At 35.8% G+C, this 72089-nt stretch overlaps 1 protein-coding gene across 2 annotated transcripts; it reads right to left on the minus strand.

Moving 5' to 3' along the window:
• Positions 1-5220: 5220 nt before the first annotated feature.
• CRISP1 (cysteine rich secretory protein 1) lies at positions 5221-44966 on the minus strand. 2 transcript variants are annotated; one of them, XM_050786169.1, is made up of 8 exons: positions 44890-44966; positions 33634-33701; positions 28624-28752; positions 25038-25128; positions 17136-17284; positions 11532-11629; positions 9051-9139; positions 5462-6304 (listed from the first exon to the last, which is right to left on the minus strand). In XM_050786169.1, exons 2-8 carry the CDS (start codon positions 33697-33699, stop codon positions 6177-6179), a joined length of 750 nt encoding a protein of 249 aa, XP_050642126.1. In that variant the 5' UTR covers positions 33700-33701; positions 44890-44966; the 3' UTR covers positions 5462-6176. The 2 variants fall into 2 exon arrangements, with proteins under 2 accessions (XP_050642127.1, XP_050642126.1); XM_050786170.1 differs by lacking the exon at positions 9051-9139 and having other exon boundaries at positions 5221-6304; positions 44890-44931.
• Between the last annotated feature and the right edge of the window lie 27123 nt (positions 44967-72089).

The raw sequence follows: 72089 nt of genomic DNA on the forward strand, positions 1-72089 counted from the left end.
ATTTAAAAATTCTGTTCATAAAATGGTTGGAATGGATGAGAAAGAAAAGAATTTCAAAACCTACGTTTCATGCGTATACTTTCCACATTAGAGTCTTCTAATAACTTCCTCTATACTATTTTATGACATCTAAACTTTAGAAGGAGCTATTTTTGTGTAGGATCTCTCTATTACTTTCGAGCTATTTAATAATGAAGTCATGTAAAATTTTGGAAGCTTAGTGTTTACATACATAAAATTGTAATAATAAATCCCACCACAAAAGGCTATATGTAGTTGAAGTGATACTGTATAACTGACACAGTGTAGTAATAACATTCAGCATAATTCTAAACACCTGAATATAGTTACTATTTGAAAAAATGATTTGACATTTACAACCTCAAGTCAGAAACCTAAATGCAGTTGAGATTTGCAGAAGCAAAATAATTATCATGCCTCTTCAGAGGTAATTTAGCTTTATTTTAAGAACATACATGTTTGATATGTCTTTTACTAAATAATATTCTCAAGTTTTTGTAATATGATTCATTTATCTGCCTAAAGAAGCTCCAATATTCACAAAATTTTACCAACAAATGTGAAGTTTTTCGTACACTAGAGATATCTACATAAATAATTCCTCGAAAGTGTTATAGGGTGTTGTACAGATTAAGTAAAAGACCGGACATGGTATTTATGGTCCTTTTGTGCCCAAATGTTCCCTTCCAAAAGGGTTGCTAAATGCAGTGTATATTGCTGTGAATGCCATAAATACCACCTCAAGGTCTTGTTTTGGAAGTACTTTTCTGGAAGGATTTGCATTTAAGTGGTAGTGAATTCTGAACTTTACATTCCGTGAAGCCGGATAAAAACATTTCTATTCCATTTTTACATGAGGCCATTGGTTTCACAATATGAAATTTTCTATATTGCTTCATGATTTTTCTTCCCATAAAAACATGCAGTAACTACATGCTAATATACGTATAAGGAACATACCACATCCCTACTATGATACAATGGTTTGCCGTATATAATCCCAGAGCTATTCTGGTATCACCATTACTTTAGCAGTGAGGGAATAGCAGTGCCCTTCCTTGTTAAGGAAAACATAGTGTTTACCATGATGTCCCAACTATTTAGGCTTTGAGCACATTTCGAAAGTCCACTATTACCTTGCATGGCAATTATCAGTCTGGACACTTTGAAAGATTTTATTTTTGTCTCCATACACATCTATACAGAATATAGTATATATTGTAGTATTCTTATAATGAAGAGTCAAGAACGTGCTATCTTTGTTTGAGGCATCATTTAGGCTTTCTTTTCAAGTTACCCAGTAATCTAAATCTATTTTTTGCCACCCTGCCCTCCACTGCTACCTGACAACCTAATCAGATTTTTATTCGGAATGTTGACCTTTTCTACCTTTGCTTCACAGATCATCTTGACTTTCATTCATACATGTAAACACACACACACACACACACACACACACACACACACACACACAGAGAGAGAGAGAGAGAGAGAGACAGAGAGAGAGACAGAGAGACAGAGAGAGAGAGATTCAGAGAGAGAGAGAAACACATACCTGTTTTGGGCTCCTGAGTCTCCGCCCCCGACAGTGACCTTGAAATATATCATGAGTTTTCATACTATGAGTAAGTGTGCTACTCTGTCCATAGACCCTGTTGATAAGCTATGGGCATGAGGGTGATGTTGAAGACCATTCTGAAAAATTACACCGTTGTTCGCCACACGTTTCCTTGGAGATAGCCTATGAAGCTATTTAAGTCACTTAGCCAATATTCTTCTTATAAGTAAGCATGGTTTCTACTCCCTCTTCCAAGTGATGTGACACATGGTGGATACCCAGGGAACTTTCTTTTGTATCAACTTTCAGGAGAAAACAGCGGATTTTTGGGAAAATAAAACACACTGAAACTAAAAACAAATACCAGGTATTGGGCTTTGCTTGTAGCTACACTATTGGCCATATTTCTTTAGTGTTCAAATTTACTAATGTTTATGTCCTCATTTGAAACAGGCAAAGATTTGTGCTTCTTGATCACTGAATATGTTAATATTTTACAACACTAAGGACTCATTGTTTAATATTTTGTTTTCACTTTCATTCCTCTACTTACTTAAAACGTGTGTCTAAAAAAGTTATCTGCATTTTTTCAAATTGTGTAATTTAATAAAATGAAATCAAAGGATTAGATATTTCAAATAACTCACAGCGGTATAAAGTGTTTCCAGTCATGATGTTAGAAATGTAAAAAATCAAAATGTTTGAGTGAAAGGAGGAATGAGAGCAACATAGAAGTGGATGGGGGAGGGAAATACTAGATCATGTCATATGTATGTAGATTCTATAATTTTGACTTTTAGAAAACTGCATCTCTCATCACAAGAATATAAAAACTTTAATCGTTTTTCTAACCACCTGCCTAGTATTTCGTATCATGGATCATTCCTAATTTACTTAGCTTTTTATTTCTGCACCTAGGTGTATTTTTATAGCATTTGGTTTTCCTTAATAATAAATAATGCTTAAGTAAAAATCTTTTTATAGAGACATATTTTTGCATGTGAGCATTTCAGTATAATACATTCCTTCACGAGAAACTGACAAAAAAAAAGCATGTTTTTTTTAATTCACTTGGTATCTTTAAATAGGGGTCTTTCTACAAACTTAGTTCCTACTAATAATGTATAGAAATGGTTGCCTCTTCCACTTCTCTGATGGGTAGATTTTAGCATATAATTAATTTATTCTTAGCTGGACAGAAAGATAATCCTACCTATATTTGAAATACATTTTTGTATTATGAAAGAGATAACTTTTCTGTTTAATGGTATGTGTATTTCTGTATCTATTTAGTGGTTTTTCTCTCCTCTTTTTTTCTAATGTAACATTTTTCATTATTACCGATCTATAGATTCATTTTTTATATTTATGTAAACATACATAAGCCACACAAATCAACTATGTATTGACCTTTTAAACTAAAAGATTTAAAAATTAATCTTAACCTTTCACTTGCTCATTTTTTAAAAAGTTTTCCAGTGAAATTACTGTCTTCAAATAAACACCTTCAAGATTTCATGTCATGATTTTGTTCAAATTTCCTGCCCTAGTATTTTAATACTGTTTTCCAAACGTTATCTTTCTCATATGTAAATATCTTTATCAAAACATACATATTTTAATTTAATTTTAATTTTGGTGATCTCTATCGAATAATTATTTTCTGAATGAATTTAGGATAAACTCTATAAAAGCTCCTCTTGCTATTTCCATTATGATTGTACGGTATTACTAAATAATGCAGTGAAATCAGATATTTCTGCTAAATTGAATGTTTTGTTTAATTAAAGGTAGTTTTATACTATAGATTTCTTGAAAATCCCTTTGTTGTATTAATAAATTACTCCATACTTGTTATGTTATTTGGGTTGGGGAAGAGATTGTTCATTTATTACCATAACACATGTTCACTGCTGAGTTCACAAAAGGAAGAGTCCAGAGAGTGCCATCAACTATGTCTGAAGGGCAGAGCTCAGGGACTGGAGTTTGAAGAGAATGAATACTAATGCCGGCTAATAGTCATCGAGCACACTTTAAGCACCAGATACCTTTCTAAGGATTTTACATATGAACTCATTCAATCCTTAAAACAAACTTATGAAGTAGGTTCTGTCTCTTACTATAACTTATAGATGAGGACAAAGAAAAATAATCTTTTTCAAAGTCACAGAGCAAGCACATGTTGTGCCCTGAATTCAAACCAGCTGGATGACATCTTCTGCTCATGCTCTTAATCTTTGTATTATACACCTAGACCTTTTTTTTTTTTTTTTTTTTTTTACTGCTGTGAAAGTACAGACTGCCACTGGATATTGTTTCTGCTTCAAAATTATTTGTTATATTTATTCTATATTCAGTAACGTTTGGAAAGAGGTATAAGACTTTCTGTTTTTTAGAAAGCTGTTGCATAGTAAATAAGAATTATTTCCACTGTCATCTAAAAATAGCTTTTTAAAATGATTTTCCAAACAATATGTGTGATTATGAAAGCTTCTGAGATAATAGAAGAATGGTGTACATGAGGTCATCCCCCACCCCCAATCTTCTTCATTACGGGGTACTTTTCACATAGTCAATGTGCTCTGAGATATTTTGGGGGGAAATACTTTTCATATTTAACAAATATAATTTATTGCGAAATAAGCCAGCATATTATTTAAACTTGGGTAATGTAGACAAAGTCAAAGTTTTGTTACTTGCATATTTGATTTTCCTAAGACATAGACTTACCCTTCCTCTTCCTTCCCCAACCCTTGAGAAATATTTGAATATGCTTACTCTTATGCAAAGTGGGAAGATATGTAGTTGGAATGCAAATTTTGAGAAGTATCATGTTAACTTCTAGAGAGAGCATATTGTAGTGTAAGAACACGGTAACACTGCCTATAGTAGACTGCAGGATTAGTTGGTTATCTAGCATGCAAAATTCAGAACTCAGGGCTCTAATTTGATCACTCTAAAATCTAATGCTACCTTGGTGAGGTAAGAGAAATCATAATACCTGATAATGAAAAAATAAGTAAAGATTTTCTACAGCACATGCATTTAATTTTCTTAGGTAAATTATTATTACTTTGATTTTTATAATGTATTAAGTATTTCAGCTATAAAGTACCATCCTACTTACAGTGTCACAGGATAAGTTACTGTTCTCCTGATGCTAATATGTCCATGATTATGCTAATGACAATTACTCAAAAGATAGATACAATCAGGTGGGTAGATCTAACGAATGTAGTTTAAATAAAAAGTGAGAAAGGGTCTGAAGGATTTACATGGGAGAAATGCCCATGGATCTAGATGGAAAGACATGGGTCATGTCAAGAGGGCATCATTCTCAAATTGTCCTCTTTTCTTGGAGCCACACAGAATTTTTGTATCTGTGACAAGAACCTCTGTATGATGCAGAATGGGTTTAAGGCATGGTTTTTTTACTTTTGGAAAGTGGTTGATGTCTTTTTTTTCTCCAAACACTTTATTAAAATGAGTAAAGAAATATACAAGTAGGTAGAGCTACTTTTTATTAAAATGAGTAAAGAAATATACAAGTAGGTAGAGCTACTTTTTATTAAAATGAGCAAAGAAATATACAAGTAGGGTATAACTTTGGTATAATGTTAAAATTTGACCAAATATTTCTAGCCTTCCCTTTTCTCATGTCAAGCCCTTCAATATTCCCTAATGCTTCAGTGCATTTTACGTTTGTTGGCCTTAACTGTGCTGTTCCATTGTGTTGAAATAATCATAACCTTTGCAATCCTGTTTACTCAGAAGATGTGTCATTCCACCCTTAAGGCTTTCCTGAATCTCCAAACAAAAGCTATTTATGCTCATCTGGCAATAATAATATGTGACCCATATGTCTTTTGGGACTTATTTATTTCTCATATTATGCTATTTTTATATTTCTTTTATACTGCCTTTGAAATGAAATGAAACTGTATTCTTTCTGTATATATAAACATGCATCTTGCATGCAATCAGTACTGAATACATATTTTGTTAAATTAATGGCACACGAAGCTTTTTTTATTGTTTCTTGCTTCACAAATGTATATATAAATGTGACAATAAAACAATGAGACGTTTAAACTACTTCCAATTAAGTGATATTTACCTTGCAAGATGAGACTGAACTCTGTTTGCTTTGTGGATTCCTTTAATTATTGATTTAAAGTAGAAGTAAAATTTTAAAAGTGAAGAATTATTACTGGATGTTAGTTGTGCAGGGAAGATAATCAGAGTGGCTGAAAATATGGGGAAAGCAGGGGTGGGAGTTCAACCACGTAAGACCTACTTTAGCCCAGGTTACTGTTGAGGGACTCAGTTATACCGTAAGTTGAATTATGCCAACTTAAGAACTATAAATTGCATGATTTAAATTTAAGGCAGGCGTTGGGCTTGGCCTTTTACTCCAGTAATAAGAAAATTGAAAACAGTGTTACTTCAGGATGTATCAGGACAGGAGTTAAGATCTCTAGCATGATTAAAATCAAATAAAATTTAGCAGAAGCTACTGAACTATAGCAAAAGACATGATCCAACAGACATCTCCTCCTCATCGTCACAGCACAGAACTGATGAAAATAACAAAGACCTATTTTATCTCAGTGCCACACAGACAAGTGGCTTTACAGAACATGCGAGGTGTCGAGTGGTTGCATCCGAGAAAACGGACTTCTAAGCTACAGTCGGTGTATTCATCATAGTAGATACAGGGGTTAGCTGAAAGAAAATAGTATGGTTTTACAACACAACCTTTTAAAAATCACATTTGCTGAGGAGAGAGGCCATCTTATTAAAGACACAAAGAAATTTTTATTAACAAGAGCTAACTCAATTTGATTAGCATAAGCTAACTTATGCTAATCCGAATGCAAAACAGGTGATAAGATCATGTTTGAAAGAAAAAGGTAAAATTTTTGTCTTTGTATAAAACAGGTTTTTTTATCACAATTTTTTAAATCCAATATAAACAGATTGGAGAGGAATTATTTTTTAAATTACATTGTCATTTTGAAAGTATTAACTATGCCATTTCAATATAAAATAGTCACACTATTTTGTCTAATTATCTACTGCTGCATTGTTTATTGGTTAAAGGTTTGCTTTGGATTATTAAAAGTGATGTATAGCCAATGGAAAATGGAATTAAAAACCACATATAGGATGGCACCCACCCACCCAGAGGTTATCTCGATTAACATTCTAGTGATTTTTCTCACCTTGCTCTATCCCATGGATGTGCACGCACCTATATTCTGGTACATACAGAGGCAGAAATGCACACAAAATTCTCCAATCACAATGAAGATACCCAACATTTTAAATTTGTGGCAATAGCATCAAAAAGTTTACTAAAATAGTTTTTAACCTGAATTCTCTATCACAAATAACAAATGGATCTATTTGTCTCTCTATAAAGGCAAGAATAACAAGAATTTAATTCCCTCTCTCTTTTAAGATTTTCTGACCTTATCATGCAGTCCTGAATTTGAATCTTGATAATTTGGTGGTCAATTTAAATTTTTCCATTATATTTCTTCTCTTTCAATTATAAAGTTCAATCATTGCATGAAATTTGTAACAATCTTATAAATTTTAAATTTACATTTATGTCTTACTGTTTATTATTTTAGTCAATATCTTTCTACGCTGTATACATTTTCCCTTCCTAAATTATTAAACTGATTCACCTTTCAGGAACTTGGAGAATAACTACAGTAGATTTATCAAGGTGCAACAAGGAAATGAAATGTGGATGTTATATTACTCCTGAGCAATTGTATATTTGATAGTGTATCTCTGCTTCTTTTTCCTATAATCAGCAATTTGCCAAAGTCATTACTCCTTTTTGGAAAAAATCAATTACCTACCATTATCCTACTTTATTCTCTTATGTAGTATTCTGGTGAAATATGATTATCAATGGATTTGTTTTCTTTAGAGGTAACATTTTTTTCTTTGAATCTGTAAAATTATCAATGGATTTTTTTCCTTTAGAGGTAACATATTTTTTCTTTGAATCTATAAAGTGTTGTAATCCATTGTTTTCTTTTATCTGTTGTTATTAATTTATATACTTTCCTAATATTATAAGTAAGAATTATTATTTTTATACATTTCATTCGAATTGCATTAAATGATTTACATCTGCATATCTAGGTCTTACATTTTTAGCACTGTTTGTGCCCAATATATTCAATTCTTAAGTTCATATATTTCTTTAATAGCTCTCACTTCCTCAAACACTTACAGGTAAAGAAAGGGCTTATGATATACATCGTCTATGTAATAGAATCAATCTTCTTGAGTAACATTTCTCTTTCCTACTCTTCTTTTACTTCTATTAAATTATTATACCACTACAGACATTGTTTTTCTCACCTAGATTCTAAAAATCTACTAAATTGCCATCCTTTCTCCCCCTAAGGCATAGAAAATTGGTTGATTTTTATTTTTTTTTTATTTTATTTTTTTTGATGAGGAGGAAACTCTCTCCAACTACATTTTTTTTCCAGAAACGGGGTATAAAAAGTGAAGTGGATACAGAGAAAGAGAGAGGGAGACAGACAGAGAAGTAAATAAATTAAGAGCAAAAGAGAAGAGAAATGAGAGAAAGGTAAAAGGAGGAAGAAGAATCCATTTTCTTTCTTACTGTAAAAGCAAATAGAGTAACCTGATTAGGTGAAGAAAAATAAGTGACCTTTCAAGTTGGAGGTCACAGGATATTTTTCTTAGGTTTATTTTTTCCTCCACAGACTTATTACTAATATAATTTATCTTAATCAATATTATTCCTAGGAATTAAGAAATTATGGTTGCAGGTAGGCTTTAAAAAGTGAAATTTGGCTATCTAAGTAAATAAACAGAAATGGCACCCATTTGGCTACAACTTCACCTTAGGTAAGATTTTTCAAGAAATTGAAAAAAAAAGAGGCTGTAAGGAATGTAAGAAATAATATGAGCATCAGCTAACTTTTTAGGTGGTTCACAGGAACAAAAGAAGAATAAGGATCACTCAGTAAAAATTTCATGCTATAATAGGTGGTCAGGCAACCTGAGTAGTCATGGAGTGGCAAGCAATTGGAGAACATCGGTAAACTGAAAGCAACGAGCCTAAATTATGGGCTGCAATAAGAGGGCCCAAGAACTTTTTAGAGAGCAGAGAAAAATCTACACTTACCTCAATATTTTATCTAGGTTGACCTTAAGTATTTTAATCTATAGGGTGGAAACTCGAGTTGTCAGACCTAGACTTTGTAATTTCCTTTGCCATAGGTTAAATCAACAGTCTTCAGTCACTCTGGCAATTGGGGAGGGGTAAGCAGAAATAATTTGTGTATTTTCTTTGGTATGAATGAGATGAAAGCTGTACAAAAGTGCAATGTTTTTCAATGCTTAATTTAAAGGATGTATCATTCCCAGACCAATGGGTTAACTGTAAACAAACATAATGTAGAAAACTTACTGCAAAGTTTGTCTTCACAGTTATTTGGGCAGGCTTCACATGGGACACCCTTCTTATAAGGTTCATGCTTTGTTTCAGGATCATTTCCCCTTGAATAAAAAAAAGTGATTTCATAAAACTCATCTTTGAAAAATGCATATAAAATCTTACTCACAGTGTACAGCCAACTTTAAAAACAAATTGTGCAAATATTCTTGTAAAGAAGAGTGATAATTTTTAAAATGGGTATAAGATTTCCAGTCTTATAGCTATAATTTTTTTTTTTTTTGCACATAGAACCAATAAATGTGAGTGACATGAAAATATTTTTCAGGCAATGTGCACATCTCGTTGGACAGTCAAGTCCTAACAGTACTTGGGAACTTTGGGTACCCTCGAGTACAAACAAGAGCACTCATAAGCAAGAGGGCTTTAGAGCCAATTACAACAGAACACTATTCTTCATTAATACCTATGAGGACTTGGTAAACCATCATTTAAAAGGGCATGATTCTTACCAATGTTAAGAAGAAAGTCTCGAGTGAGGCAAGTTAGAGAGGTTCTAACTCCATCTTGCACTATGTTATAAGAAATTTTTTACATGTTAATGTCTTTTGTTGAAACAGATGGTATATATAAAAGATGAAAGTACATCAGCATGGATAAAACTAAAGTGTTGGGGTGTGGGAAAGAAAGTAGATAAGAAGTTCTAGTTCTGGACTAACTTGAAACTTTTGAAAAGACAGGCAGGGCTCAATGACTTATCTCTGTAATCCCAGCACTTTGGGAGGGCAAGGTGGAAGGATTACTTGAGCCCAAAAGTTTGAGATAAGCCAGGGCAAAAAAAAAAAAAAAAAAAAGCAGCTTCATATCTACCACCAAAAAAAAAAAAAAAAATTAGTCAGGCCTGGTGGCGCATGCCTGTAGTTTCAGGTACTTGGAAGACTGAGGTGGGAGGATAGTTGGAGCCCAGAAGGTCAATGCTGCACTGAGCTATGTTGACACCTCTGTACTCCAACCTGGGTGACAGAACAAGGCCCTGTCTCAAAAGGAAAAACAAAAAAGAAAAGACAATTCTTACCTGTGTATGTCTAAAAACATACATAGTGTCTAAAAACATAGATAATATCTGTTTCTAAAGTAATACAACTTAAAAAAGTAAATGTTCTGGTTTTAAAAAACCTTTTTAAATCTGGTATTCGTTTATCTGAGCTGCTAAAATTTCACTTTGAAAAGAAGATTATTACTAAATTCAATAAGAGATTTAGTCAGAGACTTGGACTAATCTTCAACCAAGAAAATTCCCCTATCATAGCTCTCCATGTTTTATACTTTTCTTTTTCGGAGCAGTTGAAGTTCACTGCAGACCACCAACCCTTGAAAATACGTATTGCAAACCATGTGTTGTAGGAGCAAAGAGATTTTATTGTCTTCAGCACAATTTATATATAACTCAGATAGAGTTATTATATGATGATATTACACTCTGAATCAATAGTGATAGTGGAGGCATCACTGCAAATGTGAAGTACGGCAGTGTATTTTCAAATCAGTCGTGTTCAGTGATTCATATTGAACATCTAGTATTGTGCTACATACATGGGAGACAGTGGTTGAGCACAATGCATTGAGCTAACATTATGGAGGAAAGACTTATGTGTTAATCTAAGAAATACATGTAGCTGAAGGAAATGCATAATGGCGACACTGACTTTTATCAGCAGAAGTGATATTGAACTGGCATTTGTAGTCAAATATCAGGCAGTTCTATTCAACTCTGAACAATCTTCTCTTTTCTGATAACCATCACTGGAGCCACACAGATGGGCCCTGCAGTCATCTTTGTCTTACTTGATCTTGTGTCATAATCACAGTTGATAGGAGAAGAAGGTGCAGCAGACCCTTACTGAAACAATCAGATTAAGTTTTCTAGGAATTGCGACTAGTATCTGTGATAGAATCTATAACATGTGAATTTCATTTTTAAAGAGAAGACATACATCAACTTTTTGACTAGATAGCTAAGTACAGAGAAAGATACTTGGCTCTTTCCATTTGTTTCCTTGTTAAGACACCACTGCATGCCTGTCCTTTTGGTCTAACAATACTCTTGTTTTTTAGAAAAACAATGCCCTCATTTCTTTGCTTAACCAAATTTGTTTCTCTTATATAATAATTACCTGAAGAATCAATGACACATAGGAAGACTGCTGGTAAATTGCTCTGAAAATATATTGGAGTTTTTTTTTAAATAAGAGAAAATACAGTCAAAGGAATAAAATAATATGTAACTAAATATGTGTTTTCACATAAATAGGAAGTAGCCAAGACTCAAACTACAGATTGTATAACCATTCATCTTTGAAGGACACCTCGGTTATTTCTAGCTCTTGTCTATTATGAATACAGTTGCTATAAACATTTGTGCACACACAAAAAACAAAGTTCGAAAAACTAGGTTACTTTAGGGGGTTATATATTTTAAAAACTAATAATACATACTCATGACAATAGTGACAAACGTAGAAATATCGAGGTGATCCTTTGTGGCGGCATGGTGCAATGGCACAGCCAATCAGGTAAGATGTGGCCCAAACAATCTGCAATGATAAAGAGTTGTTTTACTGCAGATTAGATATTTTACTAAATGACTATAATATCAATATAGTCATCCATGATTAAAAGTTAACATGTTGCTTTTAGGTTTACTTTGGGTATGGCTTAACAAGAAGTCATAGAAACAAAAGGACTCCTACATGTCTAGATACCATACATGCATGTACACACACATACCTGCACACAATGCAAACCAGGTGGAGAAAATCAACTGACAGGGGAGGGTGACTTGATGGTTGGCATTGTCTCTATTTATTGTCAGTTTTTCTTTCTGAAAATAAGTGGGGCTTCTAGATGTAATTTCTAATTTTAAAGAATCCCAATGTTCATTTTCTCTGAGATAGGAGAGATGGGTAGAGAGAAGGTAAAGGTACAAAAGGTAGTGTTGATCATTTTGTTATGAACAGGCTGATGTTCAAAGGAGACTTGAGTGTTGCCTTTCTGGACATGGGCTGTACATGGCTGTGCATAGGACTAATTTCTCTGATCGTATCCAGTGTACTCACGGCTGTTCAAAACTCTGTGTCGACTCTCCATGACTCATTCTTATTGGAACGAAACATGAGAGGCTGTCTTCAATGCTGGCTCATTCTCCCCTTCTCATCAAACTTATGTGGACGAGATAACTTATCAGTTTACATAATGAAGGCTGCTTGGTGATTATATAAAAATCAAAGCTTGGAAGAAACTTTTCTTATCGGTCAGTGAACAGGCATACTGTAGAGTACTGAGTTTGTTTTTGAGGAATAGTGAGCCAGGTTTAAATTCCATCATTTACTTCTTGGGTAGGTTGTACTTAGAAGTTTGTTTTATGCCTCTGAGTTTCATTTTCTCAGCTGTAAAATGGGATACAACAATGTTGTCCTCTACACCATCAGTGAAAGGTAGGATTAAACATTCAAATATTTAATAATATTTAAGTGGTTCAAAAGGAGATGTTTTCAGTAAGTGCGATTGTTCCCACTTGCCACTGCCCCACATGAGCCTGGGTAGCTTTCTTACAGTCCTAGAGACTTTCCTCACATTTCTGTTCATGTTCTTGATTACAGAACATGTCTGCTATGACTCTTTTAGATAAAATATTGTTTTCTCTTTACAAAGAGAGTCATGCATGAGTGCCAATCTCTCCACACCATATGGCTTTTAATTTTCTGCTGCTAACCTAGGCTTTTACTAAAACTATTGCTCTACCTGGGCATAAAAATTTTTATAATGTAGATTCTTTGTTTGCAGGTTCTTGCTAACATTTTCTACCAATGGGTATTTTCCATAAGAGACCCTGTTGAATTCAGACTCTAATGGAGCACATAACCTGAAACATGATTTTAATAAAAATGCAGCTGAACATCTATTTTGCTATGTTCCCTCTATATGTTAATTGGTAATAAGATTATTGAACTTAATTTATTCATTTATTCCTTTAATTCATAGCAAAGAAAAATTGAAAATGAAACTTTTTTCATTAGGTCTTCAGACACAAATGACTTTAGGAAAAGAGCTTTTATTTTACAAAATTTTTCATGAACATACTAATGTATTTATACAAGGTTACAGAAAATGTCGGAAAATGTCTGGAAAAGACTTGTGGTATATTCCCCCACTGGGCCTGCTGTCATGGGCTTACTCACCTTCACATTAACATTCTTGTTGTTCAGTTGATTCTGCTTGGAACCCTATATTCTGCTCCTTGCCCTTCCCTGCCCTCAGCTGCTTCTGATTTTTAGAACATTAGGTGAAATGAAGTTCCCATCTCTCCAGTGCATATGAAAGATTAAGAGCTGTGTAAAGACCACTGGACTAGGATTCAGATCTGGGTTCTAGTCCTCACTCCTCCATTTGCTAGCCATGAAAAAAATCCATAACTGGTGGAATGTAAAATGTTTCTATATTCTACTGTATTAAATTTTAAGCAAATGAAAGCAAATTTCTTTGATTTCATTGTCTTCATTCCTTGGCAACAGGAAATGAGAGAAATCATTTTGATAAAATGTGTTCTATTTTGAAAGTGACAATGATTCACTTTGAAGGAGACAAATCAAGATTATCTGAAGGTGATGGAATTCAGTTAATATACCACAACGATGAGATAATGCTTTTGCGATAAAATTAGTGTGCTAGTTGACTTATATAGGAAATAGAAGGTTTGAATCAAGGCCACAAATTTGTTAGATTTTTAGCTTTCTAGATGTTCATTGTATTTTTATCCTCTAATCCTTTGATAAGGTAAATTATATGATTAAGTAGTTTAATGTTAAGATACTCCCAGATTCCTGCCACATACCCTTTGTGTCTAAGTGTATCAATCTTAAAAGAAAATGCTATTTACTAGTGTTTTATTTAGGATTTCTGCATTAATTTCTGTGATTATGCTTCTTTTTAAATATGCTGTATCTTCATTGACTTTTAACATCAAATTTAAGTAGGCTTTATTTCAAGTGGATTTTATTTTATGAAACTTACCAATGGGCACATGTGAGAATATAGTGAAAGGAAGCAATCTTTAAGCCAGAAGGAGAATCCTCTCAAGAAACTAACCATGCTGGCACTCTGATCTTGGACTTTCAGGCTTTGTGAATTCAAGAAAATAAATTTCTGTTGTTTAAGTCATTCAGCAATGTGATGTTTTGTTACGGTAGTCTGAGAACACTAAAACAGATTTTGGTATCAAGAACTGAGATGCTGCTTCAACAAATACCTAAAAATGTGGAAGCAGCCTTGGAATTGGGTAATGGGTAGAGACTGGAAGTTTTAAGTGCATGCTATAAAAAGTGTAGATTGCTTGGAAGGGACTGGTGATAGAAATAAGAGCATTAAAGTATATTTTGTTGTGGTCTCAGATATAAATAAGGGACATGATCTTGGAAATTGGAAGAAAGGTAATCTTTATTATAAAGTAGCAAACAAAATGGCTGCTGCCTTGTCTTCCAGTGTTTGTGGAAGGCAAAAGTTGTGAACAACAAACATGGAAATTTAGCTGAGGAGATTTCAGAGCAAAGGGTTGAAGGAGTGGTTTGGTTTCTCCTCACCACTTACAGTAAACTACAAGAGGAGAGAAAGAAATTGAAGAAATATTTATGCAAGGACAAACCAGAACTTGAAGATTTACACGATCATTAGCCCATCTATATTTCAGAAAATGAGAAAGTATTTTCCAAAGAGAACCCTAATGTCACTGAACAACCATTAGATAAAGATACCATGGATATGATTTATGGATTCAATCATACATCTCAGCAGAAATAGACGTGTGATTATACAGTGGAGGTACTGCCAGTTTGAACTAAAGTGGACAGAGAAAACAGACCCAAGTGATGGAAGGCTGTCAGACTTCTTAGACTCTTCAGAAAGACATGATGGAGATATTTCATTGTAAACATGCATTATCCTTCAAGAAAAGGGAAGAATGACTCCCCAAATGTTTCAGAGATCATGATGGCTGCCATTCCCATTACAGGTCCATGGTGCAAGGCTGCTTCCTGCATAGCTTCAAAGAGTATTGTCCCTTCAGGTGATCTCTGAAAGCATCCATGTTAGCAGGGCCTCTTCAGAGAGTCATTTGATGAGGCTGCCTCACTGAGCTAAAGGGAAAAGGCTGCCCACAGAGCCATGGGTGATGCTGCCTCCAAGTTGGCCAAGAGTGCGGAGCATCAAACCAAAGATAATTATTCTCAAGCCTTACTATCACAGGAAATTTCTTTTGCAAGGTTTTGGATTTGCCTGGGACCCATTACTGCTTCCTTTTCTATGTCTTTTTTGAAATGAGAATATCTATCTTATGCCTGTGTGTCTATTGTACTATGGAAGCATATAACTTTTCTTGTTTCATGGGTTCACTGCTGGCGAGAAATGTTACCTCTGGATGAATCACACCTTGAATCTCATGCATTTAGATAATATTCAGATAATATTTAGATGAGACTTTGGTCCTTAGATTTTAGAGTTGATGCTGGAATAAATTAAAAATTTGAGGGCTCTTGGGATAGAATGAATCTATTTTGCATGTGAGGAGAAAATAAATTGGTTGGGGAGGGGCAATGGTACAATGTTATGAGCTGAATTGGTCCCCCAAAATTCATATTCTGTACCCCTAACTTCCAACCAGTGTAGCTGTATTTGAAAATAGAGATTCTAAGGAAATAATTAAGATTAAATAAAGTCATATGACTTGGGCCCTGTTCCAGTAGGATGTGTCCTTATACGAACAGATGCTAGACAGCTTGCTCTTATGGTCTCTCTTGTCTCTGTCTCTATCCTTGATTCTCTCTGGCTCCACTTTTGCACTGGGAAAAAGCCGTGTTAGGACATTATGACAAGGTGTCAGGCAGAAAGCTTTCACTAGAAACTGACTATGCTCTATTAAGATCATAGACTTCTAGGATCCAGAATGTGGGAAAATAAATTTCTGTTGTTTAATCCACCTAGCTGTGGTATTTTGTTATGGCATCCTAAGCAGACTGATAGAGCAAAGATGTGAAGAAATTGCAAATTTTGTAAATTGCTGGTGGGAATATAAAATGGTGCAGCTGCAACAGAAAATATAATAGTACTCCAGTTTTTCAAATAATAAACATAATATTCACATATGATCCAGTAATTCCTCTCCTTGGCATATGCCCAAAACAATTGAAAGCAAGCACTCAAACAGATATTTTCACACCAACGTTTAAAGCAGTACTATTCACAATAGCCAAAAAAATGGAAACAACTCAAATGCCCATCAGAACAGACAAGCAAAAGGTGATATACACATACAGTGAAATACTATTTAGCCTTTAAAAAAGAATACAATTCTGACACACGCTACAACATGGATGAGCATAGATTTAATATATTATGCTAAGTGAAATAAAGCAGACACAAAAGGACAAATATCATATAATTCCAAAGTTATGAGGTACTTTGAGTAGTGAAATTGTTCACAGAGACAGAAAGTAGAGTGGTGGTTGCCAGAGGTTTGGGGGAGGAATGGAAGGTATTGTTTAATGAGTACAGAGTTTCAGTTTGGGAAAATGACAAGATTCTGATGATGGGGTTGCACAACCATCTGAGTGGACTTATTGCCACTGAACATTCATGCCACATTAATGCTGAACATGAAACCGTTTAAAATGGTTAAAATGATAATTTTTAAGATGTATTTTTTACCACAATAAAACTAAAGTTAGAAATCAGGGGTTTCCCTGTATTTTAAGATACCATTATTTTCACTTTTACAAATGCTACCAATATCAAATTAGATTGACATCTCATGATTTTGTGGGTTTCTGGAAAATCTAGTGAGTAAAGAAGGAAACTGAGAAGTTAGGCATCTTCTCTAAGCCATATTTTGAACAGAACAATTCCTTCTATTCCAAATTATAAGAGGAACTCAGTAAATTCAGTAAAGATTGCCATAAGAAGGTAGAATTATTTTCGGTTGTTTCTCACCTACGTTTCCACACACATGCTTATCTCTTAAACAATGTGCATGTTTGCCAGCACACAGGTTACCTGAGTGTACCGGTCAGTACTTATGTCATCATCCGTTGATGGCCATAGTCCATATTTGAAATATTTAGACTCACTGTACCAGACTCCAATTACACTGGACCATGATACAGGATAAGATGTCATATTCCTATTTTCTCCGCAAAAGGTATCTGAAATGAGAAAACGGGCTGGGTCATACTCTGAACAAATGGGAAATAGTATACAAGGAGACTTTCCTCATTTTTATTTTGTGAATGGTTCACTAATCATCTTGACAACATCTTCTGAGAGGAAGTAAAATCTGTTGTATCCCTGATGAAAGCCTTCTTTCTCATTGATGAATGAGCATGTGGTACTCAAGTTTAGTGAAAAGTTGATAGTAGGTGATGAACACATTTTGAAATCAAATCAATCAACATTTCAGTCTCTGCTGCTTCCAAGCTGCTTTAGATAGGTGAAACCAAATCAGAGAAGCCTAAGAGTTTTAACAGGGTCTATGGCTTAAAAGAAGCTACACACAGGTGTTCACAATACAAAGATGTTGAATAATCATTTGTATATTTAGCCATTCATGTATGTTGTGGGCTTTTGGTTGAATATGGTATTCAGGAGTATCTGCCTTTTCTTAAGGCAGTCAGGAACCACTTTGCTATTTCACTGCTCAAAGCCTTGGACTAAGATTCCAAATATTCTGTAGATATAAATGTGAGTTAGCATTTTTAAAACATCTTAATTTTAAAAAGATTCTCATGTTAAAATATAATGTGTATTCCTGAGTGAAGGTGATATAGTTTGGATGTCCCCTCCAAATCTCATGTTGAGATGTAATCCCAGTGTTGAAGGTGGGGCCTGGCTGGAGATGTTTACCTCATGGTAGCGGATTCCTCAAATAACTCAGTGCTGTCTTCATAATGGTGAGTGGGTTCTCAAGAGATCTGGTTGTTTAAAAGTGCGTGGCACCCCCCAACTCTCTCTCTCTCGCTCCCTCTCTCACCATGTAAGACACTTGCTCGCCCTTCACCTTCTGCCATGATTGTAAGCTTCCTAAGGTCTCACCAAAAGCCAGGTAGATGTGGGTGCCATGCTTCCTGTACAGCCCACAGAGTTATGAGCTAATTAAATCTCTTTTTAATAAATTACCCAGGCTCAGGTATTTCTTTATAGCAACACAAAAATAGTGTAACACAGAAGTAATAATTTTTTTTTAATTTATTTCCTGGAAACTAGCAGTAAGTTACCTAATCTATATGCTTTAAGATGGGCTCGGGAGGGTGGAGCAAGATGGCGGAAGAGGAACAGCTCCAGTCTTCAGCTCCCAGTGTGAGCGACACAGAAGATGGGTGATTTCTGCATTTTCAACTGAGGTACCAGGTTCATCTCACTGGGGAGTGCCAGACAATCAGTGCTGGTCAGCTGGAGCAGACCGACCAGCCAGAGCTGAAGCAGGGCGAGGCATCACCTCACCTGGGAAGTGCAAAGGGGAAGGAAATCCCTTTTCCTAGCCAAGGGAAACTGAGACACACAAAACCTGGAAAATAGGGTAACTCCCACCCTAATACTGCGCTTTACCAAGGGTCTTAGCAAACGGCACACCAGGAGATTTTATCCCACACCTGGCCGGGAGGGTCCCATGCCCAGGGAGCCTCCCTCATTGCTAGCACAGCAGTCTGAGGTCTAACTGCATGGAAGCAGTGAGACTGGGGGAGGGGCGCCCGCCATTGCTGAGGCTTAAGTAGGTAAATGAAGCCGAAGCCGCTGGGAAGCTCGAACTGGGTGGAGCCCACAGCAGCTCAAGGAGGCCTGCCTGTCTCTGTAGACTCCACCTCTGGGGACAGGGCACAGCTGAAAAACAGAAGCAGAAACCTGTGCAGATGTAAATGATCCTGTCTGACAGCTTTGAAGAGAGCAGTGGATCTCACAACACGGTGGTTGAGATCTGAGAAAGGACAGACTGCCTGCTCAAGTGGGTCCCTGACCCCTGAGTAGCCTAATTGGGAGACATCCCCCATGAAGTGCAGACCGACACCCCACACCTCGCACAACGGGGTACACCCCTGAGATGAAGCTTCCAGAGCAAGAATCAGACAGAAACACTCGCTGTTCAGCAACATTCTATCTTCTGCAGCCTCCGCTGCTGACACCTAGGCAAACAGGGTCTGGAGTGGACCTCAAGCAATCTCCAACAGACCTACAGCTGAGGGTCCTGACTGTTAGGAGGAAAACTAACAAACAGAAAGGACACCCACACCAAAACCCCATCAGCACGTCACCAACATCAAAGACCAAAGGCAGATAAAACCACAAATATGGGGAAAAAGCAGGGCAGAAAAGCTGCAAATTCAAAAAATAAGAGCGCATCTCCCCCTCCAAAGGAATGCGGTTCATCACCAGCAACGGATCAAAGCTGGGTGGAGAATGACTTTGTCAAGTTGAGAGAAGAAGGCTTCAGTCGACAAACTTCTCAGAGCTAAAGGAGGAACTACATAACCAGCGCAAAGAAACTAAAAATCTTGAAAAAAGAATGGAAGAATGGATAACTAGAATAATCAATGCAGGGAAGGCCATAAACGAACTGACAGAGATAAAAACCATGACATGAGATATACGTGACAAACGCACAAGCTTCAGTAACTGACTTGATCAACTGGAAGAAAGTGTATCAACGATTGAAGATCAAATGAATGAAATGAACTGAGAAAAGAAGTCTAGAGAAAAAAGAGGAAAAAGAAATGAACAAAGCCTTCAAGAAGTATGGAATTATGTGAAAATACCAAATCTACGTCTGATTGGGGTGCCTGAAAGTGAGGGGGAAAATGGAACCAAGTTGGAAAACACTCTTCAGGATATCATCCAGGAGAACTTCCCCAACCTAGTAAGGCAGGCCAACATTCAAATTCAGGAACTACGGAGAACGCCACAAAGATACCCCTCGAGAAGAGCAACTCCAAGACACATAATTGTCAGATTCACCAAAGTTGAAATGAAGGAAAAAATGTTAAGGACAGCCAGAGAGAAAGGTCAGGTTACCCACAAAGGGAAGCCCATCAAACTAACAGCAGATCTCTCAGTAGAAACTCTCCAAGCCAGAAGAGAGTGGAGGCCAATATTCAACATTCTTAAAGAAAAGAATTTTCAACCCGGAATTTCATATTCAGCCAAACTAAGTTTCATAAGTGAAGGAGAAATAAAATCCTTTACAGACAAGCAAATGCTTAGAGATTTTGTCACCACCAGGCCTACCCTACAAGAGATCCTGAAGGAAGCACTAAACATGGAAAGGAGCAACCAGTACCAGCCATTGCAAAAACATGCCAAAATGTAAAGACCATTGATGCTAGGAAGAAACTGCATCAACTAACGAGCAAAATAACCAGCTAACTTCATAATGACAGGATCAAATTCATACATAACAATATTAACCTTAAACATAAATGGGCTAAATGGTCCAATTAAAAGACACAGACTGGAAAATTGGATAAAGAGTCAAGACCCATCAGTTTGCTGCATTCAGGAGACGCATCTCACATGCAGAGACACACATAGGCTCCAAATAAAGGGATGGAGGAACATCTACCAAGCAAATGGAGAACAAAAAAAAGCAGGGGTTGCAATACTAGTCTCTGATAAAACAGACTTTAAACCAAAAAAGATCAAAAGAGACAAAGAAGGCCATTACATAATGGTAAAGGGATCAATTCAACAGGAAGAGCTAACTATCCTAACTATATATGCACCCAATACAGGAGCACCCAGATTCATAAAGCAAGTCCTTAGAGACTTACAAAGAGACTTAGATTCCCATACAATAATAATGGGAGACTTCAACACCCCACTGTCAACATTAGACAGATCAATGAGACAGAAAGTTAATAAGGATATCCAGGAATTGAACTCATCTCTGCACCAAGTCGACCTAATAGACATCAACAGAACTCTCCACCCCAAATCAACAGAGTATACATTCGTCTCAGCACCACATCACACTTATTCCAAAATTGACCACATAGTTGGAAGTAAAGCACTCCTCAGCAAATGTAAAAGAACAGAAATCATAACAAATTGTCTCTCAGACCACAGTGCAATCAAACTAGAACTCAGGATTAAGAAATTCAGCCAAAACCACTCAACTACATGGAAACTGAACAACCTGTTCCTGAATGACTACTGGGTACATAATGAAATGAAGGCAGAAATAAAGATGTTCTTTGAAACCAATGAGAACAAAGATACAACATACCAGAATCTCTGGAACACATTTGAAGCAGTGTGTAGAGGGAAATTGATAGCACTAAATGCCCACAAGAGAAAGCTGGAAAGATTTAAAATTGACACTCTAACATCACAATTAAAAGAACTAGAGAAGCAAGAGCAAACACATTCAAAAGCTAGCAGAAGGGAAGAAATAACAAGAAATAACTAAGATCAGAGCAGAACTGAAGGAGATAGAGACACAAAAAACCCTCCAAAAAATCAATGAATCCAGGAGCTGGTTTTTTGAAAGATCAACAAAATTGACAGACTGCTAGCAAGACTAATAAAGAAGAAAAGAGAGAAGAAACAAATAGACGCAATAAAAAATGATAAAGGGGATATCACCTCCGACCCCACAGAAATACAAACTACCATCAGAGAATACTATAAACACCTCTACGCAAATGAACTAGAAAACCTAGAAGAAATTGATAATTTCCTGGACACTTACACTCTCCCAAGACTAAACCAGGAAGAAGTTGAATCCCTGAATAGACCAATAGCAGGCTCTGAAATTGAGGCAATAATTAATAGCCTACCAACCAAAAAAAGTCCAGGACCAGATGGATTCACAGCCAAATTCGACCACAGGTACAAGGAGGAGCTGGTACCATTCCTTCTGAAACTATTCCAATCAATAGAAAAAGAGGGAATCCTCCCTAACTCATTTTATGAGGCCAACATCATCCTGATACCAAAGCCTGGCAGAGACACAACAAAAAAAGGGAATTTTAGACCAATATCCCTGATGAACATCGATGCAAAAATCCTCAATAAAATACTGGCAAACCAAATCCAGCAGCACATCAAAAAGCTTATCCACCATGATCAAGTGGGCTTCATCCCTGGGATGCAAGGCTGGTTCAACATACACAAATCAATAAATGTAACCCATCACATAAACAGAAGCAAAGACAAAAACCACATGATTATCTCAATAGATGCAGAAAAGGCCTTTGACAACATTCAACAGCCCTTCATACTAAAAACTCTCAATAAATTTGGTATTGATGGAACATATCTCAAAATAATAAGAGCTATTTATGACAGACCCACAGCCAATATCATACTGAATGGGCAAAAACTGGAAAAATTCCCTTTGAAAACTGGCACAAGACAGGGATGCCCTCTCTCACCACTCCTATTCCACATAGTGTTGGAAGTTCTGGCTAGGACAATAGGCAAGAGAAAGAAATCAAGGGTATTCAGTTAGGAAAAGAAGAAGTCAAATTGTCCCTCTTTGCAGATGACATGATTGTATATTTAGAAAACCCCATTGTCTCAGCCCAAAATCTCCTTAAGCTGATAAGCAACTTCAGCAAAGTCTCAGGATACAAAATTAAGGTGCAAAAATCACAAGCAATCTTATACAGCAGTAACAGACAAACAGAGAGTCAAATCGTGAATGAACTTCCATTCACAATTGCTTCAAAGAGAATAAAATACCTAGGAATCCAACTTACAAGGGATGTAAAGGACCTCTTCAAGGAGAACTACAAACCACTGCTCAGTGAAATCAAAGAGGACACAAACAAATGGAAGAACATAACATGCTCATAGATAGGAAGAATCAATATCGTGAAAATGGCCATACTGCCCAAGGTAATTTATAGATTCAATGCCATACCCATCAAGCTACCAATGAGTTTCTTCACAGAATTGGAAAAAAACTGCTTTAAAGTTTGTATGGAACCAAAACAGAGCTCACATTGCCAAGACAATCCTAAGCGAAAAGAACAAAGCTGGAGGCATCGCGCTACCTGACTTCAAACTATACTACAAGGCTACAGTAACCAAAACAGCATGGTACTGGTACCAAAACAGAGATATAGACCAATGGAACAGAACAGAGTCCTCAGAAATAATACCACACATTTACAGCCATCTGATCTTTGACAAACCTGAGAGAAACAAGAAATGGGGAAAGGATTCCCTATTTAATAAATGGTGCTGGGAAAATTGGCTAGCCATAAGTAGAAAGCTGAAACTGGATCCTTTCCTTACTCCTTATACAAAAATTAATTCAAGATGGATTAGAGACTTAAATGTTAGACTTAAAACCATAAAAACTCTAGAAGAAAACTTAGGTAATACCATTCAGGACATAGGCATGGGCAAAGACTTCATGTCTAAAACACCAAAAGCAACGGCAACAGAAGCCAAAATTGACAAATGGGATCTCATCAAACTAAAGAGCTTCTGCACAGCAAAAGAAACTACCATCAGAGTGAACAGGCAACCTACAGAATGGGAGAAAATTTTTGCAATCTACTCATCTGACAAAGGGCTAATATCCAGAACCTACAAAGAACTCAAACAAATTTACAAGAAAAAAACAAACAACCCCATCAAAAAGTGGGCAAAGGATATGAACAGATATTCCTCAAAAGAAGACATTCATATAGCCAACAGACACATGAAAAAATACTCATCATCACTGGCCGTCAGAGAAATGCAAATCAAAACAACAATGAGATATCATCTCATACCAGTTAGAATGGCCATCATTCAAAAATCAGGAAACAGCAGGTGCTGGAGAGGCCATGGAGAAATAGGAACACTTTTACACTGTTGGTGGGATTGTAAACCAGTTCAACCATTGTGGAAAACAGTATGGCGATTCCTCAAGGACCTAGAACTAGAAATACCATATGACCCAGCCATCCTATTACTGGGTATATACCCAAAGGATTATAAATCATGCTGCTATAAAGACACATGCACACGTATGTTTATTGCAGCACTATTCACAATAGCAAAGACTTGGAATCAACCCAAATGTCCATCAGTGACAGACTGGATTAAGGAAATGTGGCACATATACACCATGGAATACTATGCAGCCATAAAAAAGGATGAGTTTGTGTCCTTTGTAGGGACATAGATGCAGCTGGAAACCATCATTCTCAGCAAACTATTGCAAGAACAGAAAACCAAACACCGCATGTTCTCACTCATAGGTGGGAATTGAACAATGAGATCACTTGGACTTGGGTAGGGGAACATGACACACCGGGACCTATTATGGGGAGGAGGGAGGGGAGAGGGATGGCATTGGGAGTTGTACCTGATGTAAATGGCAAGTTGATGGGTGCTGACAAGTTGATGGGTGCAGCACACCAACATGGCACAAGGATACATATGTTATAAGCCTGCACGTTGTGCGCATGTACCCTAGAACTTACAGTATTAAAAAAAAAAAAAAAAAAAGATGGGCTCATTTTTGAGCACCTAAAATTATCTTATGGGCAGCTGCGCAGGGCTGCATATAACTTATTTCTCAACTGCATTACCGTTCCAAAGCTAAGAAGATCCCCTGGTGTTATTGTTCAGTAGCTAAAGTAACTACACAGAATGGAGACCTAGGTCTCTAGCTGCTCACTCCACTCTTCTGCAATACTGAGAGTTTTGATTCATTTCTCCTGATGGTCAGAGCTTGGAATCTGAAAACTTCAGAACTTGGAATCTGAAAACTTAAAGATATAAACCTTAAAAATTAATGAGTTAAAAACAGTGTAACAGTCCACAACTCACTGCCATGTATGACCCAGTGCAAACAAGGAAATCTAGATGACTTAATTTACTTTCATCAGGGTACATAACAATGCCTGTTTTACTATTGTTTTTTTTTTCTTTTTAGTCCAAAGGCGGGTCATAGAGACACACACTTACTTGGAAGTCTCCTCTCAAGGGGGTTGCTCTCTGTCATATCACAATAGCGTGAAAAAATTCTGGCATTTTGTGCAGCCTCTTCACTCCAACTCTGTAGTGGAAAGAAAAAAAAAAAAAAACAAGCACATGGTCCAATTAATATTTTCATAAGATTCTAATTTATTGTTTCTAATCATCCATGAGATATAATATCTTCCATTGTATCAACTAGAAATATAAATAAGGAGATTACTATTAAACGTTCTAGTAGAAAGAGAAAGACAACAATTTCAATGTATTATGTTGGCCCTTGAATTCTCAAATTCAAAATTTGGTAATTACATTCAGAGATAGATTCTCCCACAGATGTAGTAGAGAATTTAAGTAAATGCTTCCAGGGAAACAGACCAGAGTTCCCTAGTAATTTATTTGTAGTTTAAACTCAGACATGTTATTTTATCTCTTGGAATCTCAGTTTATCCGTCTGGAAACTGTTAGCTGTAATTTATGCCCAAAGGTTTGTTCAAATGTGATAATCCAAGGAATACAACTAAGATGTGATAAATCTTATGTATTGAATAAATGATGGCTGTGATTAGAAGCAAGGACACAGTCACATTTATATCTAAAATTATGAATAACAAAAATGGAAGCTAACTCCACATGGCAGAATCTGTCACCAATTTTGTGTGTATCTTCTCTCACTTTAACCTCAGAGCAAGTCTACAAAAGACATAATATTATATCCATTTGTAAATAAGATAACTAAGGCACAGAGATGTTAAGTAACTTTTAGGGGGTCACACTACAAATAATTGACAAAATAAGAATTTGAATCCACTTAGGATGGCTTTAGAGTATGTGTTCTTGAATCTCAGTGTGCATCAACTATGCTGAGTTGAAGCATTTGGTCAGGTATGAGTAAGTAACAGCTATTCTCCCAATGCAGAAAGGGAGAAATTCTGCATCTGTAAGCATGACACTCCGCGGTAAACGATCTCCTAACATTCTTCTATCATTGTGGTGTATATGAAACTGCCCAATTTTTACAAAGAACTGAGCCTATGAACATTTGTCTTATCTGAGTTCCTTTGTCAGGAAACCCACCATCAGGCCCCTCAGGTGGTAGCAGGGAACTGAGGCTTTCCTGATCACCACACCTGGGCAAGGAGACACAGCTACTACCTGTCGACCAGCTCCTCTTTCTTGTCCCTCCTGTTTTCCGTCCCTCCTATATAAACCTGTAACTTTGGTTGGTTAGGGAGAGGGAAGGATTTGACAGGCTGACATCACCCACAACAAAGTCTTTCTTCTCAGGCAATGGACAATACTCATCTAGTGACTGGCTTTCTGTGCTGCAAGCAACTATACCTTGGCTGAACGCCTGGTGTTCAGCAGCATATACATCCATTTAAAAGAATATCCTTATATGTGCATATAACACATTGCCAACAGAAGGTGTAGAGTTTGTTTTTACTATAAGTTTTTATGTAAATCATTCAGCTACTCTTTAGACTGTTTGGAGGACATTCATTTTCAGTATCGTCCTGAGCATGTAAAGTTTAATTATTATATGTATTTGCTGCCATCTTGTGGTCAACTTTTTGAATTACCTTTGGGGTTGAATGAGACGAATTAAATAACTCATTAGCTTAGCACTGGGTGAAACCATGGTTTTGCAGGTTTTGATCGTTTCAAGAAAAAAATTATTTTAGTTATGGCTATGTCTAACTTTTGAGCAGAAATGACACAACACATCTACCAGTGTATAGGCTCTCTGGGCTGGGGGAATACCATGGCATTCACTAGCAAAGAAAACTTATGGGAACTGGAACTTATCTGGTTAAAATATAGCAGGACGTTTGCACTTTGAAGAAGCTGTATAGGACATTACCTCTGATTAATGTTGGTGAGATACTCCTTTTCTGAGACATATTCACAATTGAAATTGAAGTTTGTACTATGATCATACCAAAGCTCGGAATTTCAGCTTTAACAAGTGACTCTGCTTTGGTTCTAATATTGTGTTCAGAAACTATTTTTTTTAACAAAATCTCTGCCTGGTAATTGCGGTTAACTCTTCAGTCCTATTGTTCCTTAAATTTGCTGTTGCTACTTCTAATCCTATATATGTCCTATGCATTGTTTGTGGAGCAGCTGAACCCTCCTATTTCTTTTGAAATATTTCTCCGTTTTACTGGTACACTTACTTTTATCATCTTGTTGACATTTCATACCTTTGTACCTTAGCGCTTGAATATATGCATTCTTATATTGTTTCCAGTTTTTCTTCTGTATTTGCCTTTCATCTCCAATCTCAAATCAGAGGCTATATTTTTCACATTTCTTTAACCTTGTTTGTACCTCCTAGGTAAACTTATTTGCTCATCTGGCAACCAAGAAATTTGGACTCTACTTCTTCAGCTCCTTGGATCTGGCCCACTTGCATTTTAATCTGGGCCCCAGTTCTTAAGATTTTGAATAAGCTCCTCAATTTTCCTTAGGTTCAGTGTCATAATATGTAAAATGAAGAAAATTGTATTGGAAGAATGCAATGAGCTAATGTAACAAGGTATTTGAAAAATGCCTGTAAATAATAAACACAACATGTATGTTTGCTACAACACCATGTAGGAATGCCTATGAAAGTTATTGATTTTTATCTTTAGTTCAAATACCTCTTTGGATTTTAAAGCGATTAAGAGATAAATCTCAAAATCATTTATCTATTTCCTTGTTTCATCCTCTTCATCATTTGTAAGAGAAAGGTGTTCCTTAGAATCACCCTCCACAGCCTGCACTGTTTCTAACCCTTGTTGCTATAGGCTGGTCCAGGGTTCAAGGAAGCAGGCTGAGGGTGCTCATGAAACTGAGTGATACTGCTGGATAACAAATGTGAGAGTAATCACCTAAACACCTGAGACTTCCCTAAATTTTTCTTGTAGCAGAGAATAGCAGGTTTATAATGAAAGAATTTCTCTTCCTCTTTATGGGATGCAATGTTGGTGAGATACCAACATTTGTATGCAATGTTGCAATGAAACTGGGGGATAAATTTATGGGTGCAATGAAACTGGGGGATAAATTTGCCAATATTTATTTACCTGGCCACATCAACTAACTAGATATCTGGACATTTTAACTCTAGGAAGAGTGTCTTAGCCTCTGGACTACTGCCCAATGAAGACAGCTATGAAATGCATGGATAACTTGTTGATCAATATTTGTCGTATATACTGGCAGCATCAGCATCAGCTGGGAGCTTGTGGCGGTCTCCAGGTCAGACCTCCTGAATCAGGATATCAGACACCAAGAAAGTGTGCTTTACTAAGTTCTTCAGGTAATTCTTGAGTACATGAAAGGCTGAGAAGCACTGTCTTAGAGTATTGAGGAATGAAGCTAGGCTGGCTGAGCTCTGTCCTTGACTAACCATACAATCATCAGAAAGTTACTTACCTTCTCTGGGTCTCTCTTTCTTCTGCTACGTAAAATATTTGTTGTGAAGATAAAACTTTTAGCACTTTGAAAGTGCGTAGAACTTAATAAAAACTCAGTAAACACCACTACGATTATTGTCATCATGGTTGTTGCTATTGTTCGATCTTACCATCTTCAGCATGTTGCTGGCTGGTGGAACTACTCCTCTTCTGAGAGTGTTGTGTATATTAACGATCTCTTGTTGTACATTTGGCAAGTCAGTGACGAGCTTATTAAATAGTTTTTTAGCTGATTTCCTCTGTTACCAGAAAAATATTAATTAGTGTTACTTCTTTTAAGTGGAATTTGTCATATATATTTTGCAGACCTATAGGCAATGCAAATTAAGTTTATATTAAACAGTGATTTATAGCATTTTCAAATTTATAGTGTCTCATTATATTGGATTCCGTTTCTCTAGTACTAGTTTTGAGGATTTCTGAACATCAGGATGACATTACATTAGTCTTCGGAATAATGCACTGGTTATCCTGTGATTAGGATTTTTCCAGGTTCATACTTTGGACCATGATGAAGCACTTTTTATTGGGCAATAAGATCCACAAAGGAAGATATCTTCAAAGCACGCCTGTTACTTACTTCTCTGGCTTATTCTCCACACACCTCCCACCCTGCAACAACTGTACTCTCTGCTTCCCAAATAAACTACTTCCACTTGAACCCTTGTCTAGTGGTGTGTGTCTGGGAGAACCCAAACTAAGAAATTCATTACTGAGGACAAAGCCACAAGTGCTATCAACACAAATTCTGTGTCTTCTTTCTGTTCGTATGAGAAAACATCAATACTCTCAAGTGTATGTGTGAGAGAGTATAACATAGAATTCAAATTCAGCCTATAATCTTGAATTCGTGACTGTTCTTTTCATTTATTTATTTTTTATTCTGAAACTCACTAAGAAGAAAAATACATGACCAAAGTATTTAGTTTAGCATTAATCGCTATAAAGAGCATTATTTTGTGTGTGTGTGTGTGTGTTTGTGTGTGTGTGTGCGCGTGAGATATCACATGTACTTCATGCCTTTTTTAAAAAATGTAGCAGAACTAATGTACTATAATGTGAGGGGTGTCTGTTGCTTCCTTAATACCACAAGACCATCAGCACAATTTATGAATGCATAAGATCTAGCACCATAACTTACACAAATACAGAAGTATTCACTGTCATTTATATCAACAGTTCAGGGTATGGGGAGAAAACTTAAATATGGAATTCAGAAGACTCCTCTAGAGACTGTCTCTATGGACATACTCACATGGTGTTATTTTTTTCTCACATTGCAAGTCACTCTGATTTGGACTAGAGGAAAGGCTGAGGACCTACATGATTCCACATACCATTTCCAGATTACAACTCTCCTTGCTCCTCTGAAAACCTTTGCCATATGGAAACTCATGACATTTGCCTCTCACACCTCATTCTTGAACATTTATTTAACATCTTATCATGGTTTTTTTCCTACTTCCTCTCTTTCCTGGAAATTGTGTTTCCTGAAACGAATTCATCTTTTCCACTCAGATTTCTGAAGTCAACTCAAAGGACTTTAATATCCACATGGATGAATCCAACCCTTTGATGTCTCAGGCCCTTAAAATCTTCCTCCTCTAGACTTCTCCTTCAATCATCTTTATCCTCACTTTAATGGTCACCAACTGTATCTCACTACATCCCAAAACATCGTACCTCTCAAATCACCTGGTCAAGCATTTCCCTGCCTGATCAGAATTTCCTGTTCTTCCAAGTTGCCACGATCAGACATTCTGACTGTTCTTCAATATAATTGAGCCTGCTAACTCATTCTTCGTTTTCTCTACTAGCCCTCTCTTGTCTTTCCTTTCATCTCTATCTGTGTTCCCTAATTTCACAACTCTCATTTTGCAATATTTAATCTTTTGTCTGCACACCATCATCTAGAAATGCCTAACTAAAACACCCCAACTTTGGATGAGACTGACAATTCTCCTGCCTGTTCTATCAGCTGAGCATTGCCAGAAAAAATGTCTCAAAAAACAACACAACACATATCTGCATGACCCCAAATCAGTAAGATTGACCTCAAATAGTTCCTTAATTCTGCTAATCAATTCTAATGAATTGTTTGGTTAACTCACTCTGTCACTCTCCACTTTACTGTAGAACTTTTGCACTCTCCTCTATTCACAACTACCTTCTCTCAACAGATTGTGAAACATCCTTCTTCCCTCAGTAAAGAGAAGCAATCAGAGGGCAGCTGCTTCAACTGTCTTACCCAGTCTGTCAATCTACCTGTATCTGTCCCCTTTCTTTCCTCTTCTTCTGTGGTACAAGTGAATGGGTCATTCTTTCTAATCTTTCTAAGGCTCAACTCTCCAACAGTGTTATTTAGTCCATTCTCTTCTACCTTACATTATTTTTCATTTTGTTTGCTGTCAGCCACTCTTTTTTTTTTTTTTTTTTTTGCCCTTCCCAGTCCTGTTTACTTATGATTATGCAGCTTATATCTTTTTTTGAGAAGAAGTCCTGCTCTGTTGCTTGGAGTGGAGTGCAGTAGCATGATCTTGGTTCACTGCAGCCTCTACCTCCCAGGCTCAAGTGATTCTCCTGCCTCAACCTCCCAAGTAGCTAGGATTATAGGCATGCACCACCATGTCTGGCTGCATGCTGCTTATATCTTAAAACAAATAAACAAGCAAACATCTCTTCGTTTATCTCACTTTCCCATTCAACTATTGTTCTCTGTCTCTGCTCTCTTTCCCTATCTATATTCTGGAAAATATTGCCAACTCTGGCTGTGTACAATTGCCCAAGTAATAGTCTTTCTTTTGGTGTGAGGAACAAAACACTCTCTTTATTTTTCTCTTTCCTTTCAGACTTCTCTGTTTCTTTCACCTGGACTGATTGTGGCTACTGTCTAGCTTTCCACTGGCCTTCCTGAATCCACTAATGCTTTACTACATCTACATTCTCTGTCCCACTCCTTGATCCATCATTCTTCCATAATCCAGTCTCCAGTCGTCATTCAGAGCAAAAATTTTAAAACATAGACACAATGGAGTCACTTTACTGTTAAAAGTCTTCACCAGTTTACCATTCATAGAAAGAGAAACTCAAATCTTTAACAAGGCCTTTGAATATTCTGTTTATTCTCAGCCTCTATCTAGGATATGTGCCCTTATCTCTGCTGTAGTCACATTAATTTTTTTTTTTTTTTTTTTTTTTTTTTTTTTTTTTTTTTTTTTTTTTTTTTTTTTTTTTAGTTATCTGAATGTGCCAGTTTCCTTCCTGCCATAGAATATTTGCCCATGCCTGTATCTTTGATGGTACATCTTGTTAGTTTGCAAGGCCAACTTATTCTTCAGATCCCAGGTATACCATGTGCTCAGAGAAGTCTCTCATTAACTCAGAGAAGATTCAGCCTGCCTGTTATCTGATCATAACTCTCTATAGTTTTCCTTAAGAAAACTATTTGTGTAACATCTACCAGATTGTCGTGGAAAACTACCTATATAAAAAGTAAAAACAATTTCTGTTAAATTAGATGCTTAATATCCCAGCAAACACTGCCACTTGTGGAAGTTTAAAATACAATTCAGGTCTGGTGGTTAGTCCATTTGATTTCTACCTGGAATCTGAAAAAAATAAAGCATAATACTATTTTTGTTGGCAAATTGGAGCACATTATTTACTTTAACTGAGACTCATGTTTAAAGTTTATGTAATAAATTTGTGTTGGGGGCTTAATTTATCTTCTTGTTTAAATTTAAAATTCTTAAGCCTTTATTTTATGACCAAACTGTCTACAAAATTGTATGAAAATATTCTAATAGATCTCTGTTATAAAGCATAAACATATTGTTTTATCAATGCCTTCTACTTTTTCTTTTGTATTCTTGGTCAAAAGCGGATTGGGTATGGTTTCCCTTGGATGGGTGGAGTTCTACTTAACTACTCTTTGCTCTGGACTTTTAACTAGCGATGCTAATTTCATCTTTCACATGACAATCTGGGTTAGGCTGTTTCCCAGAATTTGGCCTAAGTGGTCTAGACAGCCTAGTACTAGGTCTTGATGGCAAACATAGGTTTCTGACTGTTTGCCCTTTTCCCATGCCTCTGGAATGGTGGCTACACTTCAGATTAGCTTTTTCCTTATTATGAAGCATGAAGATCACTCTTCCACACTGGGGAAGTAAAATGGTCAGAGAATCAGAGGGAAGGAAGAAGTCTTATTCAGGACTCTAATTCAGGACACTAATTCCAACTTACTGGAGGATTACTGGGCATTAAACAGGAGCTCCACCTAGTCTCTCTTTGGGGAAGAGGAGTGAGTAATAGGATTCAAATACCAAACCAACACCCTAATAGCCTACTGCATATGGATTTTCTTTCCACAATAAAACTAAGTGCCTTTTATTTCTTACTTCTCTACCTGGCCTATGAAAATATTTTCTATACCAAGGTTTTCTATACCATGGTTTTTTCTATACCACTCATTTTCTATACCAAGGTTATTTACTTCAGTTTGTCATAAAATTTTGGGTAAATTAAAATATATATTATTTTCTTTATATCATTGAAGTTATTTAAAGGTGAATATTATTGGCTGATCATAGAATATTATGTCATTGTGTGTTCTACTTCTGTTTTGTGACTGTTGAAGTTATTGTTTTTAATTATTAGTGAGATTAAGGTAGCCTATGGAATTCAAACTGCTAATCAGCTCCTCATGTCGCTCTTTGTGCTGTTGGCACCTTTCCATTTTATATTTAATTTTGATGCTTTAAATTATTATTATAGTAAAAAATTATATAGCTCATCTGCATTCTCAGCTTTTTTCCTGTATTATCCAGAGGGGCCACAATGAAATAGATATGGACCCATGGAGCTAACTGATTAAGTATAATTTCAGGCCCTGCCATGTCTTATTCCTCAGATATTGGCCATATGACTCAACTTTCCTATTCTTTGGTTCTCTCTTTTATAAAATGGTATTAAGATGAGTACTTGCCTCACAGGGCTATTGTGAAAACAAAGTGAGTAATGGGTGTAGCAGTCTCACAACAGTGCCTCTGACGTGAATTCTATTAAAGTGTTAGCTCTTATCTTTATTTAGAAAGTAATTATGAAACCCAACCCTCACATACTTTCATGGACAACATAGGCAGTAAGCAAGCAGCAGCAACCAAAAACAAGAGGTGTTTAATTTCCATCCCTGAAAAGAAAAATAACATAATTTTAGATTATTCTCAATTCATGGGATAACATCTTGTAATAAACTTTATTTAAACCACTTTTACCTGTGTTTGCAATATTTTCCCTAAAAGAAACCTTTAGGATCCAACCAAGACTTAATGTGTTAGTCATTAGGACCCAGATAGGAAGGCAGGACTGTTGTTTGAAGGATAGTAGACTCTCAAAAATATAAATTGTTTTAAACCCTGGACCTTTGAATATGTTATATTGTGTGACATAAGGGAATTAAGGTGGCAGATGGAATTCAAACTGCTAAATAGCTAACATTAAAGTAGGGAGATTTTCCTGGAATATCTGGGTGGACCCAATGTAATCACAAGCGTATTTAAGGTTGAAGAGGAAGTCAAAAGAGTCAGTGTCAGTGATGAGCATGAGACAGACTTGACCAGTCATGCTGAATTTGAAGACAGAGGAAGATACTGCAAGCTAAAGAATATGGATAGCCTCTGGAAGCAGGAAAAGGTAAGGAAACAGATTCTCCCCATAAAGTTTCCCTGTTGACATCCTGATTTTAGCCCAGGAAGACCTATCTGAATTTCTGACCTCCAGAACAGTAGGATAATAAACCTATATTTATTTTAGAACATTCAATTTATGATAACTTGTTATAGTAGCAAGCGGAAAGTAATATAAGAAACGGAAAGATTATATTTAAACTCTCCATCAGCTACAAAGAAGAGGAGTAATTTGGTACTACTAATTTATGTAAGTGACTTAGAGATATTCCATAATATCTGATCACCTTGCTAAGCATGGTTGTCATTGAGTCAAACAAATCAGAGCTAATGTACCCTCTCCTTTCTTTTTAGTTAATATAAATAGTTAACTCTAGGATATTAATAAGTATAGATTATTGAATTTGGTTGGCACCTTCTTTTCACCATCTGCGAAGTTTATTTCTGAATTAATCCTGCTGTGTGAGAAGTAAAAAAGGCTAACAGTTTGGTTCTCATTTTACAAAAGCAAGCACTTTTAAAGAACAAGTTACCAGATTTGTGCAGAATAATACAGGGCAGACAATTACTCGTGCTTTTCCCCCCAATGATGTAGTTTACCACTGCTCTCACGCTTCCCATGCTGACTGCCAGACATGCTCAATATGAGAGAGAACTCTCTAAATCAATTCTTTCAGAGAATACACACATGTAAACAATCTCACCTTTATTATTCTTTTTTATCTATTTCCTTGCCTTTCTCTCTCCCTCCAAATGTTCACATAGCCTCACATTTCAAGATTTATCGTAATGTGGTGACACAGATGATGAAATATCCCTTTTTCTTACTAATCCTAAAAAAATCTAGTAAAGCAGACAATATTAACCCTGAGGTAACTGAAAAAAAAGTAAAATAAAAGGGAGATTCTGAGGGGAGGGGCTTCAGGAGAGATAGCTGACTAAGCATCTGGCACTTGCCTTCTCCACAAAGAAGAACCAAAATAAGGAGTAGATAATTAAACTCCAAATAGACCATCTAGTATTCAACAGATAAGTGACATGAAGCACCTAAAGCAAGGAAGGAGAGAAAAACAAGGCAGTCTGCTCAGTTGAGATTGGCTGGGAGCCTGGAAAGACTCCTTAATGTATGGAAAGGGTAAGAGAGTGACCCCCACTAATGCATATTTTCATCATGGACTTCTGCATCCTAGCCATTGGGATGCCTCTAGACCCTCACAGACCACCAGCCCCCATCCCCCTGAGGCTACCAAAGAGTTGCCTGGAGACTGCCCAAAGGCACAGTTCTAGAGGAGAGTTCATGGTGGGTCCCACGGGTTTCACACACCCTTGAGTGCTAGGCAGCTACAGAAGGGTCCTTTATTGAGACCCTATTCCCAACCAGGCTGCATTCTGCACAGGGTCCCAATAGCCCTTGCATATCCACATCTCTGGAGCCACATTGACATTTCCCACCTGAAGCGTCTGCTGCACCTAGCTGCTGCTGCCAGAGATGATATATTTAACAAGTGCTGAAAGAAAAAAAAAAAAAAAAAAAAAAAAAAAACTTCCACCTATGGATACTATAACCAAGAAAGTTATCCTTCATAAATGAAAGATTTAAAAAACGTATATTCCAGACAAGCAAAAGCTAAGGGAATTTGCTACCATTAGACTGGCCCTACTGGTAATGCTTAAAGGAGTCCTACACATGGAAGTGAAAAGATATCTACCATCATGAAAACACACAAAAGTATTAAACCCACTGGTAGAGCAAACACAAATAAGGAAGAGAGAAAACTCAAATGTTATGACTATGTAAAACCAGCTGACCACAATGATAAACAATAAGAGAAAAAGGAAACAAAAAATATACAAAACAACCAGAAATTAACTAACAAAATGACATATCAATGATAACATTGAACATAAATGGATTAAATTTTACACTTAAAAAATATAGAGTGGCTAAGTGGATTAAAATATAACCCAACTATATTCTATCTTTAAGAAACTCATCTCACCTATAAAGACAGATATAGAATGAAAGTAAAGGGATATCAAAAGATATTCCATGCAAATGGAAACCAAAACCAAGCAGAAATAGCTACAGTTATATAAGATAAAACAGACTTTAAGTTCAAAATAGCAAAAGCAGACAAAGAATGTCATTACATAATGAAAAAAGGAATCAATTCAGCAAGAGAAAGTAACAATTCTAAATGTATACACCCAACAATGGAGCACCCAGATATATAAAGCAAATATTATTATATCTAAAGGGAGAGATAAACTCCAATACGATAATAGTGGGGAGTCCAACACCCTACTCTCAGCATTAGACAGCTCATATAGATAGAAATTAACAAATAAACATTGGATTTAAATTGTATATTAAACCAAAGGAACCTAACAGACATTTATATAACATTTTATCCAACAGCTACAAAGTGCACATTCCTCTCATCAGCACATGAAACATTCTCTAGCATGGACCATATGTTAGAAAACAAAACAAGTCTCAATGAATTTTTAAACATTGAAATGATGTCAAGTATCTTCTCTTACTACAATGAAATAAAACTAGAAATCAATAACAAGAGGAACTTTGGAAACTGTAAAAAATGTGGAAATTAAACAGCAGACTCCTGAATGACCATTGGGTCAAGGAAGGAATTAAGGAGTAAATCAAACATTTTTTTAAACAAATAAAAATGGAAATACAGCATACCAAAACCTATGGGGATACAGCAAAAGCAGTGCTAAAAGGCAAATTTATAGTGACAAACAACTACCTCAAACAAAAGAAAGATTTTAAATAAACAATCTAACAATGCATCTCAAGAATGAAAAAAAAAATAAGGGCAAATCAAACCCAAACCTGGTAGAAGAAATCACAACGTTCAGAGCAGAACTGGACAAAATAGAGACTTTAAAAAATAATACAAAGGATTAAAAAAGTTGAACTTTTGAAAATATAAACAAGACTGATAAACCAGTAGGCCAAGTAACCAAGATAAAAAAGAGGAGACCCAAATAAATAAAATCAGAAAAAAAGAAGATATTACAAACGTCACTAGAGAAATACAGAAGACCACAAGACAATCATGGATAACTGTATCCTAACAACTGAAAATTGTAGAGAAAATAAATGAACTCCTGGAGACATACAACCTACCAAGATTGAACCAGAAAGAAATAGAAACCAGAGCTGACCAATAATGAGTAATGACATTGAATTGTAATAAAAACTCTACCAATAAGAAAAGTCCAGGATCAGATGATTTCACTGCTGAATTCTACCGAGTTTTCAAAGATGAACTAACATCTATTCTTCTCAAACTATTCCAAAATATTACAAGAAAAGTAAAGTTGCCCTAATTCATTCTAAGAGGCTGGCATTACTCTGATACCAAAACCAGACAAGGATGCAACAAAGAAGAAATCTATAGGCCAATATCCCTGATGAACATAGATTCAAAGTTCCTTAACAAAATACTAACAAACCAAATCCAACAGCACATGTAAAATGTAATGGACAATGATCACGTGGGATTTATAGCAGGGATGCAAGGATGGTTCGACATATGCAAATCAATAAATGTGACATATCACATTAACAAAATAAGGGAAAAGAACCATATGGTAATCTCAATAGACTCCTTAAAAGCATTTGATAAAATTTAACATCTCCTCCTAACGAAAAACTCTCAACAAACTAAGCATTGAAAGAATCTAACTTGGCCAGGCACAGTAGCTCACACCTGTAATTCCAGCACTTTGGGAGGCTGAGGTGGGCAGATCACTTGAGGTCATGAGTTTAAGACCAGCCTGGGCAACACGGTGACACCTCGTCTCTACTAAAAATACAAAACATCAGCAAGGCGTGGTGGCACGTACCTGTAGTCCTAGCTACCTAGGAGGCTGAGGTGGGAGAATTAGTTGAACCTAGGAGGTGGAGGTTGTAGTTAGCCAAGATCATGCCATTGCACTCCAGCCTGGGCGACAGAGAAAGACTCCATAAAAAAAAAAAAAAAAAAAAAAGAACATAACGCAACATAATAAAGGCCATATATGACAAATCCACATCTAGCATCACACTAAATGGGCAAAAGCTGAATGTCTTTCCTCTAAGAACCAAAACAAGACAACATTGCCCATGTTCAGCACTCTTATTTAGTATAGTGCTGGGAAGTTCCAGCAAGAGAAATCATGCAAGAGGAAGAAATAAAAGGCGTTCAAATTGGGAGAGAGAAAGTCAAATTGTCACTCTTTGCAGATGATATGATATTATATCTAGAAAACCTAAAGACTCCACCAAATTCTTAGATCTGATAAGTAAGTTAAATAACTTTGCAAGATACAAAATCAGCATGCAAAAATCAGTAGTGTTTCAAATAAAATACCTAAAGATAAATTTTACCAAAGAGGTGAAAAAATTCTACAAGGAAAATTGCAAAAGTCTTATGAAAGAAATTGAAAAGGACACAAATAACTAAAAGTAATCCCATGTTCATGAATTAGAAAAAATTAATTTTGTTAATATAACCATAATGTCTAAAGCGATCTACAGATTCACACAATTCTCATCAAAATACCAGTGTCATTTTCCATAGAAATAGAAAAAAAGTCCTACAATTAAATGGAACCAAATATAGCTTAGATAGCCAAAGCCATTCTGAGCAAATAGAATAAAACCAGAGTCATGATACTACCTGAGTTCAAAGTATATTACAAGTCTCTAGTAAATAAAAATCGAGGTATTGCTATAAAAATAGATACATAGAAGAGAGAACCAATAAAATGGAAGAGAGAACCAAGAAATAAACCCACATACATACAGCCAACTGACTTTTGATAAAGACACCAAGAGCATTCATTAGAAAAAGGATATCCTCTTCATTAATGGTGCTAAAAAATTGGATGCTCATATGCGTAAGAATGAAAGTGAACCCTTATTTTTCACCAAATGTAAAAATAAACTTAAAATAGATTAAAGACTTAAACACAAATCTTGGAACTATAAGATTATTAGAAAAAATCATAGGAAAACTTCAGGACATTGATCTAGACAAAGCTTTTATTATTGAGACCTCAAAAGCACAGACAACAAGAACAAGAATAGGCAAATGGGACTGTTAAACTAAAAACTTCTTCACAGCAAAGAAAACAATCAACAGAGTGAATGGCAATGTGTTTAATGGAAGTAAATATTTGCAAATATTCTTGACTAATATCCAGAATATGTAAGAAACTCAAACAACTCAACAGTGAAAAAACAAATAATCCTATTAAAAAGTGTGAAAGGACTTTTGATGAATAGATATTTCACAAAAGAGGACATAAGAATGGCCAAAGAATATATGAAAAAATATTCAACATCACTAATCATCAGGGAAATGCAAATTAAAACAACAATGAGATATTATCTTGCTCCAGTTAGAATGACTATTATTAAAAGACAAACAATTACAGATGCTAGTTATGGATGCTAGTGAAAAAAGAGCTCTTATATGCTGTTGGTGAGAGTATAAATTAGTATAGCCACTACTGAAAACATTATGGAGATTGAAAACATGTAAGTAGAAGTACCATTCAATCTAGTAATTCTACTGAGTATTTATCCAAAAGAAAATAAATGAGTATATCAGAGGAATACCCATACTCCCATGTTTATTTCAGCACTATTTGCAATAATCAAGATAAGGAATTAATCTAAGTGCTCATTAATAGATGAGTGGATTAAGAAAATGTGGCATATATACACAACAGAATGCTATCAGCCATAAAGAGTAATGAAATTATTCATTTGCAGCAACATGGATAGAACTGGAGGTCCTTAGATTAGGTGAATATGCTAGGCACAGGAAGACAAATATTGTATGTTGTCACTCATATACAGAAGCTGAAAAAAAGTTGATCTCATGGAGACAGAGAGTAGAATGATAGATATTGGATACTGGGAAGGGTGTGTGTGTAGGTTGAGGCACTTGGGAGTGGATAAAGAGAGGTTGGTTAATGGGTGCAAACATACAGCTAGATAGAAGGAATAAATTCCGATGCTTAATAGCACAGTAGGTTGACTATAGTTAACAACAAATTATTGTATATTTCCAAATAGTTAGCAGAGAGGACTTGAAATGTTCTCAAAACATGGAAATGATACTCCAGGTGAGGGATGACCCAAATAGTCAGGCTTGAATATTACACAGTCTTTGGATGTAACAAAATATCACATGTGCCCCATTAATACATACACATACTATGTTTCAATAGAAAAGGAGGTTCTGACACAAAGTAGATTAACGTATAGTCACACATTTATATATATACTATACACACACAAGTATATATATACTTTACAAATTTATCTCTACATTATATATATTGCATACATGTGTAAACACATATATATACAGAAAACATATATATATACCTATACTCTGACATTTTATTATTCATATTAGTCCTCATTATGAGGCTATCTATACTGCTGTTTTTACATTTTCTGAGGGACACTTTTTTGGGGTGATGTGTGCTTATTATCTTGATTGTTATGATGCTTTCGTGATTGTACACTTACATGTACCTTAACTGTACCTCAAAAAAGCTGTTATGAAAAGCTCAAGAACTACCCTCCCAAATGTATTTGTTTTCCACCAGATAAAAATTGGTACTGATAATTTAGATTTTGTCTTTCAAGTCTTCTTTTTTCTTATATACAAATCCAGTACTTAGTAGAATTTACATGTAAAAACATAATTTATGTAAAATATTATCTTGCTTTTCTCAGAATTTCCATTTTATTTTGAAAATATGATTAATTTGTAATTTACCTGTGATTTTGATATAACACTAAATCTAGGTAAATTAATCCCAGAACTTATTTTCTGTGCAAGTACTAAAAGCATCCAGAAGAAAACTCATTATGATCTCTTGAGAATGATAATGGGATAATCGGTGTCACCTGGGATTATGGTTACTTTGCATGTTGGCATATCCAATGAATTCTGATTGATCAAAGTTTAGGGCAACTATGCTAAGGGAAACTGCTAAGAAAGGACCTTAGATTTTTCAGCCCATGTTTTGGCTTGAGGGCAATGAATAGGTGAAACGCATATACTCGAAGTTACACCTTGTCAGAGAAAAGAGGCTGCAAACAAATAAACAAACAAAAAACAGGAGGGCCATTATTTTTGTTTGCTTGAGGTCTAAATAGTGGGTGACTGAGTCACAATATGAAGGTAAAAGTTAATAATTCAACATCAGCAGTAAATTAAGCATTTTAGAATAAGGATTGAATACAGGAAATTATGAAGGTATCTCTGTTGCCCCAGAATTATAATAGTACAGATTTTGGGCCCTGGGATAATTCCTGGAGGTATGGATCGAAATTGGGTAGGGCTGAAGGGATGGAAAACTGCAGGAAATAGAGCATTTGGCAAATAGCAAATCTTGCTGATGTAAGAAAGATGTAGACATAAAGATTAGAATTGTAGAGCATAGCTCAGAGCTGGAACAGAGGTTGTGAGGGTGGAAATATAAATGGGTCCAGGATAAAAGACCCTGTAGATCCAGACTGAGATACTAAGCCCTAGTCCAACCTCTGGGACTTATCTTATCTCAGTGTTCCAATGGAATAAATTATTCTCTACTGCCTGGAGGATTGCAAATCTAGGAACTAAGTAGGCCATTTCAGCCAAGGAATTACATAGCTGCTTGAACTCAGGTAAAGGTAGCTCTTCTGAACAGAAGTATTACAGAAGAAGAAGCATTACTTCATTGGCTTTAGCATAATTCCTTCTTAAGACAATTATTTTATACACAAATGGCAATCTTAAGCCAATACTCTTAAAATATTTTTAGATAATAATACCAGCAACTTGATACATTATTTAAATGTATTTCTTTACCCTTTAGTTTCAGGATGTGTTTCTTGTTGACAAATTTGTAGATCATAAACAACTGAAAGTTAATATTTTGTGAGAGGAAAGATCCAAGATGAGAGAAAAGACTGAGGACAGCTGGGTACTGCCCTATGGCATGCCCTGGGGAATGCACTCTCATAGATTCAATTGTTAGACCATGACCTTCTCAGCACTTACATGAAGAATAGTCCCTTCCTTGCCTTAACCAAAGAAAATACATCTTCTTTTTAATTTTCCCCACCTCAGTGAATCTGTTATTTGTTTAAAAAAGTTACTGAGGTGTAACTTACTTATAACATAGCATGCAAGTCTTAAGTGTATAGTTTGATTCGTTTACAACTATGTATATACTAGTGTAACTATGACCAAAATCAATATATAGATGATTTCCAATACCCAAGAAGGTCCCGTGCACCCCTTTCAGTCTGAAGACCCCAAAAGTAAAACCTATCTTGATATAACTAGGATTAGTTTCATCAGTTTTTAAACTTTGAATAAGTGAAATATATATTTTCAATATCTAACCTCTTTCACCACTCATTATTATGCTTATGAGATTCATCCATGTTGCATGTGAAGAAGTTTGTATTTGTTAATAACTGCAGAGTATTCTACTGCATACACACAGTACAATTAATTTAATCATTCTATTCATTATAAGAATTTTGATTATTTTCAGTTTGGAACCATTATAAGTAAAGCTATGAACATTTTCTCTGTACCACTTTTAGTAAACACTGTTGTTATTCACTCTGTGTGTGTGTGTGTGTGTGTGTGTGTGTGTGTGTGTGTGTGTTTGGATATATACCCCAGAGTGGGATTATTGGGCTGTATGGTACACACATGTTTTCCTTTAGTAGATATTGTCCAATATTTTTCCAAATGAGTTTTATCAAATCATACTCCCGTCAGCTTCATATCCTCACCTATTATTTGTATTCTCAATTTTTTTTCAATTTTATCTATTATGTTTGTGTAATGATATTTCATTGCAGTTTTTAATTTAATATCTTGTTTAATAACAAGATATTGAGCTTATTTGCACGTGTTTATCAGCCACTTTGATCCCATCTTTTGCATAATCTCCATCGAATGTTTTTTCCATTGTTGTAATTAGGTTGACTGTTTTTTTCCTTTTTCGCTTATATGAATTCTCTACATCTTCTTGATAAGGCAATTGTCAAATGCTTTACAAATATCTTCCCTTAGTCTGTGGCTTATGATTTGAACTATCTTAGTTGTAGCTTTTGTTAAACAAAAGTTTCTAATTCAAATAAATCTAACTAATCTTTATTTTCTTATGTTAGTGCTTATGCATGTGTTGGCATGTGTGTGTTCTATTTAAGAAATTTTGGCCCAAAGTTAATGAGTCATAAAGACATTTAGCATTGAAAAATATTGGAGAACAAAGCTGTAGGATTTACAGTACCAAGTATTAAAACTCACTATAATGCTGAAGTCATTAAGACAGCGTACTAGTAACACAAGTACAGATACATGGACCAATGGCATATTATGTAATTCAGAAACAAGTTCACATACATAGTCACTTGATTTATGACAGTCTCAAATGCAATTGAATGGGGAAAGGTTGATCATTTTTATAAAAGACAGGAGGTCAATGGAATATCTAATAGAGAAAAGATAAGTATTCTGATCACCACCTTCCACTAAAAACAAAAATTATTTTCCCTTGAGTTATAGATTTAAATGTGAGTACCATCTTATTTTTACAAATCTAAATGTGCAAACTATCGTATCTGTAAGACATAAATTCCAGCTATTTGATAATTATCTGATATTATTTGAAGTGTGCAGTCACATTTCTTCCAAATTCTCTTGTCTAGTGATTTTCTCTCATTATAGTCAATTTGATCCATTGCATTATATGTAAAAGGTCTTCGTGAAAACAAAAAGGAAGGCACTTAGTGGAGGCTTTGGAATATATTACTAAACATAAGATTTCCGTAAGCGGTTTTGGGGAGAATAATTCAGAGAGCACAAAGCATTAATGGGATTGAGATAGAAACTGGAAAGGGAGTGAGGGAGCAGGAAGGGCACAAAGGGAAGTTGTTGAGAAAGGCCGAGGTCAGGTGGGGCACAAAAGTTGTGTAATTTATGAATCCAAGACCTAGCATGAAGACCCTGGAGACTTGAAGCAAGAGTGGAGACTGGCAGATGGAAACACTGCAGAAAGGAGTTTGGACAGCTTAAAATCCTGCCCGCTGGGGCCCACCACTGAATTCTCAATTTCTCCTTCATGCTGTCTTGGTTCTGATAGAGGCTGCCTTACAGTCTTTGTAAAACAAATCTTTTATCGCCATTATCCACTAAATGTCTAGCAACTCTCCAAAATAAAATGTCAAGTTATAAAAGAAACAGAGGAACACTAGCTGTTTGACTATGGCCCCTTAATAGTGGCTAACTCCTTTGGCAGCATTTTCAATATTTCATGAAACAAAAGATGCCTACCTTGTCATTTTCAGATCTATATAACCACATGGTAATTGTCCCTACATGAAAAAATGTTTCTTCTAAGTCCTCCCCAAGAAGTTCATGAGAATGAACTCAACATGTAATATTACTTTGCATTCATATAGTATATTTTAGCTTGTAAACTCCTTTATTAAAAGCATGGAGATAACTAAACATTTACTTTTAGATCACAATAGTATTAGAATAAAACATTGCATGTAATCTCATTTAACATTATAGCAGTGCTATTTGGTAGTCACTTATGAATCTTATTTTCAAATAAAGAAACTGACAAAGATATAATATAACTTACCCAAGTCCACACAGCTTGTAAATTTGTGTCCTAATAAGAACCCAGCCTTTCACTATGTAGGGTACTCGGGCTTTTAAATGACAGTACACGGGGGAGATTTGTTCAATGAGGCAGTCAGTACAAGGTACGTGCCTCTAATAGATCAAGGGATTTACAGTGGACACTGGACATGAATACATGATAATCAGAACAAATCTAGAGTCTGTGAAGATTACAAATCATGATTGTGAGGACATTTCTAGTTTGTAACCCAGGCAACATCATCAATGAACCTCACCAATTTTAAACTTTTACCTTGGGAACAAACTGCAAAGATTAGTTGCATGATTCGGCAGAGCCACAATCAGATAACAAAGGTCACTGTAAGGGAAAATGACTTGCTGGTCCAGAAAAGGGTAACAACTTCTCAGCTTTATTAAATTCATTGAGTAATTATTTTTTGAGGTCTTAAGATGATTTATGCTCTCTTCTAGATGCTGAAGATACGTAGAATAACCAAACATATAAACTACACAATCTTACAGAGTTTGGTAACTGTTCTATAATGTGTCACATACTTGGAGAGGTTCTGGGAATGAAAAGATACTCAATTTTCCTAAGAACTTCCTGGTTAAAAGGAAAACTACCTGCAGTTTGGGAGAATTCTAATAGATATTTGTCCAGAAACAATGTGGAAGCAACTAACTACGTTGAAAGGTATAGAAATACTGAACACTAAATTGTAAAACACTAAAAATTCCAGATATCGTTTGAGTCACATGATGAGAAATAAACAGGACATTTAGAACAAAGAAAGAAATATCACACAGACAGAAATCACATATGAGAATAGAAAATTTACTCTGAAACTAGGTGTAATCAGATGTTGTTGAATTGTCTTATTATTCTGAAAACTTGGGAAATATTTGTATATGTGAGTGCATGGCCATTTATATTGAAGTCTCTACATAGCTTGTTGGCATCTTTTTAAAATTATGAATTACGTTTTTGTTCTTTGTAAGGAAGAATATATTATAATTTAATAAAAAATATTTTTCTTATGTCTTGCTTAAGAAAGGGCAATTGAATATCTAAAAGGAAAGAGTAAAAATAAGGAAAGAAGTATATAGTCATAAGTTATTTTGTGTTAGTTCTGGGGTGATGATTAGGAAATAAAAATTAAAAGAAAGATCAGAGGCTCTTAAGATAGAACTTTCTGGTCTTGCTAAAGTATATAATGAATGTCCAGAAAACTATCTGCAGGAAAGGAGAACTAAACATCACTAAAAATTGCTCACCTACAGCCAGAAGAATTTTTTTTTTTTTTGGTTGAGGCAGATGGTGTTAATTTAAAAACATACCAAAGCTTATCTGTAAAGTCTTTCATGGATAAGATGAATTATCTTTAGCTTAACTTTAATTGACTTTAAATAATTTTACATGATCTTGAAATCAACACTTACAAATTATTGAGCAACTTTCTCCAACAAACTACATTGTAAAAAGAAAGCTGGAAAAGAATGCTGTTACTTCACCACACCAGCATGGTGTATATACTGGAAATGTATAATTGTCATTTATTTCTTGCTAAACTGCTGTTTATAAAGGAGAGTGTTGATTCAACATCAAGTGAAGTGTTTATGGAAACTTAATTGCTTTGGTTTTATCTGTTGGTCCTGTCAATTCCTGGCATTGCTCTACCCAACACAATGCTGTCTGTATTTATAGCACTGATGTCTTCATATAGAGTTGTTATCCAGCTTCAAATATGGTTTTAAAAGAATTTAGGAAGTGTTGGAAAGCAAAGAATAACTTGATTTGCATGTGAGTCCCAAACATGGGTGCCAGTTGGCTGTTTCTCTTCATAAATTTCCTATTTTCATAGATTGTTCTCTTTCTGTTTAAGCTTTTTAGCATAGTAGGAAATTATCTACAGTAACTTTTTTTCCCCTAAAACAAAAATTTGACACATTTATCTAGCATATAACAACATGATAGAATATTTCTTTTTTTTTTTTTTTTTTTTTTTTTTTTTTTTTTTTTGAGACAGAGTCTCGCTCTGTCGCCCAGGCTGGAGTGCAGTGGCCAGATCTCAGCTCACTGCAAGCTCCGCCTCCCGGGTTCACGCCATTCTCCTGCCTCAGCCTCCCAAGTAGTTGGGACTACAGGCGCCCGCCACCGCGCCCGGCTAGTTTTCTGTATTTTTTAGTAGAGACGGGGTTTCACCGTGTTAGCCAGGATGGTCTCGATCTCTTGACCTCGTGATCCGCCCGTCTCGGCCTCCCAAAGTGCTGGGATTACAGGCTTGAGCCACCGCGCCCGGCCATGATAGAATATTTCTACTTGAATTATCCCAGAACACTCTTGAGAGAGAAAGGCTAATTTGCTTACAATCACATCTTGTTTGTCTGAATATATCCATTTTAAAAAGAACCTTTACATCAATCATTTATTCAGAGATTGGCTAACAAAAATTTTAGAAACCACATATAAATAATACATATTGAAGGAAGCATTCATGTGTTAAATGTGATTTTAAAATCGTATTTGTAAAATAATTGTTGCATATATTCTAGCTATGGCTTTATTCTAATTATCCACTGGACACAGACATCCTCTCCCTTCACTTTCTCCATGACTGAACTCTTACCTACAACAATCTCATTTGTGTCTGATTGCTTCTTCACGCCACTCAGTAAAATTGTGCTTATGCTTCAAAGTCCTCTATGTTGCAAGAGCTCAATGACTCCAGACTTGCTCAGAATCTCAGGCCAAAAAGTACTCTAGACTTTAACAAATTCAAACTTACATTGCACATAAAATAAAGCCAAAGTCAGTTTTTGAATTTGAATTTTAAGAACCCTGGGAGATTAGTGGCCCTTTGAAAATTTCCTCCTCTTATTCTACAATTTGCAGCCTCTCCTGTGTTCTTGTATCATTTGCTCAGGAGTAGATAACTGCCAAGTTATAAAGATAATCAGAAGCCCTGTGGAAAGGCCAATCTGGAGAGCAACTAGGGCCTCCCACCAACCAACAGTACCAACTTGCGAGTCACATAAGTAAATCAATTTGGAAGCAGGAAAGTCATCAGAGACATAAATGTCTGCAGTCTCAACTGACAACTGATTGCAATCAATGAGGCACCATAAACTAAATGTTTTCAGTCAAGCCATCCTTGAATTACTGGTTCCCAGTCCAAGAGACAACATTTGTTACTTTAAATCATTGAGCCTTGGGATTATTTATTATGAGAAGTAGATAGGTAAAACAAAGTTGAATAGAAAGATAAATGTATATTGACTTTCATTCTGATTATGAAAGCTATAAATTGCAGAGTCATTGAGCCCTTGCAACATAGAGGACTTTGAAGCATAAGCAGATCTCAGGATATATTGCTTAATTTTAAAAAATAAATGCAATTTAATTTGATTAATGATCAAATACTATGAATCAATATTTAGTCTTCATAAATTTTTAGTTTACACTTTGGCAGTCAGTCCCTGACATAAAGCAACCAACCTAAAATTACCTTATGTGTCCTCATGTTAGGCTATTTTTCCTACCTAGAGAATATAACACTTGAAATCGTTTCTCACTATGCACACTCAAACTTAATTTTGATAATTAAGAATGAAGTTTTCATTATTCATCAACAAAATGGAGCCAAAGGAACAGAGTTCTTTATAGAACTGGTCATATTAAATGTGAAAGAATGTTATTTCTTTCAAGATTATGTATTGCTTATATTACTGGTGGCAACAGTTCTACCTTTAGTGAAATTATTAGCAGTAGGAGATAAAATATTTAAAGTTGTTTTTAAAGCTCAGTACCTACACTTAACAAAAATATAAACTTGACAACCCATTTGACCTCCAGATTTTATTTCCTAGTTTCATTTCAGTGAATCAGAACCATAAAGGTGAGCTACTAATATATTTTAAGGAGTGTTAAACTGATAGACACAAGCAAATATCTGTGTATAACTGAAAATTCCTAATTAGTTGATTGGTTTAAATACATTCTTCAACCCACAGATATTTCAATTTTCTTATTTTAAAATATAGAAATTAGGATATATGCTCTCCAAGTATTCCTCCTGAATTAATATACCATGTTGAACTTTAGTTTTCTCTGTTCTTCCAAAGTTAGAAAAAATAAACAAATGAGGAGGGAGACATTTTCAGTCAATAAGAGAACCTTAGCAAGCCCGAAACCTAATGTAGTTATTACTATTAATGATAGATCATCCTTCAGTAGTTATTGAATAATAAACATGGTAATTCTGAATAATATTAGAACTAAAACAGTTATATAGTTTCTTAAGGCAAGTACTGACACCTAATGCTATAAAACATTTAGAAAAATAGACCCAATTGATTTCAGATAACTAAAAACACTCAGAAAAATCGTGATGTTTTCCCTTCATGTTCTTCCAGAGTAGTTCAAATCATAACTGATAATGTGCAAAGAGTAATGACATTTGATTTTGAATGTAAATGTTAGAAATAACTTTCTTCTTGGGGTAGGGAAAACCACCATTTTTAAGGGTTGGTTAACTCAGCCCTTTCAGCCTGCCTTCAGGATATTATTTTATGAGGCCAGCATCATCCTGATACCAAAACTTGGTAGAGATACAACAACAACAACGACAAAAACTTCAGGCCAATATCCTTGATGAACATTAATTCAAAAATCCTCAATAAAATACTGGCAAACCAAATCCAGCAGTGCAGCAAAAAACTTATCCACCATGATCAAGTTGCCTTCATCTCCAGGATGCAAGGTTGGTCCAACATACACAAATCAATAAATGTGATTCATCACATAAGCAGAACTAAAAACAAAAACCACATGACTATCTCAATAGAATGCAGGAAAGGCCTTTGTTAAAAAACCACATCCCATTCATGTTAAAAACTCTCAATAAATTAGGTATTGAAGAAACATAACTCAAAATAATAAGAGCCATGTATAACAAACCCACAGCAAACATAATACCAAATGGGCAAAAGCTGGAAGCATTTTCCTTGAAAACCAACACAAGACGAGGATGCCCTTTCTCAACACTCCTATTCAACATATTATTGGAAATTATGGCCTGGGCAATCAGGCAAGAGAAGAAAATAAAGGGTATTCAAATAGGAAGAGAGGAAGTCAAACTCTCTTTGTTTGTAGATGACATGATCCTACATACAGAAAACCCCATTGTCTCAGCCCAGAAGCTTCTTAAGCTAATAAACAACTTCAGCTTCAGCAAAGTCTCAGAATACAAAATCAGTGTGCAAAAATCTATAACATTCCTATGCACCAACAAGAGGCAAGCAGAAGGCCAAATCATGAGTGAACTCCTAATTAGGTTCACAATTGCTTCCTAGGAGTATAGCTAATAAGGGAAGTGAAGGACTTCATCTAGGAGAGCTACAAACTACTGCTCAAACAAATCAAAGAGGACACAAACAAATGGAAAAATATTCCATGCTCATGGATTGGAAGAATCAATATCGTGAAAATGGCCATACTGCCCAAAGTAATTTATAGATTCAATGCTATTCCCATTGAACCATCACTGGCATTCTTCACAGAATTAGAAAATTTTATTTTAAAATTTATGTAGAACCAAAGAAGACCCCAAATAGCCAAGAAAATTCTGAGCATAAAGAACAAAACTGGAGGCATCACTCTACCAAACTTCAAACTATACTACAAGGCTACAGTTATCAAAACAGCATGGTACTGGTATAGGAAAAGACACATAGACCAGTGGAACAGAATAGAACACTCAGAAATAAGACTGCTCACCTACAACCATCTGATCTTCGACAAGCCTGACAAAAACAAGCAATGGGTAAGGATTCCTATTGAATAAATGGTGCTGGGAGAGCTGGCTAGCCATACACAGGAAAATGAACTGAATCTTTTCCTTACACCTTATACAAAAATTAACTCAAGATAGATTAAAGACTTAAATGTAAAACCCCAAACTACAAAAACCCGTAAAAAATCTAGGCAATACCATTCTAGACATAGGCATGGGCAGAGATGTCAAGATGAAAATGCCAAAAGCAATTTCAACAAAGCAAAAATTGACAATGGGATCTAATTAAAGAGCTTCTGCACAGCAAAAGAAACTATCATCAGAGTGAACAGAGAACCTACAGAATGGGAGGAAATTTTTAGTCATTCACCTGACAAAGGTCTAATATCCAGAGAGTACAAGGAACTTAAACAAATTCACAAGAAAAAACAAACAACACCATTAAAAGATGGGCAAAGGACACGAACAGATACTTCTCAAAAGAAGACATTCATGCAGCCAACAACATATGAAAAGAAGCTGAACATCACTGATCATTAGAGAAATGCAAATCAAAACCACAATGAGACACTATCTCACTCCAGTCAGAATGGTTACTATTAAAAGTCAAAAGGAACAGATGCTGATGAGGTTGCAGAGAAAAAGGAATGCTTTTACACTGTTGGTGGGAGTGTAAATTAGTTCAACCATTGTGGAAGACAGTGTGAAAATTCCTCAAAGACCTAAAGGCAGAAATACTACTTGATCCAACAATTTCATTACTGGGTATATACTCAAAGGAATATAAATATTCTATTATAAAGATACATGCACATGTGTGTTCACTGCAGCACTATTCTTAAAAGCGAAGACATAAAATCAACCTAAATGCCCATGAATTATAGGCTGGATAAAGAAAATGTGATATGTATACACCATGGAACACTATGCAGCCATAAAAAGGAACACAGTTATGTCCTTTGCAGTGACATGGAAGGGGTTGGAAACCATTATCCTTAACATACTAACAGGAACAGAAAACAAAAAACTATATAGTCTCACTTATAAGTGGGTGCTGAATGATGAGAACACACGGACACATGATGGGGAACAACACCCACTAGGGCCTGTCAGAAGGGAAGATACGGGGAGGGAGAGTATCAGTAAGAATAGCTAATGGATGCTGGGCTTAATACCTAGGTTATGCAATGATCTGTGCAGCAAACCACCATGGCACATATTCACCTATGTAACTTATCTGCACATGTACCACTGAACTTAGAAGTTGAAGAAAAAAAGTATTATCTCACCAAGCTCTGTCCAGGTGGCTGCAAAGAAACTGCACTATGAATGCATAAAGCTCACACACACAGACACACACACACACACAGTATAATTTTCCAATTAATTTTTTTTGTACTTTAAGGAAATTTGAGCCCTTTAAAGCTTAGCTCTTGCCTTTAGGCTTTCACAGATTTAAGATAAAGTTAATATAGTCCTACTCTCATGGTATGAACATGATAACCTACTACAGGCAATATGTTCAATGATTCTTTCTGGTCCAGAAATTTCAAGCAGGTCAGAAAGAGAGGGAGCAAATGGGTAGGAGTGAATCATGACATTGGATTTATAGTAGTACCACAAATTACTCTCACAAAGTACTCTTTCTATTAGAATGGAATGTTTATTGACAATATAGATGAAAAGTCGTGGCCTTATATAAATTTGGGAGCCATTTTTTAAAATTCAGACCACCAGTGGAAAGACAATATTTCATGTGATATTACTTTAAAATCACTTCCATCAGCATGACCTGGGGAAAACCTCAACAGTCAAACCAATAGTCAAAAATCTCTGATCTAGTAATCACATTGCACAAATAAATAAAACGATACATATAACCATCTACCAGAGTATGCTGTATATTATCCAAGTATTTTTCAAAAACAAGCGAAAACAAGGATGCTACCTCAGCCTCTCACAAAGGCATATGTTTAATTGTACCTATTCTATGTTCTGCTCCTTTACCTCTCACTTTGTCTGCTAAGGGGATGTTTTTCTCCACTAATATAAGAAGAGGAAGAATTTTTTTAATCCATTTACAATTCTTCCTTAATGCAGTTAGGAAAATGACAATATTCTTGTGTAATAGAAGATATTATCATTGCTGTCTTATGTATGAATGGAGTATGGTTCTGAGAAGCAACTTAAAATCTCAGAACTATGAGAATCCAGGCCCTATAGCTTTGAGTCTAGATTTTTAAATAATACTCTCTTCTGCTTCACATCATTTTAAAACAGATAAGTTAAATGAAACAAAATAAAAAATGCCCTTTCTCTCTTGCATAGTTTTAATGAGGGTGATATTTCTACTAATTCATAAATTGGTCACCAAGAACAAACAATGGGGTCAATCTTCAACAAACTAGGAAGACAATTTGCACAGAGATATAATTTTGTGGTGAAAACTCAGATGAAATAAGCTGAACACAATTCAGTGTTCAATGTGTTTGATGTGGACATGTTAATGAAATATAGGTTGAATATCTCTTATCCAAAATGCTTGGGACCAGAAACGTTTGGGATTTCAATTTTTTAAAATATTTGCATATACATAATGAGATATCCTGGGGATGGGACCCAAGTCTAAACACAAACTTATTCACATTTCATATATACTTTACACACAGCCTGAAGGTAATTTTATACAATATTTTAAAATAATTTTGTGCATGAACCAAGGTTTGTGTACATTGAACCATCAGAAAGCAAAGGTGTTACTATCTCAGCCACCCACTTAGACAATCTGTGGTTGCTTGGCATTGCCATTATTCCTGACTCTAAATACATATGCAATCTATAAACAATCATTTTCTTACACTTATTCACACATAAGTACTTAACAGAAAACAATTATGATATACCATTAATATAGTGAAAAATCATGTGTTTTTAGGCTAACTAAGCAATAGAGTAGCATCACCAGAATACCTGTATCTGCTGTTAAACAGCAACAACAAACAATAGCAAGTTTTTAGTCTCCACTTATAATGTGGTGTTTTGATTAAAAGTTTACTACACACTGTATTTTTGTAACTTCTTCTGTGTTTTCTTCCTCCCATGTTTTTTATCCTTTTCTTTACTTTTATTTTTGGTTTTTTTTGGTACAGAGTGAGCATATATATTTATGGGGTACATGAGATATTTTGATACAGGCATACAGTGCATAATAATCACATCAGGGCAAATGAAGTATCCATTAGCCCAATTATTTATCATTTGTTTGTGTTAAAAAATCAAATTCTTTTATTTTAGTAATTTTTAAACATGTGATAAACTAATGTTGACTATCATCACCCTGTTGTGCTATCAAATACTAGATCTTATTTATTCTATCTAAGTATATTTTCTCTATCCCTTAACCAACCCCACTTCCCAACCTGCCCCACCCAACAACCTTTTCCAGCCTTTGGTAACCATCATTCTACTCTCTATCTCCATGGGTTCATTTATTCTAATTTTCAGATTCCACAAATGAATGAGAATACGCAAAGTTTGTCTTTCTGTGCCTGGCTTATTTCACTTAACAAAATGTCCTACAGTTCCATCCATCTTGTTGCAAATGACAGTATCTCATTCTTTTTTATAGCTGCATAGGACTCCATTGTATACATATGGAGTATATACCACAGTTTCTTTATTTATTTGTCTATTGATAGGCACTTAGGTTGCTTCCAAATCATGACTACCATGAATAGTGCTGCAATAAACAAGAGAGTGGAGGTATTTCTTTGATATGCTGATTTCCTTTCTTTTGGCTATATACTTAGCAATGGAATTGCTAGGATCATATAATAGTTCTATTTTTAGTTTTTTGAGAAACCTCCAAACTGTTTTCCATAGTGGTTGTACTAATTTACATTCCCACTAACAGTGTATGAGGGTTCTCTTTTCTTCACATTCTCGCCAGCATTTATTATTGCCTGTCTTCTGGTAAAAGTCATTTTAACTGGGCTAGGATAATATGTCATTGTAGTTTTGATTTGCACTTCTCCGGTCAATGGTGTTGAGCACCTTTTGGTATACTCACTTGCCATTTGTTTGTCTTCTATTGAGAAATGTGTATTCAGATTTTTGCCTACTTAAAAATCAGATTATTAGAATTTTTTCTTTACAGTTGTTTCACCTACTTACATATTCTGGTTATTAAACTTCTGTCAGAAAGATAGTTTGCACATCTTTTCTCCTATTATTTAGTTTATGTTGTCACTTCATTGATTGTTTCCTTTATGGTGCAGAAGCTTTTAACTTGATATGATCCTAGTTGTCAATTTTTGCTTTGGTTTCCTGTACTTGTGGGGTACTATTCAAAAAATCTTTGGCTAGTCCAATGTCCTGGAGAATTTCCCCAATGTTTTCTGGCAGTATTTTCATAGTTGGAGGTCTTTGATTTAAGTCTTCAATCCATTTTGATTCGATTTTTGTATATGGCAAGACATAGGGTCTAGTTTCATTCTTCTGAATATAGATATCCAGTTTTCCCAGCATCATTTATTGAAGAGAATGTCCTTTCCTCAATGTATGTTATTGATGCCTCTGTTGTAAACAAATTCACTGTAGATGTATCCATTTGTTTCTAGGTTCTGCATTCTGTTCCATTGGTCTATGAGTCTGTTTTTATGCTAATACCAGGCAGTTTCGGTTACTATAGCTCTGTAGTATAATTTGAAGTCAGGTAATGTGATTACTCCAGTTTTATTCTTTTTGCTCAGAATAGTTTTTGCTATTCTAGGTATTTTGTGGTTTCATATAAATTTCAGGACTATTTTTTCTGTTTATGTGAAGAATGTCATTGATATTTTGATGGTGATTGCATTAAATCTGTAGATTCCTTTGGGAAGTATGTACATTTTAATACTATTGATTCTTCCAATCCATGAACTATGGAATTTTTTTCCATTTTTGTGTGTGTGTATGTGTGTGTGTGTTCTCTTCAGTTTCCTTCCTCAGTGTTTTATGGTTTTCATTATAAAAATCTTTCACTTTTTCTGGTTAAGTTAAATTTTATGTGTGGCTATTGTAAATGGGATAACTATTTAAATTTCTTTTTCACATTGTTCACTGTTGGCATGTAGAAATGCTACTAATTTTGTATATTGATTTTTGTATCCTGTAACTTTACTGATTTTTTTTAATCAGTTCTAATAGTTTTTTTCTGTGTGTGTGTGTAGAGTCCTTAGGTTTTTCCAAATATAAGATCATATTATCTGCAAATAAGGATAATTTGACTCTTCCTTTCTAATTTGGATACCTTTTATTTCTTTCTCTTGTCTGATTTCTCTATCTAGAACTGCCAGCATTATGTTAAATAGCAGTGGTAAAAGCTGGCATTCTTGTTATTATCTGGATCTTAGAGGAAAGGCTTTCAATTTTTCGCCATTCAGTATGATATTAGCTGTGTGTGTGTTATATATGGCTTTTATTGTATTGAGGTATATTTCTTCTATTACTAGTTTTTTTTAGGGCTTTTATTATGAAGAGATGTTGAATTTTATTGAATGCTTTTTCAGCATCAATTGAAATGATCATATAGTTTTGTCTTTCATTCTGTTGTTACAATGTATCACATTGATTTGCTTAGGTTGAGCCATCCTTATATCCTGCAATAAATCCCACTTGGTCATGATGAATAGTATTTTTAATGTTTTGTTGGATTCATTTTGCTAATAGTTTGTTGAGGATTTTTGCATTAATGTTTATCAAGGATATTGTAGTTTTCTTTTTTTGATGTGTCTTTTTCTGGTTTTGATATCAGGTTAATTCTGGCCTCGAGGAATGAGCTTGGATGCATTCATTCTTCCTTTATTTTTTGTAATAGTTTGAGTAACATTAGTTCTTTAAATGTTTGGTAAAATTCAGCAGTGGACATTGGGTCCTAGGCGTACCTGTTACTGGTCAGGTTTTCCGTTTTTTTATGGTTCTATCCTGGTAGGTTGTATGTGTCTAGGAATTTATTCATTTCTTCTAGGTTTTCCAATTTATTGGCATATAGTTGCTCAGACTAGCCACCAATGCACCTTTGAATCTCTGTGGTATTGGCTGTAATATCTTTTTCATCTCTGAGTTTATTTGAGTATTCCCTTTTTTATAGTCAGGCTAAAGGTTTGCCAATTTTGTTTACCTTTTCTAAAAACAAGCTTTTTATTTCATTCATCTTTTATATTGTTTTCTTTGTTTTAATTTCATTTATTTCTTCTCTGATCATATTTCTTTTCTTCTACTAATTTTGAGTTTGGTTTGCTTTTTCTTTTCTAGTTCTTTAAGATGCATTGTTAGGATGCTTATTTGAAGTTTTTCTACTTTTGTGATGTAGGCATTTATGGCTATAAATTTTCCTTTTAGTACTGTTTTCACTGTATCCCGTATGTTTTGGTATATTGTGTTTTCACTTTATTTTGTTTCTAAAAATTTCAGAATTTTTTTCTTAATTTCTTCATTGACCCACTGGCCATTCAAGAGCATATTGCTTAATCTCTGTGTGTTTGTAAAGTTTCCATAATTCCTGTGGTTATTGATTTCTTTATTTTTTAACTTTTACTTTAAGTCTGGGGCACATGTGCAAGTTTGTTATATTTGTAAGCTTGTGTTACAGAGGTTTGTTGAACTGATTATTTCATCACTCAGGTATCAAGCCCAGTACCCAATAGTCATTTTTACTGATCCTCTTCCTCCTCCCACCTTCCACCAACCAGTCGGCCTCCGTGTCTGTTGTTCCCCTCTATGTGTCCATATGTTCTCATTATTTAGCTCCTACTTATAAGTGAGAACATGCAATATTTGTTTTTGTTTTTGTTTTTGTTTTTTGTTCCTGTGTTAGTTTGCTAAGGACAATGGCCTTTAACTGCCATCCATGTCCCTGTAAAGAACATGATATTTTTCTTTTTTATGGCTGCATGGTATTCCGTGGTGTATATGTACCACATTTTCTTTCTAGTTTTATTCCATTGTGGTCAGATTAGATACTTGATATTATTTTAGATTTTGTTAAATTTTTGGCTTGTTTTGTGAGTTAATGTATAGTTTATGCTTGAGAATGACCCATTCACTGAGGAGGAGAATGCCTATTCTGTAGCCATATGATGAAATGTTATCTTAACATCTATTAAGTCCATTTGGTCTATAGTGCAGATTAAGGTCAATGTTTCTTTGTTGATTTTCTGTTTGGATGATATGTCGTATGCTGAAAGTAGAGTGTTGAAGTCTCCAGCTATTATTATATTGGTGCCTATTCTCTCTTTATCTCTAATAATATTTGCTTTATATATCTGTGTCCTCCAGTGTTGAGTGCATATATATTTACAATTGTATCCTCTTGCTCTATTTACCCTTTGTCATTACATAAGAACTTCTTGTCTCTCTTTATAGTTTTTGTCTTGAAATCTATTTTATTTGATGTAAGTATAGCTACCCCTGCTTTTTTTGGGTTTCCATTTCCATTACATATACTTTTCTACCCCTTCATTTTTAGTCTGTGTGTGTGTCTATATCGGTGAAGTATGTTTCTTGTAGGCAACAAATCATTGGTTGCGTTTTTTTCTTTTTATTTTTTGTCTATTCAGCCACTATACATCTTTTGATTGGAGAGTTTAATTTATTTATATTAATGTTACTAATGATAAGTAAGAACTTAATCCTACCATATTGTTACTTGTTTTGTGGTTGTTTTGTTGTCTTCTCTTTCCTCTTTCCCTCCCTCTGGTCTTCCTTTTGTTGAAGGTGACTTTTGCTGGTGATAAGTTTTACTTTTTTGCTTTTTCTTTGTACCTGTTATAGATTGTTTGATTTGAGGTTACTATAAGGCTTGCAAATAATACCTTATAATCTGTGAATTTAAACTGATGACAACTTAGCACTGATTGCAGAAATAAGCACCCAAAGAGAAAACTAATAAAAACTATACACTTTAACTTCATTCCCCCATTTTTAGCTTCTTATTGTTTCTAATTATATCTCATTATATAATGTATAATAAGATGTCTATGTCTTGAAAATTTGTTATAGTTTTTATTTTTGATGAGTTCATCTTTTAGTCTTTCTATCCAAGTTATGAGTAGTTTACATACCACAACTACAGTGTTATAATATTGTGTATTTTTCTGTGTACTGTTTTAAATGAGGTTTGTTCCTTCAGATAATTTATATTTACCATTAACCTCCTTTTAATCCAGATTGAAGAACTCCCCTTAGCGTTTTTTTTTTGTTTTTCTTTTTTTCTTTTTTTTTTTTTTTTTTTTTTTTTTTTGACAGAGGCTTGCTCTGTTGCCCAGGCTAGAGTACAGCGGTGCGATCTCGGCTCACTGCAAACTCTGCCCCCGAGGTTCGCGCCATTCTTCTGCCTCAGCCTCCCGAGTAGCTGAGACTACAGGTGCCCGCCACCACACCTAGCTAATTTTTTGTTATTTTTAGTAGAGACAGGGTTTCACCGTGTTAGCCAGGATGGTCTCAATCTCCTGACCTCATGATCCACCCACCTCGTCCTCCCAAAGTCCCCTTAGAATTTCTTGTACTAGTCTTGTGTTGATGAAATACTTCACTTTTTGTTAGTCTGAAAAGTCTTTATTTCTCCTTCATGTTTAAAGGATATTTTCCCTTGATATGCTATTCTAGGAAAAGAGTTGTTTTTCTTCAGTACTTTAAACATATCATGCAATTCTCTCTTGGCCTGCAAGGAGAAGAGAAGTCTCCTCTGAGGTTTCCACTGAGAAGGCTAATGCCAGATATATTGAAGCTCCTTTGTATATTATTTGTTTGTTTTCTCTTGCTGCTTTTAGGATTCTTTCTTTATCCTTGGCCTTTGAGAGTCTGATTGTTAAATGCCTTGGTGTAGGTATATTTGGGTTATATCTGCTTGGTGTTCTATAATCTTCTTGTTCTTAAATGTTGGTATCTTTCTCAAGGTTTAGGAAGTTCTCTGTTATTATCCCTTTGAATAGATTTTCTTACCCCAGTCTCTCTTTGTACCTCCTCTTTAAGGCTCATAAATCTTAAATTTGCCCCTTTGAGGCTATTTTCTAGATCTTGTAGGCATGCTTCACTGTTTTATTTTTATTTTTGGTCTCCTCTGCCTGTGTATTTTCAAATAGTCTGACTTTAATCTCACTAATTATTTCTTCTACTTGATTAATTCTGCTGTTAAGAGACTCTAATACATTCTCCAGTATATCAATTGCATTCTTCAGCTCCAGAGTTTCTGCTTAATTCTTTTTTAATTATTTCTTTTTTTTTTCTCTCTCATTTTCTTTTTTTTTTTTTAATTTATTTATTATTATTATACTTTAAGTTGTAGGGTACATGTGCATAACGTGCAGGTTTGTTACATATGTATACTTGTGCCATGTTGGTGTGCTGCACCCATCAACTCGTCATTTACATCAGGTATAACTCCCAATGCAATCCCTCCCCCCTCCATGATAGGCCCCGGTGTGTGATGTTCCCCTTCCTGAGTCCAAGTGATCTCATTGTTCAGTTCCCACCTATGAGTGAGAACATGCGGTGTTTGGTTTTCTGTTCTTGTGATAGTTTGCTAAGAATGATGGTTTCCAGCTGCATCCATGTCCCTACAAAGGACACAAACTCATCCTTTTTGATGGCTGCATAGTATTCCATGGTGTATATGTGCCACAATTATTTCAATCTCTTTGTTGAATTTATCTAGTAGAATTCTTAATTTCTCCTCTATGTTATCTTACATTTTATTGAGCTTCCTCAAAATAGCTATTTTGAATTATCTGTCTGAAAAGTCGCATGTCTCTGTCTCTCCAGAATGGGTCACTGGTGCCTTATTTCATTTATTTCATTTGTTTGGTGAGATCATGTTTTTCTGGATGGTCTTGATGCTCGTGGATGTTCACCATTGTCTGGGCAATGAAAAATTAGGTATTTATTGTAATCTTCACAATCTGGGCTTATTTGTATCCATTCTTCTTTGGAAGGGTTTCCAGGTATTCAAAGAGACATGGGTATCGTGATCTAAGTCTTTGGTGTCATGGAGGTCTTGAGTTAGATCTGGGAGAATTCCCTGAATTGCAAGGCAGAGACTCTTGTTCTCTTCCTTTACTTTTCCCCAAACAAACAGAGTCTGTCTCTGGGTTGAGCTCCTGGGAGCTGGGGAGGGATGACACAATTATACTTGTGCCCACTACCACTGGGACTGTGCTCGGTAAGACCTATTATTGTTGGCACAGCACAACATTGGGTCACACCCAAGGCCCTCAGTGACCACTGCCTAGCTACCACCTATGTTCACTCAAGGCCCAAGGGGCTCTACAATCAGCAGATGATTATCCAGCTAGGTTTGCTTTCTTCTCTTAAGGGTGATGAGTTCTCTTAGCCCTGAAAGATACTGTCTGGGAGCCAGGGCCTGGAGGAGGGAAACTTAAGAATCTACCTGGTGCTCCATTCTATTGTGGCCGGGCTGGCACCCAAGCTGCAAGACAAAGTCTTCCCCATGCTTTCTTTCCCTTCCCTAAAGCAGAGGAGTTTCTCCCTGTGTCCACTAGTGCCCCAGGCCCACAGCAAGTGTTGCCTGGCTACTGCCGATGTTCATTTAGCGCCCATGGGCTCTTCAGTCAGCTTGTGGTGAATGTTTCCAGACTGGGGTCTCTTCCTTCAGGGCAAGTGACTCCATTCTGGTCCAGGACCAGCAGCCAAGGCCTGGAATCAGGAATATCAGGAGCCTGCTTGTTGCTCTACCCAACTGTGGCCCAAGATGTAAGAGAAAGTCCCTTTTACTCTTTCCTCTCCTTTCCTCCCTTGGCTACCCTGGCTGGTGTCTCGCTATGTCACATGTACACCAAGTCCACTGGCTCCAAGTTCAGCACAGCACCACAGTTTGCCCAGGATTTGCAGTCCTTGTGGCCTAGACTTCTTTTCAAGTTTATTTAGAACCCCAGAGTCCTTTAGCCCATGGTGGCAGAGTTTCCAGAATTTTCCTCTGTAGGCACTGACTGAGTTCATCCGGGTTTTGCTTTCTGTTGTGCCAGGGCAGCACTGAGTTCTAATTCAAATTCCCGTGATCAATGCTTTCTCTCTCCCGAAAGCACACAGATTATCTCTGCACCACACAGTCACTGCTGAGGGATGGGACAGGATGGTGTCAGCAATTCAGGATTTCATTTTCTGTCCTTTTCAGTGACTCTTTTAGTGATATGAAATTAAAACCAGGTACTATAATTGCTCACCTGATTTTTTGGAGCTTATAAAAAAAAGGTGCTTTTTTTGTATGAATAGTTGTTGAATTTGTTGTTTCCACAGAAGGGACAATTACTGGAGAGTTCTATTCGGCAATCTTGCTCTGCTTCCTCAATCTGTACTCTGTGTGTGTGTGTGTGTGTGTGTGTTATATATATTATATATAGTATATGTATAGTACAGGTTGCATGTTATATATATGTATATATAGTATATGTATAATACAGATTGCATGTTATTATATATGATTATATGTATGTGTATATGTGTGTGTGTGTATATATATATATATGCATCAGATTTTCATTGGCCATGACCTTGGAAAATACATCAAATAATTTCTCCACTGCTTTAAGATCAGCATACACACACACACACACACACACACACACACACACACAAAAGATCAGAAGCAGTTGGAGGGACAAAAAAGTTGGTCCTCCATGGGTAAGAAGAAACTTTGTGTGATGGTTTTTTAAAATGTCTTCTCTAGAGTCATCTGCCTCATTAACGATGGTTTTTCTCTTTGAAGTCTCTCTTTGATTTTATAAACTGAAAATGATTTCTTCTGTTATAAATGCATGGTTCTCTAGTACTTTAATAAAACAATCACACATTTTCACTATGTTGTCTATACATATTTTTCTGCAGTGTTAACATTGTCATCTTCATCATCACTATTATGATCACTTGTATTCAGAACAACTTTGGCTATTTTACCATTGGTCAATGAATGAACAACTGGTGCTTCATTATCAATGTTAAAGCCTTCTTTGATACTCACTTTTTCCAATTTACTGACATAGTCTCAAGGCATAGTTTTTGTATATGTAACCAGGTCAGACATTGTTTTTATTCTCACTTCACATACAGAATCCTTCGAAGTCATCATCTTGCTCATGATAATCAGGGAACACAGTTGCAGGTCAGAGATTGTGCCAGTCATGCACAACTATGTATTTAGTCACTGTGTTCCACGCATTGGTATCAGCATATACAACATCATGCTAAACTCCTTTTGAAAACTCCCACACCCATGCCTCGATTCAGAAAGTGTTCTTATATTTACTCTTTATTGATCTAAGGATACCCTGGTCACATGACTGAATTCATAAAGTCACATTTGGGGAAAGCACGTGGCATAAACAACATTTTTGATGAGTTTCTGCTGGAGGATGAGCAAAACAATTGTCAATAAATAACAAAATCTTGTAGTTTTCATCTAGTCCAAATTCCCTGCAGTGAGTATGAGCCACTCGTAGAAAATGTCTTTGAAACTAATCAGAAAAGATATTCCTAATGATTCATACTTTTTTGTTAGCATAAAAGTGGACTGGTAAAAAACTCACTCTGAAAATAGTGAGGATGTAATCCTTTGCTTATTATGGCGAGTTTACATTTATGTGTACCTACTGCATTAGCACATCCCAGCAAAGTTATTCTGTCTTGGCATCCTTAATTCCTGTAGGGGCTTCCTCATCAGCTGCAGTGAATGTCTTTCTCGGGCAACAACACCAAAACAGTGATGTTTCATCAGCTTTCTAGACTTGTTCTTCCATCAGATTTTCATCAGCCATGACCTTGGAAAATTCATCAAATAATTTCTTCACTGCTTTAAGATCAGCAGATGCTTAATTACCACAAGTCATTAAAAATGTAATGTCTTGTCTTTTAAAAAATGTCTGACACCTGCCTGTTAAATATTCACAGTTCTCTTCACTGTTTAGTTCACCGAAATATATTTTTTCTTGTTTCATGTTCAGCATGCCGTTAGTGGCATGTGTTCATTGTGACGCTGATGAATCCAGTCTTTCAACACATGATCAAGATCTTCACTTTAAGCTTCATGCAGTGTTTTTCTATTTTCTATTAACTTATCTTCATCACTTGCAGCTTAAAACTCCAATAGTTTATCCTTCTGTTTCTTCAGGTTATACATGGTAGTCATTTCAACACCATAGTCTTCTGTAAGACATTTAACACTTACACCACTGTTCAGTTTACCCAAAATCTAACTTTTTGTGCTATAGATAAGCAGAAATGCCTTCACTTTTTCTTATTACTGTTATCTCTAGGGTAACCTGAAGGTTTTTTGACATTTTCAACAACATCTATACACCACAGAGCAGAAAATAAGAAAAAAAAAATACTATAGTAAGTAATACACATGGATCTCAGCCCCATTTAAGGCACTGTGTGAAACCTATTGTTAGTGCATCCAACCTGCATGCATGTCATTTTATTACCCTTTGTGTGTGTACTGGTGTGGATGAATCTGGGCATGTGCAGAAAAAATATTGGAGCTGAAGGGGCCAGTTGAGTCTTTTTTCCCTTGGGGATGAAGAATAAACTGTGTTTTGTGCAACCGGTCACATGAAATCAGGTGTGGACTTTTCCACTTTTGGTGTCATGGCACTCAAAAAGTTTCATATTTTGGAGCATTTAAGATTTCAGGTCTTCAGATTAGGGATGCTCAACCTGAATACAACAAAACAACAAAATGAGATATAAAGATGTTTAGTACATTTTATGGTCAGAAAAACATAATGAATAACTTATATTTGGTGATGCATACTTGAATTAGGTTAATGATTAAAGCCCTTTTCTTCAGGAAGTCTCCTGTCCGTCTAGTTCTTGACTGAATATCCCTTTATATATTCTTATAATTGTGCTTATATTTAACACAAAGCAAGGCATTTCACTGTAGCCTTTCCACTGCAGGTGTTTTGAATTGCATGTGTTGGGGAAGGGGGTTGATGAAGCTATTTAAACCTAAGGACATTAAAATGCCCTTGTCTGAGCTGGGTGCTGTACACACCTGTAATCCTAGCACTTTGGGAGGCTGAGGCAGGTGGATCACCTGAGGTTAGGAATTCAAGACCAGCCTGGCCAATATGGTGAAAGCCTGTCTCTACTAAAAATACAAAAATTATCTGGACGTGGTGGCAGGCACCTGTAATCCCAGCTACTCAGGAGACTGATGAAGGAGAATTGCTTGAATCCAGGACAGGAGGTAGAGGTTGCAGTGAGCCGAGATCACGCCATGGCACCCCAGCCTGGGAGACAACAGCTAAACTCCATTTCAAAAAAAAAAAATGCCTTTGTCTAAATGTAAAAATGTTTTCAAAAGTGTCAGATATTGCCGAGTCCATTCCACAGTCTCTGGCTGAGTAACAGATGAAAGAAGTATGCAGACACAGGTATTTTGCCTGAGAGCATGGCTAGGGGACTGCATGGCTTAACACTGCTGATGAGAGTGCAGCCCCAAAAAGCCAGAGAGGCTTGTATTTATTCAGTACAGTTTTAATGACAAAGACCTGGACCAAACACAATTTGTGAGTAATTAACATTGTCGATCCCCAAGTAGAAAGCAGTCCTACATGCGAATGATCAAAGGTTGGTTTCCAGAGACGAAAGTAAATGAATTCATCTAGATAAATTCCTTTATATTCCCTGTTATCTACCCTTCACCCTCTGCTTCAGGGTAAGATAATTAGATGCCTTCAGCTTTTATTCTCTCCCGAAGCTTTGCAAAACCTCCCAGCCTTCCAAGAAGGTTTGTGTCTTTCCCTATAATTTTTCCCACCACCCTGACCAATCTCCTACACATCCGCCTTTTCTGTTTTTCACATCAGGCTGTTTTGATTGAAGAGTACAGATGAGTGCAGCAACAGGTTTGTCTAGGGTAGCAGCTACTGCTTGTATTCCAGCTTTGCATCCTAGAATTAGTAAATAATATGAGACAAACATGAGTATAATTAGTAATATTCTTTTCCAGTCAAGGAGTGACATGTAGTATTACTTGGCCCCTTAGTCTAATGTGTGTCATTACCAAAGAACACCACTGGGGGTATGTCAACCCTTCCCAGCCAAGCAGTTACATTATTAGAGACTGGGAAGGGGTGTCTGCCCAGGTAACAGGGCAGAAGAAAGGCAGGTTTAGAAGATGGGCCTAATAGAGTGTAGCAGGTATCAGTTGCAGCCAGAGTGAGAGAATAAGAAAAGTCAATATCCTACGAGAGTTGCAATGTACAACAGAAAGCATTTGTTTAGCTAGTTTTTGGGAGAGTTGAAATTGTTTAGATAAGTTGCTCCAATTTTGGTGAAAAAATTGATACAATTAGGTGACTTGGTGAAGCAGTGACATCATAACTCGCAGGTCTGCTTGATTATTGCTGTAAGCCAGTGGGCCAGGAAGCAAGCTGTGGGCTCAAATATGTGTGATAAAAATGGGATGCGTACATTGATCCAGCAATTGCTGAAGTTGAAGAAAAAGTGCACACAGAATGGGTTTGAGAGTGGACTTAATGAGGACTGTCTCAAGGTTCTGTAATAAGTAAACAGAATAAGCAGAGTCACTAACAATATTGATGGGCTGAGTGGAAAAACTTTCCAGGGCCAATATTAAGGCTCCAACCTCAGCTCTCTGAGTACTAGTAAATCCAGATCAAGTGAAGGAGTTATGCAGTTCCCATCAGACAGCTGCTTTTCCGTTTTTACTAGAGCTATCAGTAAAAAGCATTAAAGTGTTAGGTATGGGGCAGTGAACTACCTTTGTAGGCATAACTACAGGAGTATGAGATAAGAACTGAAGTAATTTGTCAGCAGGAAGGGCATGTTCTATATGGTCTGCATAATCACAGAGTGCTATTTGCAGGTCTAGAGACAAGGGCAAGACTGCTTCTAACTGGTTTTTGTTCAAGGAAATTCTTGTAACATCAGGGTCATAATCTAGCAACAGATTGCATCATCTGTGGCCTGTATAGATTACTTTACTAACTAGCTGGATATAGGGAGACAGTGTTTTACTCCCAGTATGTGAGCAAAAGATCCATTCTAGAAAGCACAGCCCTAGGGCCATCTGCCCTATTAATCCTGTTGGGGAATGTTTAATAAGAAAAACAAACAATTGGACTGAATATTGTGGGTCTGTGCCATCTAGTTGCCTCTGAGAAAGAGCTTGCTCTATTTCCGCATTTCCCTTTTTGCTATGGGGTTAAATACCTGGAAGAGTCTAGGGCTGTATTGCCCTTTAGGATAGAAAACAGGTTTTGTAACTTATCAGTAGTTATGCCCAAGGTGGGGCAAAGCCAATTACTATCACCCAGTAATTTCTGATAATCATTTAAGGTGTGTAAGTTGTCAGTGTTCAATTTAACTTTTTGAAGTCTCACTGACTGGGAAGTTAGTATGCATCCAAGATATTTCAAAGGAGAGGACATCTGTACTTTTTCAGGTGCTATGATTAAACCTCTTAAATGTGTATTCCTTTGGACATAGGCATATAAACTTGAAAGTGCTGGCTCTGTTGGGCCTGCTAGTAAAATATCATCCATAAAATGAATAATCTTGCACTTAGAAAATTCTTTTCTACTGGGGAGGAAAGTCTGATTTACATGATACTGACACATAGTAGGACTGTTCAGCATTCCTTGAGGAAGTACTTTCCAATGAAATCAATGAGCTGGCCTTTCATTACTGATAGCTGGTATGGTAAACACAAATTTTTCTCTGTCCTGTTCTGCAAGAAGAATAGTATAAACACAGTCTTTTAAGTCAATAATGACTACAGGCTAATCTTGAGGAATCAGCTCAGGGGAAGAGAGCCCCTGTTGAAGGGGCCCCATAGGTTGCAAATGAGCATTAATAGCCTGTAAGTCATGCAAAGGTCTCCATTCGCCAGATCTTTTGGGAATGACAAAAATGGGCAAATTCCAAGGGCTGTTTTATGGTTCTATATGGCTGACTTTTAATTGCTCCTCAACTAATTCATGGGCCCTTTGTGATTTCTCTGCCTTTAAAGGTGAATGCTGAGAGAATTTGCCATTACCAAGCCACCACTACAGGACCTGCTAAAAGGAGCTCTAAATCTCAAAACAAATCCCCAAAACACAACAAGACAGAAACTCTTTAAAGCATAAATCGCACAGGACCTATAAAACAAAAATACGGTTAAAAAGCAAAAACAAAAAACAAAAAGCCAAGGTATACAGGCAACAAAGAGCATGATGACTGTAACGATGCCTCACATTTCACTACCAACATTGAATGTAAATGGCCTACATGCTCCACCTAAAAGATACAGAACTCCAGAATGGATAAGAACTCACCAACCAACTATCTGCTGCCTTCAGGAGACTCATCTAACATGTAAGGACTCACATAAACTTAAAGGAAAGGGGTGGAAAAAGGTATTTCATGCAAATGGACACCAAAATCAAGCAGTGGAAGCTATTCTTATACCAGACAAAACAAACTTTAAAGCGACAGGAGTTAAAAGATACAGAGAGGGACATTATACAATCGTAAAAGGCCTTGTCCAACAGGAAAATATCACAATCCTAAATATATATGCACCTAACACTGGAGCTCCCAAATTTATAAAACAATTACTAATAGACCTATGAAATGAGATACGTAGAAACACAATAATAGTGGGGACTTCAATACTCCACTGACAGCACTAGACAGTAATTAAGTCTTAAAGTCAATGAAGAAACAAGGTATTTAAACTATACCTTGTTACAAATGGACATAACAGACATATACAGAAGATTTCATCCAACAACCCCAGAATACACATTCTATTCAACAGTGCATGGAACTGTCTCCAAGATAGACCATATGATAGGCCATAAAACAAGCCTCATAAAATTTTAAAAAATTGAAATTATATTAAGCACTCTCTCAGACCACAGTGGAATAAAACTAGAAATCAATTCCAAAAGGAACTTTCAAAACCATGCAAATACATGGAAATTAAATAACCTGTTCCTGAATGAGCACTGGGTCAAAAAGGAAATCAAGGTGTAAATTTAAAAAAATTTCTAACTGAGCAACAATAATGACACAACCTAACAAAAACTCTGGGATACAGCAAAGGTGGTGCCAAGAGGAAAGCTGATAGCCGTAAACACCTCCATGAAAAAGACTGAAAGAATACAAACTGACATTCTAAGGTCACACCTCAAGGAACTAAAGAACAAACCAAATTCAAACCCATCAGAAGAAATAACCAAGATCAGAGCAGAACTAAATGAAATTGAAACAAACAAAGAAACAACATACGAAAGATAAAGGAAACAAAAAGCTGGTTCTTCGAAAAGATAAATAAAATTGACAGACCATTAGCAAGATTAACCAAGAAAAGAAGAGAGAAAATCCAAAAAATCTCACTGAGAAATGAAACAGAAGACATTGCAACTGACACTACTGAAATACAAAAGATAATTCAAGGTTGCAATCATCTTTACTCACATAAACTATAAAACTTAGAAGAGATGGATAAACTCCTGGAAAAATATAACCCTCCTAGCATAAATCAGGAAGAATTAGATACCCCAAACAGACCAATAACAAGCAGAAAGAATGAAATGAATAAAATGAAAAGAACGAATAAAAAACTACCAACAAAAAAATTCCAGGACCAGATGGATTCACAGCAGACTTCTGTCAGAAATTCAAAGAAGAATTGGTATCAATTCTTTTGACAAGAAGATATGGAAAGAAGGAACCCTCTCTAATTCGTTGTATGAAGCCAGCATCACCTTAATACCAAAACTAGGAAAATACATAACCAAAAAAGAAAACTGCAGGCTGATATCCTTGATGAGCATAGGTGCTAAAATTCTTAACAAAATAGTAGCTAACCAAATCCAACAATATATCAAAAAGATAATCCACCATGATCAAATGGGTTTCATATCTGGGATGCAGAGATGGTTTAACATCAAGTCAACAAATGTGATACACCACATAAACAGAATTAAAAACAACAATCAGGTGATTATCTCAACAGATGCAGAAAAAGCATTTGACAAAATCCAGCATTGCTTTATGATTAAAACTCTCAGCAAAATTGGCATACAAGGGACATACCTTAATGTAATAAAAGCCATCTCTGACAAATCCACAGCCAACATAATACTGAATGGGGAAAATTTGAAAGCACTCTCTCTGTTAACTGGAACAAGCCAAGGATGTCCACTCTCACCACTCTTCTTTAACACAGTACTGGAAGCCCTAGTCAGAGCATTCAGAAGACAGAAAGAAATAAATGGCATCCAAATCAGTAAAGAGGAAGTCAAACTGTCACTGTTTGCTGATGATATGATTGCTTACCTTGAAAACCCTAAGGACTCCTCCAGAAAGCTCCTAGAACTGATAAAAGAATTCAGCAAAGTTTGCAGATTGAAGATTAATGTACACAAAAAGCTAGAAATCAGTAGTTCTTCTATACACCAACAGTGACCAACCAGAGAATCAAATCAGTAACTCAATCCCTTTTACAAGAGCTGCAAAAATAAATAGATAAAATAAAATAAAATAAAATATTTAGGAATATACCTGACCAAGGAGTCAAACGAACTCTACAAGGAAAACCACAAAACACTGCTGAAATAAATCATAGATGATATGAACAAATAGAAACACATCCTACTCTCATTTGTGGGTAGAATCAATATTGTGAAAATGACAATAGTGCCAAAAGCAATCTACAAATCAATGCAATTCCCATCAAAATACCACCATCATTCTTCACAGAATTAGAAAAAACAATTCTAAAATTAATATGGAACCAAAAAAGAGTCCACATATCCAAAGCAAGACTAAGCAAAAATAACAAATCTGGAGGCATCACACTACCTGATTTCAAGTTATATTATAAGGCCATGGTCCCCAAAACAGAGTGGTACTGGTGTAAAAATAGACACATAGACCAATGGAAACCACAGAATAGAGAACCCAGAAATAAACCCAAATACAGTCAACTCATCTTCGACAAAGCAAATAAAAACATAAAGTGGGAAAAGGACACCCAACAAATAGTGCTGGGATGATTGGATAGCCACATGTAGGAGAATGAAACCGTATCCTCATCTCTCACCTTATAAAAAATCAACTCAAGATGGATTAAGGATTCAAACCTAAGATCTGAAACTATGAAAATCATAGAATATAACATTGGAAAAACCCTTCTAGACATTGACTTAGGCAAGAATTTCATGACCAAGAACCCAAAAGCAATGCAATAAAACAAAGATACATAGCTGGAACCTAATTACATGAAAGAGCTTTTGCATGGCAAAAGGAACAATCAGCAGAGTAAACAGACAACCCACAGAGTGAGAGGAAATTCTTCAGAATCTATCCATCTGACAAAGGACTAACATCCAGAATCTACAATGAGCTCAAACAAACCAGTAAGAATAAAACAAGCAATTCCATGAAAAAGTGGGCTAAGGACGTGAATAGATAATTCTCAGAACAAGATATACAAATGGCCAAGAAACATGAAAAAATGCTCAACATCACTAATGATCAGGGGAATGAAAATCAAAACCACAATGCAATATCACCTTACTCTTGCAAGAATGGCGATAATCAAAAAATCAAAAAGCAGTAGATGTTGGCATGGATGCATTGAACAGGGACCATTTCTACACTGCTCGTGGGAATGTAAACTAGTACAACCGCTATGGAAAACAGTGTGGAGATTCCTTAAGGAACTAAAAGTAGAACCACCATTTGATCCAGCAATCCTACTACTGGGTATCTACCCAGAGGAAGAGAAGTCATTGAGAAAGATACTTGCACGTCCATGTTTATTTGCAATTCACAATTGCAAAATCATGGAACCAATTCAGGTACCCATCAACCAACAAATGGATAAAGAAATTGTAGCATATATATATACGATGGCATACTATGCAGCCAATAAAAGGAATTAATTAACAGCATTTGCAGTGATCTGGATGAGATTGGAGACTATTATTCTAAGTGAAGTAACTCAGGAATGGAAAACCAAAGATCGTATGTTCTCACTGATATGTGGGAGCTAAGCTATGTGTATGCAAAGGCATAAGAATGATGCTATGGACTTTGGGGACTTGGGGGTAAGAGTGGGAGGGGAGTGAGGGATAAAAGACTACAAATATGGTGATATGTATACTGCTCAGGTGAAGGGTGCAGCAAAATCTCAGAACTCACCACTAAAGAACTTACTCATGTAACCAAATACCACCTGTACCCCAATAACTTATGGAAAAAAGTAAATAAAATTTTAAAAAAGTAAATGTCAAAAACTAAAATATCTCTTATTAAACACAATATATATATGTTTTATATTATAAATCTGCTTGTGGATTTATTGTATAGTCTGTGACTAAAAAATTTG

This window comes from Macaca thibetana, chromosome 4 (assembly GCF_024542745.1).
Source record: "Macaca thibetana thibetana isolate TM-01 chromosome 4, ASM2454274v1, whole genome shotgun sequence".
NCBI classification, from domain to species: Eukaryota; Metazoa; Chordata; class Mammalia; order Primates; family Cercopithecidae; genus Macaca; species Macaca thibetana.

Excerpts from the sequence above, each read along its gene's own strand:
- CRISP1 (XM_050786169.1), bottom strand. The coding sequence starts at position 33,699 with ATGGAAATTAAACACCTCTTGTTTTTGGTTGCTGCTGCTTGCTTACTG. Across the intron at positions 11,630-17,135 it reads GTACTGACCGGTACACTCAG|ATTGTTTGGGCCACATCTTA; the intron begins GTAACCTGTGTG and ends TTATCATTGCAG. Across the intron at positions 9,140-11,531 it reads GTTTGTCACTATTGTCATGA|GGGAAATGATCCTGAAACAA; the intron begins GTATGTATTATT and ends TTTTTATTCAAG.